We start from the raw sequence: 72,089 nt of genomic DNA, 5'->3' as shown, positions 1-72,089 counted from the left end.
AATACACGTTATCCGAGGCTGAAATCGAATAGGTTAACTCCTGGAATGACCTCGGACGCGTGGTTTAAAAACCGGGTGAAAAAGAAACAGGGTCTGGTACGACCTCCCGAACGGCTGAAATTGAAGTGTATAATACACGGTTTTTCGGAATTCCAGGGTCCCGGAAAAAAATTCTCCTGAAATCACACAGAAAGTTTCTCAGGTCAGATAAGGCGGCTACGCAAAATTTGAGTAGCAACGGAAAACATTTGGGGATGCCGGTATGCCATAAACCAGCATTCGCCGAACCTCGGATAATTGTGAAAAATGTATTAATACTCGTTATCTGAGGCTGAAATCGAATAGGTTAACTCTTGAAATGACCTCCGACGCGTGATAGAAAAACCAAGAGAAAAAGAAACAGGGTCCGGTACGACCTCCCGAACGGCTGAAATTGTAGTGTATATAATACACGGTTTTTCGGGATTTCAGGGTCTCGGATTAAAATTCTCCGGAAATCACACGGAATGATCCTCGGGCAAGTCAAAGCGGCCACGCAAAATTTGAGTAGCAACGGACGACATTTGGGGGTACCGGTATGCCATAAATCAGCATTCGCCGAACCTCGGATAATCGCGAAAAATGTATTAATACTAGTTATCCGAGGCTGAACTTGAATAGGCTAACTCTTGAAATGACCTCGGACGCGTGATAGAAAAATCGGGTGAAAAAGAAACAGGGTTCGGTACGACCTCTCGAACGGCTGAAATTGAAGTGTATAATACACGGTTTTTCGGGATTCCAGGGTCCCGAAACAAAATTCTCGGAAATCACGCAGAAAGTTCCTCAGGTCAGGTTAAGCGGCCACGCAAAATTTGAGCAGCAACAGAAGATATTTGGGGGTGCCGGTATGCCATAAACCAGCATTCGTCGTACATCGGATAATCGTGAAAAATGTATTTATAATCGTTATCCGAGGCTGAAATCGAATAGGTTAACTCCTGAAATGATCTCAGACGCGTGATAGAAAAGCCGGGAGAAAAAGAAACAGGGTCCAATACGACCTCTCGAACGGCTGAAATTGAAGTGTATAATACACGGGTTTTTGGGATTCCAGGGTCCCAGATCAAAATTCTCCGGAAATCAGACGGAATGTTCCTTGGGTCAGACAAAGCGGCCACCTAAAATTTTAGTAGCAACGAACGACATTTGGGGGTGCCGGTATGCCATAAACCAGCATTCGCCGAACCTCAGATAATCGTGAAAAATGTATTAATACTCGTTATCCGAGGCTGAAATCGAATAGGTTAACTCCTGAAATGACCTCGGACACGTGATAGAAAAACCGAGAGAAAAACAAACAGGGTCCGGTACGACCTCCCGAACGGCTAAAATTGAAGTGTATAATACACGGTTTTTCTGGATTTCAGGGTTCCGGAAAAAATTCTCCGGAAATCACACAGAAAGTTCCTTGGGTTAGATAAAGCAGCCACGCAAAATTTGAGTAGCAACAGAAGACATTTGGGAGTATGGGTATGCCATAAACCAGCATTCGTCTTACATCGGATAATCGTGAAAAATGTATTTATAATCGTAATCCGAGGCTGAAATCGAATAGGTTAACTCCTGAAATAACCTCGGACGCGTGATAGAAAAACCGGGAGAAAAAGAAACAGGGTCCGGTACGACCCCCCGAACGGCTGAAATTGAAGTGTATAAATACACGGTTTTTCGGGATTGCAAGGTCCCGGAACAAAATTCTCCGGAAATCACACAGAAAGTTCCTCGGGTAAAAAAAAGCGGCCACGCAAAATTTGAGTAGCAACGAAAGACATTTGGGTGTGTCGGTATGCCATAAACCAGCATTCGCCGAACCTCGGATAATCGTGAAAAATGTATTAATACTCGTTATCCGAGGCTGAAATGGTCGAAAAATAGGTTAACTCCTGAAATAACCTCGGACGCGTGGTCGAAAAACTGGGAGAAAAAGAAACAGGGTCCGGTACGACCTCCTGAACGGCTGAAATTGAAGTGTATAATACACGGTTTTTCGGGATTCCAGGGTCCCGGAACAAAATTCTCCTGAAATCACACAGAAAGTTTCTCAGGTCAGATAAGACGGCCACGCAAAATTTGAGTAGAAACGGAAGAAATTTGGGGATGCCGGTATGCCATAAACCAGCATTCGCCGAACCTCGGATAATTGTGAAAAATGTATTAATACTCGTTATCTGAGGCTGAAATCGAATAGGTTAACTACTGAAATGACCTCCGACGCGTGATAGAAAAACAAAGAGAAAAAGAAACAGGGTCTGGTACGACCTCCCGAACGGCTGAAATTGAATTGTATATAATGCACGGTTTTTCGGGATTTCAGGGTCCCGAATTAAAATTCTCCGGAAATCACACGGAATGATCCTCGGGCCAGACAAAGTGGCCACGCAAAATTTGAGTAGCAACGGAAGACATTTGGGGGTACCGGTATGCCATAAACCAGCATTCACCGAACCTCGGATAATCGTGAAAAATGTATTAATACTCGTTATCCGAGGCTGAAATTGAATAGGCTAACTCCTGAAATGACCTTGGAAGCGTGATAGAAAAATCAGGAGAAAAAGAAACAGGGTTCGGTACGACCTCCCGAACGGCTGAAATTGAAGTGTATAATACACGGTTTTTAGGGATTCCAGGGTTCCGGAACAAAAATCTCCGGAAATCACACAGAAAGTTCCTCGGGTCAGATAAAGCAGCCACGCAAAATTTGAGCAGCAACAGAAGACATTTGGGGGTGCCGGTATGCCATAAACAAGCATTCGTCGTACATCGGATAATCGTGAAAAATGTATTTATAATCGTTATCCGAGGCTGAAATCGAATAGGCTATCTCCTGAACTGACCTCAGACGCGTGATAGAAAAGGCGGGATAAAAAGAAACAGGGTCCAGTACGACATCCCGAACGGCTGAAATTGAAGTGTATAATACAAAGTGTTTTTGGGATTCCAGGGTCCCGGATCAAAAATCTCCGGAAATCAGACGGAATGTTCCTTGGGTCAGACAAAGCGGCCACGCAAAATTTGAGTAGCAACAGACGACATTTGGGGGTACCGGTGTGCCATAAACCAACATTCGCCGAACCTCGGATAATCGTGAAAAATGTATTAATACTCGTTATCCGAGGCTGAAATTGAATAGGCTAACTCCTGAAATGACCTCGGACGCATGATAGAAAAATCAGGAGAAAAAGAAACAGGCTTCGGTACGACCTCCCGAACGGCTGAAATTGAAGTGTATAAATACAAGGTTTTTCGGGATTCCAAGGTCCTGGAACAAAATTCTCCGGAAATCACACAGAAAGTTCCTCGGGTAAAAAAAAGCGGCCACGCAAAATTTGAGTAGCAACGGAAGACATTTGGGGGTATCGGTATGCCATAAACCAGCATTCGCCGAACCTCGAATAATCGTGAAAAATGTATTAATACTCGTTATCCGAGGCTGAAATCGAATAGGTTATCTTTTGAAATGACATCAGACGCGTGATCGAAAAACCGGGAGAAAAAGAAACAGGGTACAGTACGACCTCCCGAACGGCTGAAATTGAAGTGTAATACACGGGTTTTTGGGATTCCAGGGTCCCGGATCAAAATTTTCCAGAAATCAGACGGAATGTTCCTTGGGTCAAACAAAGCGGCCACGCAAAATTTGAGTAGCAACGGACGACATTTGGGGGTGCCGGTATGCCATAAACCAACATTCGCCGAACCTCGGATAATCGTGAAAAATGTATTAATACTCGTTATCCGAGGCTGAAACCGAATAGGTTAACTCCTGAAATGACCTCGGACACGTGATAAAAAAATCGAGAGAAAAAGAAACAGGGTCCGGTACGACCTTCCGAACGGCTAAAATTGAAGTGTATAATAATACACGGTTTTTCGGGATTCCAGGGTCCGAGAACAAAATTTTCGGAAATCACGCAGAAAGTTCCTCGGGTCAGATAAAGCGGCCACCCAAAATTTGAGCAGCAACAGAAGACATTTGGGGGTGCCGGTATGCCATAAACCAGCATTCGTCGTACATCGGATAATCGTGAAAAATGTATTTATAATCGTTATCCGAGGCTGAAATCGAATAGGTTAACTCCTGAAATGACCTCAGACGCGTGATAGAAAAACCGGGAGAAAAAGAAACAGGGTCAAGTAGGACCTCCCGAACGGCTGAAATTGAAGTGTATAATACACGGGTTTTTGGGATTCCAGGGTCCTGGATCAAAATTCTCCGGAAATCAGACGAAATGTTCCTTGGGTCAGACAAAGTGGCCACGCAAAATTTGAGTAGCAACGGACGACATTTGGGGCTGCCGGTATGCCATAAACCAACATTCGCCGAACCTCGGATAATCGTGAAAAATGTATTAATACTCATTATCCGAGGCTGAAACCGAATAGGTTAACTCCTGAAATGACCTCAGACACGTGATAAAAAAACCGAGAGAAAAAGAAACAGGGTCCGGTACGACCTCCCGAACGGCTAAAATTGAAGTGTATAATACACGGTTTTTCGGGATTCAAGGGTCCCGGAACAAAATTCTCGGAAATCACGCAGAAAGTTCCCCGGGTCAGATAAAACGGCCACACAAAATTTGAGCAACAACAGAAGAAATTTGGGGGCGCCGGTATGCCATAAACCAGCATTCGTCGTAAATCGGATAATCGTGAAAAATGTATTTATAATCGTTATCCGAGGCTGAAATCGAATAGGCTAACTCTTGAAATGACCTCAGACGCGTGATAGAAAAACCGGGAGAAAAAGAAACAGGTCCAGTACGACCTCCCGAACGGCTGAAATTGAAGTGTATAATACACGGGTTTTTGGGATTCCAGGGTCCCGGATCCAAATTCTCCCAAAATCGACGGAATGTTCCTTGGGTCAGACAAAGCGGCCACGCAAAATTTGAGTAGCAACGGACGACATTTGGGGGTGCCGGTATGCCATAAACCAGCATTCGCCGAACCTCGGATAATCGTGAAAAATGTATTAATACTCATTATCCGAGGCTGAAACCGAATAGGTTAACTCTTGAAATGACCTCAGACACGTGATAAAAAAACCGAGAGAAAAAGAAACAAGGTCCGGTACGACCTCCCGAACGGCTAAAATTGAAGTGTATAATACACGGTTTTCGGGATTCCAGGGTCCCGGAACAAAATTCTCGGAAATCACGCAGAAAGTTCCTCGGGTCAGATAAAACGGCCACGCAAAATTTGAGCAGCAATAGAAGAAATTTGGGGGTGCCGGTATGCCATAAACCAGCATTCGTCGTACATCGGATAATCGTGAAAAATGTATTTATAATCGTTATCCGAGGCTGAAATCGAATAGGTTAACTCCTGAAATGACCTCAGACGCGAGATAGAAAAACCGGGAGAAAAAGAAACATTGTCCAGTACGACCTCTCGAACGGCTGAAATTGAAATGTATAATACACGGGTTTTTGGGATTCCAGGGTCCCGGATCAAAATTCTCCGGAAATCAGACGGAATGTTCCTTGGGTCAGACAAAGCGGCCACACAGAATTTGAGTAGCAACGGACGACATTTGGGGGTGGCGGTATGCCATAAACCAGCATTCACCGAACCTCGGATAATCGTGAAAAATGTATTAATACTCGTTATCCGAGGCTGAAACCGAATAGGTGAATTCCTGAAATGAGCTCGGACACGTGATAAAAAAACCGAGAGAAAAAGAAACAGGGTCCGGTACGACCTCCGGAACGGCTAAAATTGAAGTGTATAATACACGGTTTTTCGGGATTCCGGAAAAAAATTCTCCGGAAAACACATAGAAAGTTCCTCGTGTCAGATAAAGCAGCACGCAAAACTTGAGTAGCAACAGAAGACATTTGGGAGTGTGGGTATGCCATAAACTAGCATTCGTCTTAAATCGGATAATCGTGAAAAATGTATTTATAATCGTTATCCGAGGCTGAAATCGAATAGGTTAACTCCTGAAATAACCTCGGACGCGTGATAGAAAAACCGGGAGAAAAAGAAACTGGGTCGGGTACGACCTCCCGAACGGCTGAAATTGAAGTGTATAATACACGGTTTTTCGGGATTCCAGGGTTCCGAAACAAAATTCTCCGGAAATCACACAGAAAGTTCCTTGGGTCAGATAAAGCGGCCACGCAAAATTTGAGCAGCAACAGAAGACATTTGGGGGTGCCGGTATGCCATAAACCAGCATTCGTCAAACATCGGATAATCGTGAAAAATGTATTTATAATCGTTATCCGAGGCTGAAATCGAATAGGTTATCTCCTGAAATTACCTCAGACGCGTGATAGAAAAACTGCGATAAAAAGAAACAGGGTCCAGTACGACCTCCCGAACGGCTGAAATTGAAGTGTATAATACACGGGTTTTTGGGATTCCAGAGTCCCGGATCAAAATTCTCCAGAAATCATACGGAATGTTCCTTAGGTCAAACATAGCGGCCACGCAAAATTTCAGTAGCAACGGAAGACATTTGTGGGTATCGGTATGCCATAAACCAGCATTCGCCGAACCTCGGATAATCGTGAAAAATGTATTAGTACTCGTTATCCGATGCTGAAATCGACTAGGTTAACTCCTGAAATGACCTCGGACGCGTGGTTGAAAAACCGGGAGAAAAAGAACCAGGGTCCCGTACGACCTCCCGAACGGCTGAAATTGAAGTGTATAATACACGGTTTTTCGGGATTCCAGGGTCCCGGAACAAAATTCTGCTGAAATCACACAGAAAGTTTCTCAGGTCAGATAAGGCGGCCACGCAAAATTTGAGTAGCAACGGAAGACATTTGTGGATGCCGGTATGCCATAAACCAGCATTCGCCGAACCTCGGGTAATTGTGAAAAATGTATTAATACTCGTTATCTGAGGCTGAAATCGAATAGGTTAACTCCTGAAATGACCTCGGACGCGTGGTTGGAAAACCGGGAGAAAAAGAAACAGGGTCCGGTACGACCTCCCAGACGGCTGAAATTGAAGTGTATAATAGACGGTTTTTCGAGATTCTAAGGTCCCGGAACAAAATTCTCCTGAAATCACACAGAAAGTTTCTCAGGTCAGACAAGGCGGCCACGCAAAATTTGAGTAGCAACGGAAGACGTTTGGGGATGCCGGTATGCCATAAACCAGCATTCGCCGAACCTCGGATAATCGTGAAAAATGTATTAATACTCATTATCCGAGGCTGAAATTGAATAGGCTAACTCCTGAAATGACCTCTGACGCGTGATAGATAAATCGCGAGAAAAAAAAACAGGGTCCAGTACGACCTTCCGAACAGCTGAAATTGAAGTGTATAATACACGGGTTTTTGGGATTCCAGGGTCCCGGATCAAAATTTTCCGGAAATCATACGGAATATTCCTTGGGTCAAACAAAGCGGCCACGCAAAATTTGAGTAGCAACGGACGACATTTGGGGGTGCCGGTATGCCATAAACCAGCATTCGCCGAACCTCGGATAATCGTGAAAAATGTATTTATACTCGTTATCCGAGGCTGAAACCGAATAGGTTAACTCCTGAAATGACCTCGGACACGTGATAGAAAAACCGAGAGAAAAAGAAACAGGGTCCGGTACGACCTTCCGAACGGCTAAAATTGAAGTGTATAATACACGGTTTTTCGGGATACCAGAGTTTCGAAATTTTTTTTTCCGGAAATCACACAGAAAGTTCCTCGTGTCAGATAAAGCAGCCACGGAAAATTTGAGTAGCAACAGAAGACATTTGGGAGTGAAGGTATGCCATAAACTAGCATTAGTCTTACATCGGATAATCGTGAAAAATGTATTTATAATCGTTATCCGAGGCTGAAATCGAATAGGTTAACTCTTGAAATACCCTCGGACGCGTGATAGAAAAACCGGGAGAAAAAGAAACAGGGTCCGGTACGACCTCCCGAACGGCTGAAATTGAAGTATATAAATACACGGTTTTTCGGGATTCCAAGGTGTAACACCCCCATACTCCAAGTGCCTTACCAGGACCACTCAGGTATGAAGACATCACCATCTCGGTCGCCCGAGGTATGATAATCAAATAGACAAAACAGAAACAACATTTATTATAATAGTTTAATGAATAAATACAATCCTCAAAACCAAACCAAAGTACGATACAAGATTCTCAAATGACTGTTCTAACTGAAATGTAAATAACTAAGACTACAACGGAAGACTCCTATCGTCATGTCGTGGCATCCCAGCTATCCCAGTACTCATCTCAATACCTGCTCAATATCTGCTCACCATCCCCGAATGGATCACCGCAGGTTTACAAAACAACACCGGGTCGATACTAATCACACAATCAATACAGATAACAATAATAAGACAAACAGACAGCTGAACTGTCACACACACACACACCACCAACTCCCATCATCTCAATCCTGACTGTCCACTGGACCAGCCCTGCCAGTGGGGGACCGCAGCCGTTCCCACCTAAGCCCCGCTCATCATACCGAGCGATAACCCTGTCCATTAATGTGCACATCCCCTTTCGTGGCGGGTTCCACGAAGGGCGAAACTAGGGCGTGAAGTCACTCCCGCAAGTGACCCCACTCAGCCGAGAATGCATCTCGAGAACCAATCAAGAACAATCACAACCACAACCACAATCACAATCACAATCACCATATCAAACAACTAACTACAGCACATCACCAAGATCCCATTATGGGACTAATACTGAGTAGGAAATCCTACCTGGAAAGCACAACAAGCAGACGGTATCTACAGCTGTATCAAAACGCCTCTTCTACGAATCCTCCTTGTGGGTTAATATCCGTATACTACCCTTTAATTGCAGGACTATAACGTAAATTTAAACATGCAATTTATAGTCATAAAACGGAAAACATAATGAAATGATTAATGTATAGAAATCAACCTCGGGTCCTTTGATGCACGGCGTAAAGAACAGAAATCAAACCAGATTCCCTCCTAATTGTTGCACCCAAGACCTTGTCCGAGATATGCCCTTGTGCTAGATTGTGTTCTCCGGTTGCTTTGCAATATTGGGAGAACTGATGTGAGGTTTTTACGAGATGAGAGATCTCAGGTTTTTCAGAGGAGAATACTCTTCAAAACCCTAATTTTGTTTCAAATGATGATTAGGTCAGAAGGGAGGAGAAGCTCTCCCTTTTGATCCCTCTCACTCGGCAAAACCGAGACCCACACCAGGGAAGTGGGCTTCCACTTCCTCTTGGTTTTAACTCGTGGTCCGGTTCATTAAATTCCAAATGTATATGACGCGGTTTGATCATAAACTGTTATCGGTTATCGGGAATTAAGGCATCAGCTAATAATACGGGTTAGCTGAATTATTAATACGTGTCCGACAAAAACAGTATTGTATAATTATATTCAATATACATTTAATTAAATATAAATCATTTATATTTAATTTTACGAATTAACTGGTTAATTCGCCTTAGCCCATGATATTTAATCCGTATTAAATATAATATCTCAACATCTCATATTTGACTAATTACTAGTCAAATAACTCGGACTAACTGGTTAGTCAAATTTGGCATCTACATGACTGTATTTTCATACCGTCACGTCTCTCAAACGTATCCTATAGGTGTGACTTTTAGGGACCAGTTGATCACCGCCATCTGTATGACAATAACGTCAAACTTATCTAGCAAGCCAACCGTTATTGATAAACGTGGATCAACTGATAATAATACCAAAAGTATGCCCTTTGATCCTTTTAGAGGTTTATAAGTCCTTGCACTAACTGTTAAGGACACCAACCCCAACACTCCTCCTAACACATCACACATAAAGACTACACATCACTTACTACTCATAAAAACCCCCAAACCCTAAATTAGGGTTTAACCAAACTTAGCAAAACATTATAAAAATTATGTTAAAAGCTTACCCTTGACGCAAGGAATCCAACGATACGAACTACGACACGAACTGACCGTCTGAACTCCGGGAATTGTTAAGAATGCGATTAGGAAGATGAACTGACTGCTTTCTCTCTTAAACAGGTTTTAGGTTTTGGTAAAAGTGTTTTAAAACAACGACGATTATGTTTAAATACCTTAATCGCATAATTAACAAAACCCGAGAAAAACCCCCGTAAAACCTGACACTCGATCGAGTACCCAAGGTACTCGATCGAGTACTTACTCGATCGAGTGCCCTACTCGATCGAGTGCCCAACAGTCGAAACTATTTAACTTCGCAACTTGCCCTTACTCGACAGAGTAAGGGCTACTCGATAGAGTACCCCCAAGACATATAAATACGGAGTATTACAGTCTTCCCTCCTTAAAAAGAACTTCGTCCCCGAAGTTCAAACCACTACTAAACAAAGGTACTCCCTCAACCTTCCCGACTCAAAAGCCAAACCAAAAACAACATAAGACATGATACTAACCCAACTTATCCCGACAAACATATCGACACAACATGTAAAAGGGGTATAAAGCTCTTAAAAACCGCTCGCGATCATCTCCTACCCCCCTAAAAGAAACAAGGTTACGTCCCCGTAACCATACATACCTGATCAAAAAGGAAAGGGTAACGCTCTTTCATGATATCCTCTGCCTCCCATGTAGCTTCCTCAGTCTCGTGGTTAGACCAAAGGATCTTAAGCAAAACTGTCTCACCACTCCTAGTCTTCCTAACCTTTCGGTCAAGAATCTGTTTAGGTACCTCAAGATATGATAAGGACTCATCTAGCTCTAAGCTCTCTGCCTCTAACACATGTGACGGGTCACTCACATACTTCCGCAGCTGCGATATATGAAACACATTATGCACTCTCTCTAACGCAGCAGGTAAAGCCAGACGATAAGAAACCTCTCCAACTCGCTCTAAGATCTCATACGGCCCTATAAACTTCTGACTTAGCTTGCCTTTCTTCCCAAATCTCATAACCTCACGCATAGGAGACACTTTTGAAAGAACCTTATCCCCAACCTGAAACTCTATATCCCGGCGATGTAGATCCGCATAACTCTTTTGTCGATCCTGAGCTGCTCTCATCCGTTCCCTGATCATCTTAATCTGTTCCACCATCTCATGCACCATCTCTGGTCCTAAAACCACTGCCTCAGCACTATCGTCCCAACAAATTGGACTCCTACATCTCCTCCCATACAAAGCCTCAAACGGTGCCATACCAATACTGGTGTGATAACTGTTGTTGTAAGAAAATTCTATCAAGTCCAACCTCTGCTCCCAGCTACCACCAAAATCCATCACACAAGCTCTCAACATATCCTCAAGAGTCTTGATTGTTCTCTCAGTCTGCCCATCTGTCGCAGGATGAAATGCTGTACTCATCTTCAAAGCTGTTCCCAACGATTCCTGCAACTCCTTCCAAAACCTCGATATAAACCTCGCATCTCTGTCAGACACTATGTCCTTAGGGACTCCATGTAACTTAAGCACGTTCTTTCGATAGGCCATAGCCAATTGTGCCTTAGTCCATGTATCTTTCATTGGAACAAAGTGAGCTGACTTGGTCAGACGATCCACTATCACCCAAATCATGTTGTTACCTTGTTGACTCTTTGGCAAACCCACAATGAAATCCATGGAAATGGATTCCCACTTCCACTCAGGCACCTCTAAAGACTGAATCTTACCTTGTGGTCTTCTCTGTTCCCCTTTAACTCTCTGGCATGTCAAACAACGGGACACAAACTCAGCTGTCTCTTTCTTCATCCCAGGCCACCAAAACGTTTTCTTCAAATCCTTGTATAGCTTATCTCCACCTGGATGAACTGAATACGGTGTGCAATGCGCCTCTGTCATGATTGTCTTTTTCAACTCCTCATCATTAGGAACACACCACCTACCGTCAAACCTCAAACTACCATCTGTATGAATAGAAAAGCGGGACACTGTCCCTTTCTCTACTCCAGCTCTCCACTCAACTATCTTAGGATCCAAAGCCTGTTTACCTCGAATATCATCATAAAACTCAAGTCATCTTGTCATATCACCCATGGCATCTCCTTTCTGCATCATATGAATCCCAAAGCTCGCTACCTCATCCCTCAGCCTCATCAAAGATAGAGCTGTACACAAGGAATGTACACTCTTCCTACTCAAAGCATCAGCAACAACATTGGCCTTCCCTTCATGGTAGATAATTTCCATGTCGTAATCGCCAATCAACTCCATCCACCTCCTCTGTCTCATGTTCAACTCCTTCTGCGTGAAGATGTACTTGAGACTCTTGTGATCAGAAAATACCTTAAAGATTGCTCCATAAAGGTAATGTCTCCAAATCTTGAGAGCAAACACCACTGCACCCAACTCCAGATCATGAGTAGGGTAGTTCTCCTCATAAGGCTTCAACTGCCTAGAAGCATAGGCAATCACTTTACCATTCTGCATCAACACACATCCCAACCCATTCTTCGAGGCATCTGTATAAACCTCGAAATTCTCGCTCCCTTCAGGCAATGCTAGGACAGGAGCTGTGGTCAAACGCTCCTTTAATGTCTGGAACGCCGTCTCACAACTCTCATCCCAACGAAACCTGTTCTCTTTCCTCATTAACGCTGTCATCGGTCTAGCTATCTTGGAGAAATCTTTCACGAACCGTCCGTAGTATCCAGGCTAAACCCAAGAAACTCCTAACCTCAAAGAACATTCTTTGGTGCTTCCCACTTTGTCACTGCCTCTATCTTCGCCGGATCCACAGCTACCCCATCTTTAGAGATCACATGCCCCAGAAAAGCAACTTTCTCTAACCAGAACTCACACTTGGACAGCTTAGCATACAACTCATGCTCCCTCAACGTCTGCAACACGATCCTCAAATGCTCCTCATGCTCCTCTTTAGTCTTAGAGTAGACTAAGATATCATCGATAAACACCACTACAAACTGGTCCAAGAACTGTCTAAAGATCCTATTCATCAAATCCATAAACACTGCCGGCGCATTAGACAACCCAAACGGCATCACCACATACTCATAATGGCCATACCTCGACGTGAAAGCTGTCTTTGGTATGTCCACCTCTCTAATCTTCACCTGATGGTACCCCGACCTCAAATCAATCTTAGAAAAGACTGTTGCACCACTCAACTGATCAACAGGTCATCTATCCTTGGCAAAGGATACTTGTTCTTTATCGTCACTCGGTTCAACTCTCTGTAATCTATGCATAACCTCAAAGTTCCATCCTTCTTCTTCACAAAAAGAACTGGTGCTCCCCACGGCGATACACTTGGTCTAATGTATCCCTTCTCTATCAAATCATCCAACTGCTTCCTAAGCTCCTCCATCTCCTTAGGACCCATACGGTACGGTGCCTTAGAGATTGGCCCCGTCCCTGGCTTCAACTCTACGGTGAAATCTATCTCCCTCTTCGGTGGCAACCCCGGAATCTCCTCTGGAAAAACATCTGCAAACTCTCCCACCACTGGTATCTCACCAACTGTCGGCATCTCTATCCGGTCATCTCTCACATGGCACAAGATCAGAGGACATCCCTTCCTCAGATAAGACTTCAAGGTGACAGCTGCAATCAACTTAACCTTGGGTTTGACTAGAAACCCTCGATAAGACACACTAACACCCTTTGGACCTCTTAAGGACACTTTCTTTTGATGACAGTCTATCTTAGCTTTATACTTTCCTAACCAATCCATCCCAACTATCATCTCAAAACCGTTAAAAGGAAACTCTAGCAAGTCTACAGGGAAATCAACTTGCCCAACTATCAAAGATACATCTCTAAACAACCTCCCACACGGTACAGACTCACCCGAAGGTATGAAAACTTGCTCACTAACAGACTCATATACTCTCAAACCCAACTGTTTAACATGACTCGAAGACACAAACGACTGAGAAGCCCCCGAATCGAACAAAACAAACGTAGGAATACCATTAACAAGGAATGTACCGGTGATAACATGCGCATCTTCCTCAGCTGCCTTCTTCTCCATCATGAATAACTTGCCACTGGTCTTCTGCCCACCTCCCTGGACAGTACTGGCTGATGCGGTCGGCTTAGCACCCGACCCTTGATTGTTGTTGTTGTTCGTCGGTGTTTTCTGATAAGAATTACCGCCGTTGCGGTTGCCTCCACTCTGGTAACTCTGACTTCCCCGGTTTGGCCATGATCCAGCCGGTCTGTTGCTCGCGAAGCTCTGTGCAGGTCTCTGGAAAGATCCCGGTGCACTCGTGCACTCATGTCTCTTGTGGCCTACCCCACCACAACCAAAGCAGGTCACTCCCCAGCTATTACTCACACTACCACGACCACGCCCAAAGGAAGCTCCAGCACTAAACCCAGATCCAGAAGAAAACCCCTTAGACTGATTGTGGTTGCCTTTCTTGTAATTAGATTGGCCACCACCCTCGCTCTCCGACTTCCTCTTCTCACCACCAGCCCTCTCCTGAGCCATCTCCACCAGCCTCTTCGCTCTCCCAGCCCTCTCATAGGGTTCCTTAACATCAGTAAGGATCCCCACGGGTAACTTATCCATAATCGTGGTAGTCAGCCCCCTCTCAAACCTCAATGCCAGGTTCTCCTCACTCAAACCCATATCCTCAGCATACCTGGACTTCTCATTGAACTGTCTGTAGTACTCGGCTACAGACATCTCAGCGGTCATCTTAAACTTATCAAACTCTTCCCTCAACTTACTCCTCACATGCTCCGGCACGAACTCCTTCCTCACAGCCCTACGAAACTCCTCCCAAGGTATGGCAGGTAAGCCTTGGTTGGTATATATCTCTTTAGCACTCACCTTCACTGTATCCCACCACTTGCCAGCTGGCTCCCTCAGATAGAACGCAGCCTGCTCCACTCTCATCTCATCCGGACAATGAACCAGGTCTAAAATGTTCTCCATCTCTCTCAGCCAACTATCAAGCAGATTAGGCTCCCCAACTCCCTTGTACTCTTTCGGGTTAAACCTCGCAATATAGAGGCTGATTTTTGAATGATCAACCTCCTTATCCTTATCCTTACCCTTGTCCTCATTCACTCTCTTCAAGGTCTCAGTAAGAGCATCCTGGTGTTCTAACATCTTAACGATGTCATCCGGGGTCATAAGCTCGGCTCTCGCGTACAAAGCAGTTCTCTTGGGCGGCATCTTGAAACTATATAAGAGGTAAACATAAACACACGTACTAAACCTCAAAACACGAAAACACGCTGCCCGGAACCCACTCGATCGAGTTCCCAAACACACTCGATCGAGTAACGGGCTACTCGATCGAGTGCCCCACGTACTCGATCGAGTACCCAAACTCCATAACCAAACAGACCTTCTGATCTCTTACCTACTCGATCGAGTATCTAGGCTACTCGATCGAGTGACCCCCTACTCGATCGAGTACCCCTAGTTACTCGATCGAGTGCCCCAAAACACGATTCTGGACTCAAAATCGCCAAAAACCCACCCGATCGAGTCAGTCCCACTCGATCAAGTAACACTAATTCGTAAAAGCTACCCGCATGTTACGTCATATACTAACATGCTAAACTTTATAAAACCACATGATATCATAATAAATATGCTACGCGTCTATTCTGCTATCAACAAGATCCATTCATCATGCTATTAAAGCCACATTGTAAACATCCAACATGTTATTCCAACATCAAGCCTACACGTATATTACTTTTCTTTCACATTCTCAACTTCTCCTTCAACATCCAACAATCACATACTTCATCACATTGTTAACAAGTTAACCAAGCACACATATGACTCGACAAACACCTTCCCATGTGACCGGTTCAAAGTTGTAGGGCGACCCCTTGCGACTTTAGGACGTCTCCCAAGCCTTTGCACTAGCTCCTACAACTTTTACACCGGGTTCATTTTAATTGACTCCCTATGTTCATTAAGTTCATTGGTTACAGGTTTCAGGATCGTCGCTCTGATACCATTTGTAACACCCCCATACTCCAAGTGCCTTACCAGGACCACTCAGGTATGAAGACATCACCATCTCGGTCGCCCGAGGTATGATAATCAAATAGACAAAACAGAAACAACATTTATTATAATAGTTTAATGAATAAATACAATCCTCAAAACCAAACCAAAGTACGATACAAGATTCTCAAATGACTGTTCTAACTGAAATGTAAATAACTAAGACTACAACGGAAGACTCCTATCGTCATGTCGTGGCATCCCAGCTATCCCAAAGTACTCATCTCAATACCCGCTCAATATCTGCTCACCATCCCCGAATGGATCACCGCAGTTTACAAAACTACACCGGGTCGATCTAATCACACAATCAATACGAGATAACAATAATAAGACAAACAGACAAAATTGAACCATCACACACACACACACACCAACTCCCATCATCTCAATCCTGCCGTCCACTTTGGACCCGACCACGCCATGGGGGGACCGCAGCCGTTCCCACCTAAGCCCCGCTCATCATACCGAGCGATAACCCTGTCCATTAATGTGCACATCCCCTTTCGTGGCGGGTTCCACGAAGGGCGAAACTAGGGCGTGAAGTCACTCCCGCAAGTGACCCCACTCAGCCGAGAACGCATCTCGAGAACCAATCAAGAACAATCACAACCACAATCATAATCACAATCACCATATCAAACAACTAACTACAGCACATCACCAAGATCCCATTATGGGACTAATATTGAGTAGGAAATCCTACCTGGAAAGCACAACAAGCAGACGGTATCTACAGCTGTATCAAAATGCCTCTTCTACGAATCCTCCTCCTAACACATCACACATAAAGACTACACATCACTTACTACTCATAAAAACCCCCAAACCCTAAATTAGGGTTTAACCAAACTTAGCAAAACATTATAAAAATTATGTTAAAAGCTTACCCTTGACGCAAGGAATCCAACGATACGAACTACGACACGAACTGACCGTCTGAACTCCGGGAATTGTTAAGAATGCGATTAGGAAGATGAACTGACTGCTTTCTCTCTTAAACAGGTTTTAGGTTTTGGTAAAAGTGTTTTAAAACAACGACGATTATGTTTAAATATCTTAATCGCATAATTAACAAAACCCGAGAAAAACCCCCGTAAAACCGGACACTCGATCGAGTACCCAAGGTACTCGATCGAGTACCCCCCTACTCGATCGAGTGCCCCAGCTACTCGACCGAGTGCCCAACAGGTCAGAAACTATTTAACTTCGCAACTTGCCCTTACTCGACAGAGTAAGGGCTACTCGATAGAGTACCCCCAAGACATATAAATACGGAGTATTACACAAGGTCCCAGATCAAAATTCTCCGAAAATCACACAGAAAGTTCCTCGGGTCAAATAAAGCGGCCACGCAAAATTTGAGTAGCAACGGACGACATTTAGGGGTGCCGGTATGCCATAAACCCACATTCGCCGAACCTCGGTTAATCGTGAAAAATGTATTAATACTCATTATCCGAGGCTGAAACCGAATAGGTTAACTCCTGAAATGACCTCAGACACGTGATAAAAAACCGAAAGAAAAAGAAACAGGGTCCGGTACGACCTCCCGAACGGCTAAAATTGAAGTGTATAATACACGGTTTTTCGGGATTCCAGGGTCCCGGAACAAAATTCTCGGAAATCACGCAGAAAGTTCCTCGGGTCAGATAAAGCGGCCACGCAGAATTTGAGCAGCAACATAAGACATTTGGGGGTGCCGGTATGCCATAAACCAGCATTCATCGTACATCGGATAATCGTGAAAAATGTATTTATAATCGTTATCCGAGGCTGAAATCGAATAGGTTAACTCCTGAAATGACCTCAGACGCGTGATAGAAAAACCGGGAGAAAAAGAAACGGGGTCAAGTACGACCTCCCGAACGGCTGAAATTGAAGTGTATAATACACTGGTTTTTGGGATTCCAGGGTCCCGGATCAAAATTCTCTGGAAATCAGACGGAATGTTCCTTTGGTCAGACAAAGCGGCCACGCAGAATTTGAGTAGCAACGGACGACATTTGGGGGTGCCGGTATGCCATAAACCAGCATTCGCCGAACCTCGGATAATCGTGAAAAATGTATTAATACTCGTTATCCGAGGCTGAAACCGAATAGGTTAACTCCTGAAATGACCTCGGACACGTGATAGAAAAACCGAGAGAAAAAGAAACAGGGTCCGGTACGACTAAAATTGAAGTGTAGAATACACGGTTTTTCGGGATTCCAGGGTTTCAGAAAAAAATTCTCCGGAAATCACATAGAAAGTTCCTCGTGTCAGATAAAGCAGCCACGCAAAATTTGAGTAGCAACAGAAGACATTTGGGAATGTGGGTATGCCATAAACTAGCATTCGTCTTACATCGGATAATCGTGAAAAATGTATTTAAAATCGTTATCCGAGGCTGAAATCGAATAGGTTAACTCCTGAAATAACCGCGGACGCGTGATAGAAAAACCGGGAGAAAAAGAAACAGGGTCCATTACGACCTCCCGAACGACTGAATTTGAAGTGTATAAATACACAGTTTTTCGGGATTCCAAGGTCCTGGAACAAAATTCTCCGGAAATCACACAGAAAGTCCCTCAGGTAAAAAAAAAAAGCGGCCACGCAAAATTTGAGTAGCAACGGAAGACATTTGGGGGTGCCGGTATGCCATAAACCAACATTCGCCGAACTTCGGATAATCGTGAAAAATGTATTAATACTCGTTATCCGAGGCTGAAATCGAATAGGTTAACTCCTGAAATGACCTCGGACGCGTGGTTGAAAAACCGGGAGAAAAAGAAACAGGGTCCGGTACGACCTCCCGAACGGCTGAAATTGAAGTTTATAATACACGGTTTTTCGGGATTCCAGGCTTCCGGAACAAAATTCTCCGGAAATCACACAGAAAGTTCTTTGGGTCAGATAAAGCAGCCACACAAAATTAGAGCAGCAACAGAAGACATTTGGGGGTGCCGGTATGCAATAAACCAGCATTCGTCGTACATCGTATAATCGTGAAAAATGTATTTATAATCGTTATCCGAGGCTGAAATCGAATAGGTTATATCCTGAAAATACCTCAGACGCGTGATAGAAAAACCGCGAGAAAAAGAAACAGGGTCCAGTACGACCTCCCGAACGGCTTAAATTGAAGTGTATAATACACGGGTTTTTGGGATTCCAGGGTCCCGGATCAAAATTCTCCGGAAATCATACGGAATGTTCCTTGGGTCAAACAAAGCGGCCACGCAAAATTTTAGTAGCAACGGAAGACATTTGGGGGTGCCGGTATGCCATAAACCAGCATTCGCCGAACCTCGGATAATCGTGAAAAATGTATTAGTACTCGTTATCCGAGGCTGAAATCGAATAGGTTAACTCCTGAAATGACCTCTGACGCGTGGTTGAAAAACCGGGAAAAAAAGAAACAGGGTCCGGTACGACCTCCCGAACGGCTGAAATTGAAGTGTATAATACACGGTTTTTCGGGATTCCAGGGTCCCGGAACAAAATTCTCCTGAAATCACACAGAAAGTTTCTCAGGTCAGATAAGGCGGCCACGCAAAATTTGAGTAGCAACGGAAGACATTTGGGGATGCCGGTATGCCATAAACCAGCATTCGCCGAACCTCAGATAATTGTGAAAAATGTATTAATACTCGTTATCTGAGGCTGAAATCGAATAGGTTAACTCCTGAAATGACCTCCGAAGCGTGATAGAAAAACCAAGTGAAAAAGAAACAGGGTCCGGTACGACCTCCCGAACGGCTGAAATTGAAGTGTATATAATACACGGTTTTTCGGGATTTCAGGGTCCCAGATTAAAATTCTCCGGAAATCACACGGAATGATCCTCGGGCCAGATAAAGCGGCCACGCAAAATTTTAGTAGCAACGGACGACATTTGGGCGTACCGGTATGCCATAAAGCAGCATTCGCCAAACCTCGGAAAATCGTGAAAAATGTATTAATACTCGTTATCCGAGGCTGAAATCGAGTAGGCTAACTACTGAAATGACCTCTGACGCGTGATAGAAAAATCGGGAGAAAAATAAACAGGGTTCGGTACGACCTCCCGAACGGCTGAAATTGAAGTGTATAATACACGGTTTTTCGGGATTCCAGGGTTCCGGAACAAAATTCTCCGGAAATCACACAGAAAGTTTCTTGGGTCAGATAAAGCAGCCACGCAAAATTTGAGCAGCAACAGAAGACATTTGGGGGTGCCGGTATGCCATAAACCAGCATTCGTCGTACATCGGATAATCGTGAAAAATGTATTTATAATCGTTATCAGAGGCTGAAATCGAATTGGTTATCTCCTGAAATGACCTCAGACGCGTGATAGAAAAACCGCGAGAAAAAAGAAACAGGGTCCAGTACGACCTCCCGAACGGCTGAAATTGAAGTGTATAATACACGAGTTTTTGGGATTCCGGGGTCCCGGATCAAAATTCTCCGAAAATCATACGGAATGTTCCTTGGGTCAAACAAAGCGGCCACGCAAAATTTGAGTAGCAACAGACGACATTTGGGGGTGCCGGTTTGCCATAAACCAGCATTCGCCGAAGCTCGGATAATCATGAAAAATGTATTTATACTCGTTATCCGAGGCTGAAACTGAATAGGTTAACTCCTAAAATGACCTCGGACACGTGATACAAAAACTAAGAGAAAAAGAAACAGGGTCCGGTACGACCTCCCGAACGGCTAAAATTGAAGTGTATAATACACGGTTTTTCGGGATTCCAGGGTCCCGGATCAAAAATCTCGGAAATCACGCAAAAGGTTACTCGGGTCAGATAAAGCGGCCACGCAAAATTTGAGCAGCAACAGAAGACATTTGGGGGTGCCGGTATGCCATAAAGCAGCATTCGTCGTACATCGGATAATCGTGAAAAATGTATTTATAATCGTTATCCGAGGCTAAAATCGAAAATGTTAACTCCTGAAATGACCTCAGACGCGTGATTGAAAAACCGGGAGAAAAAAAAACAGGGTCCGGTACGACCTCCCGAACGGTTGAAATTGAAGTGTATAATACACGGTTTTTCGGGATTCCAGGGTCCCGGAACAAAATTCTCCTGAAATCACGCATAAAGTTTCTCAGGTCAGATAAGGCGGGCACGCAAAATTTGAGTAGCAACGGAAGACATTTGGGGATGCCGGTATGCCATAGATCAGCATTCGCCGAACCTCGGATAATTGTAAAAAATGTATTAATACTCGTTATCCGAGGCTGAAATTGAATAGGCTAACTCCTGAAATGACCTCGGACGCGTGATAGAAAAACCGGGTGAAAAAGAAACAGGGTCCGGTACAACCTCTCGAACGGCTGAAATTGAAATGTATATACTACACGGTTTTTTGGGATTTCAGGGTCCCAGATTAAAATTCTCCGGAAATCACACGGAATGTTCCTCGGGTGAGACAAAGCGGCCACGCAAAATTTGAGTAGCAACGGACGACATTTGGGGGTGCCGGTATGCCATAAACCAGCATTGGTCGTACATCGGATAATCGTGAAAAATGTATTTATAATCGTTATCCGAGGCTTAAATCGAATAGGTTAACTTCTGAAATGACGTTAGACGCGTGATAGAAAAACCGGGAGAAAAAGAAATAGGGTCCAGTACGACCTCCCGAACGGCTGAAATTGAAGTGTATAATACACGGGTTTTTGGGATTCCAGGGTCGAGGATCAAAATTTTCCGGAAATCACACGGAATGTTCCTCGGGTCAGAGAAAGCGGCCACGCAAAATTTGAGTAGCAACGGACGACATTTGGGGGTGCCGGTATGCCATAAACCAGCATTCGCCGAACCTCGGATAATCGTGAAAAATGTATTAATACTCGTTATCCGAGGCTGAAACCGAATAGGTTAACTCCTGAAATGACCTCGGACACGTGATAGAAAAACCGGGAGAAAAAGAAACAGGGTTTGGTACGACCTCCCGAACGGCTGAAATATACGTGTATAATACACGGTTTTTCGGGATTCCAGGGTTCCCGAACAAAATTCTCCGGAAATCACACAGAAAGTTTTTTGAGTCAGATAAAGCAGCCACGCAAAATTTGAGTAGCAACAGAAGACATTTGGAGGTGCCGGTATGCCATAAACCAGCATTCGTTGTACATCGGATAATCGTGAAAAATGTATTTATAATCGTTATCCGAGGCTGGAATCGAATAGGTTAACTCCTGAAATGACCTCGGACGCGTGATAGAAAAACCGGGAGAAAAAGAAACAGGGTCCAGTACGACCTCCCGAACGGCTGAAATTGAAGTGTATAATACACGGGTTTTTGGATTCCAGGGTCCCGGATCAAAATTCTCCGGAAATCAGACGGAATGTTCCTTGGGTCAGACAAAGCGGCCACGCAAAATTTGAGTAGCAACGGATGAAATTTGCGGGTGCCGGTATGCCATAAACCAGCATTCGCCAAACCTCGGATAATCGTGAAAAATTTATTAATACTCGTTATCCGAGGCTGAAATCGACTAGGTTAACTCCAGAAATGACCTCGGACGCCTGATAGAAAAACGGGGAGAAAAAAAACAGGGTCCGGTACGACCTCCCAAACGGCTGAAATTGAAGTGTATAATACACGGTTTTTCGGGATTCCAGGGACCCGGATCAAAATTCTCTGGTAATCACACAGAATGTTCCTCGGGTCAGATAAAGCGGCCACGCAAAATTTTAGTAGCAACGGAAGACATTTGGGGGTGCCGGTATGCCATATACCAGCATTCGCCAAACCTCGGATAATCGTGAAAAATTTATTAATACTCGTTATCCGAGGCTGAAATCGACTAGGTTAACTCCAGAAATGACCTCGGACGCCTGATAGAAAAACGGGGAGAAAAAAAACAGGGTCCGGTACGACCTCCCGAACGGCTAAAATTGAAGTGTATATCATACACGGTTTTTCGGGATTCCAGGGTTCCGGAAAAAAATTCTCCGGAAATCACACAGAAAGTTCCTTGGGTCAGATAAAGCAGCCACGCAAAATTTAAGCAGCAACAGAAGACATTTGGGGGTGCCGGTATGCCATAAACCAGCATTCGTCCTACATCGGATAATCGTGAAAAATGTATTAATAATCGTTATACGAGGCTGAAATCGAATAGGTTAAATTCTGAAATGACCTCGAACGTGTGATAGAAAAACCGGGAGAAAAATAAACAGGGTCCGGTACAACTTCCCGAACGACTGAAATTTTAGTGTATAATACACGGTTTTTCGGGATTCCTGGGTCCCAGAACAAAATTCTCCGGAAATCACACAGAAAGTTCCTCAGGTCAGATAAAGCGGCGACGCAAAATTTGAGTAGCAACAGAAGAAATTTGGGGGTGCCGGTATGCCATAAAACATCATTCGTCGTACATCGGATAATCGTGAAAAATGTATTAATTCTCGTTATTTGAGGCTGAAATCGAATAGGTTAACTCCTGAAATGACCTCCGAAGCGTGATAGAAAAACCGAGAGAAAAAGAAACAGGTTCCGGTACGAGCTCCCGAACGGCTGAAATTGAAGTGTATAAATACACGGTTTTTCGGGATTCCAGGGTCCCGGAAAAAAATTCTCGGAAATCACGCAGAAAGTTCCTCGGGTCAGATAAAGCGGCGAAGCAAAATTTGAGTAGCAACGGAAGACATTTGTGTGTGCCGGTATGCCATAAACCAACATTCGTCGAAACTCGGATAATCGTGAAAAATGTATTTATAATCGTTATCGGAGGGTGAAATCGAATTGGTTAACTCTTGAACTGACCTCGGACACGTGATAGAAAAACCGGGAGAAAAAGAAACAGGGACCGGTACGACCTCCCGAACGGCTGAAATTGAAGTGTATAATACACGGTTTTTCGGAATTTCAAGGTCCCGGAACAAAATTCTCCGGAAATCACACAGAAAGTTCCTCAGGTCAGATAAAGCGGCCACGCAAAATTTGAGTAGCAACGGAAGACATTTGGGGGTCCCGGTATGCCATAAACCAGCATTCGCCGAACCTCGGATAATCGTGAAAAATATATAAATACTCGTTATTCGAGGCTGAAATCGAATAGGTTAACTCCTGAAATGACCTCGGACACGTGATAGAAAAACCGAGAGAAAAAGAAACAGGATCCGGTACGATCTCCCGAACGGCTAAAATTGAAGTGTATAATACACGGTTTTTCGGGATTCTTGGTCCCGGGAAAAAATTCTCCGGAATTCACACAGAAAGTTCTTCGGGTCAGATAAAGCAGCCACGCAAAATTTGAGTAGCAACAGAAGACATTTGGGAGTGTGGGTATGCCATAAACCAGCATTCGTCGTACATCGGATAATCGTGAAAAATGTATTTATAATCGTTATCCGAGGCTGAAATTGAATAGGTTACTGCTGAAATGACCTCGGACGCGTGATTGAAAAACCGGGAGAAAAAGAAATAGGGTCCGGTACGACCTCCCGAACGGTTTAAATTGAAGTGTATAATACATGGTTTTTCGGGATTCCAGGGTCCCGGAACAAAATTCTCCTGAAATCTCACAGAAAGTTTCTCAGGTCAGATAAGGCGGCCACGCAAAATTTGAGTAGCAACAGAAGACATTTGGGGATGCCGGTATGCCATAAATCAGCATTCGCCGAACCTCGGATAATCATAAAAATTTATAAATACTCGTTATCTGAGGCTGAAATCGAATAGGTTAACTCCTGAAATGACCTCAAACACGTGATACAAAAACCGAGAGAAAAAGAAACAGGGTCCGGTACGACCTCCCGAACGGCTAAAATTGAAGTGTATAATACACTGTTTTTCGGGATTCCAGGGTCCCGGAACAAAATTCTCCGAAAATCACACAAAAACTTCCTCGGATCAAATAAATCGGCCACGCAAAATTTGATTAGCAACGGAATACATTTAGGGGTGCCGGTATGGCATAAACCAGCATTCGCCGAACCTCGGATAATCGTGAAAAATGTATTAATACTCGTTATTCGAGGCTGAAATTGAATAGGTTACTGCTGAAATGACCTCGGACGCGTGATTGAAAAACCGGGAGAAAAAGAAACAGGGTCCGGTACGACCTCCCGAACGGTTTAAATTGAAGTGTATAATACACGGTTTTTCGGGATTCCAGGGTCCCGGAACAAAATTCTCCAGAAATCTCACAGAAAGTTTCTCAGGTCAGATAAGGCGGCCACGCAAAATTTGAGTAACAACAGAAGACATTTGGGGATGCCGGTATGCCATAAACCAGCATTCCCCGAACCTCAGATAATCATAAAAATTTATTAATACTCGTTATCCGAGGCTGAAACCGAATAGGTTAACTTTTGAAATGACCTCGGACACGTGATAACAAAACCGGGAGAAAAAGAAACAGGGTCCGGTACGACCTCCCAAACGGCTGAAATATAAGTGTATAATACACGGTTTTTCGTGATTCCAGGATTCCGGAACAAAATTCTCCAGAAATCACACAGAAAGTTCCTTGAGTAAGATAAAGCAGCCACGCAAAATTTGAATAGCAACAGAAGACATTTGGAGGTGCCGGTATGCCATAAACCAGCATTCGTCGTACATCGGATAATCGTGAAAAATGTATTTATAATCGTTATCCGAGGCTGAAATCGAATAGGTTAACTCCTGAATTGACCTCAGACCCGTGATAGAAAAACCGGGAGAACAAGAAACAGGGTCCAGTACGACCTCCCGAACGGCTGAAATTGAAGTGTATAATACACGGGTTTTTGGGATTCCAGGGTCCCGGATCAAAATTCTCCGGAAATCAGACGGAATGTTACTTGGGTAAGACAAAGAGGCCACGCAAAATTTGAGTAGCAACGGAAGACATTTGGGGGTGCCGGTATGCCATACACCAGCATTCGCCAAATCTCGGATAATCTTGAAAAATGTATTAATACTCGTTATCCGAGGCTGAAATCGAATAGGTTAACTCCTGAAATGCCCTCGGACGCCTGATAGAAAACCGGTAGAAAAAGAAACAGGGTCCGGTACGACCTCCCGAACGGCTGAAATTGAAGTGTATAATATACGGTTTTTCGGGATTCCAGGGTCCCGGATAAAAATTCTCTAGAAATCACACAGAAAGTTCCTCGGGTCAGATAAAGCGGCCACGCAAAATTTTAGTAACAACGGAAGACATTTGGGGGTGCCGATATGCCACAAACCAGCATTCGCCGAACCTCGGATAATCGTGAAAAATATATTAATACTCGTTATCCGAGGCTGCAATCGAATAGGTTAACTCCTGAAATGATCTCGGACACGTGATAAAATAACCGAGAGAAAAATAAACAGGGTCCGGTACGACCTCCCGAACGGCTAAAATTGAAGTGTATAAATACACGGTTTTTCGGGATTCCAAGGTCCAGAAACAAAATTCTCCGGAAATCACACAGAAAGTTCCTTAGGTCAAATAAAGCGGCCACGCAAAATTAGAGTAGCAACAGAAGATATTTGGGGGTGCCGGTATGCCATAAACCAGCATTCGCAGAACCTCGGATAATCGTGAAAAATGTATTAATACTCGTTATCCGAGGCTGAAATCGAATAGGTTACTCCTGAATTGACCTCGGACGCGTGATTGAAAAACCGGGAGAAAAAGAAACAGGGTCCGGTACGACCTCCCGAACGGTTTAAATTGAAGTGTATAATACACGGTTTTTCGGGATTCCAGGGTCCCGGAACAAAATTCTCCTGAAATCACACAGAAAGTTTCTCAGGTCAGATAAGGCGGCCACGCAAAATTTGAGTAGCAACGGAAGACATTTGGGGATGATGGTATGCCATAAACCAGCATTCAACGAACCTCGGATAATCCTAAAAATTTATTAATACTCGTTATCTGAGGCTGAAACCAAATAGGTTAACTCCTGAAATGACCTCGGACACGTGATAGAAAAACCGGGAGAAAAAGAAACAGGGTCCGGTACGACCTCCCGAACGGCTGAAATATAAGTGTATAATACACGGTTTTTCTTGATTCCAGAGTTCCGGAACAAAATTCTCCAGAAATCACACATAAAGTTCCTTGAGTCAGATAAAACATCCACGCAAAATTTGAATAGCAACAGAAGACATTTGGAGGTGCCGGCATGCCATAAACCAGCATTCGTCGTACATCGGATAATCGTGAAAAATGTATTTATAATCGTTATCCGAGGCTGAAATCGAATAGGTTAACTCCTTAAATGACCTTAGACGCGTGATAGAAAAACCGGGAGAAAAAGAAACAGGGTCCAGTACGACCTCCCAAACGGCTGAAATTGAAGTGTATAATACACGGGTTTTTGGGATTCCAGGGTCGAGGATCAAAATTCTCCGGAAATAAGACGGATCGTTCCTTGGGTCAGATAAAGCGGCCACGCAAAATTTGAGTAGCAACGGAAGACATTTGGGGGTGCCGGTATGCCATAAACCAGCATTCTCCAAATCTCGGATAATCGTGAAAAATGTATTAATACTCGTTATCCGAGGCTGAAATCGAAAGGGTTGACTCCTGAAATGACCTCGGACGCCTGATAGAAAACCGGTAGAAAAAGAAACAGGGTCCGGTACGAACTCCTGAACGGCTGAAATTGAAGTGTATAATACACGGTTTTTCGGGATTCCAGGGTCCCGGATAAAAATTCTCTAGAAATCACACAGAAAGTTTCTCGGGTCAGATAAAGCGGCCACGCAAAATTTTAGTAACAACGGAAGACATCTGGGGGTGCCGGTATGCCATAAACCAGCATTCGCCGAACCTCGGATAATCGTGAAAATATATTAATTCTCGTTATCCGAGGCTGAAATCGAATAGGTTAACTCCTGAAATGACCTCGGACACGTGATAGAAAAACCGAGAGAAAAAGAAACAGGGTCCGGTACGACCTCCCGAACGGCTAAAATTGAAGTGTATAATACACGGTTTTTCGGGATTCAAGGGTCCCGGAACAAAATTCTCCGGAAATCACACAGAAAGTTCCTCGGGTCAGATAAAGCAGCCACGCAAAATTTGAGTAGCAACGGAAGACATTTGGGGGTGCCGGTATGCCATAAACCAGCATTCGCCGAACCTCGGATAATCGTGAAAAATGTATTAATACTCGTTATCCGAGGCTGAAATCGAATAGGTTACTCCTGAACTGACCTCGGACGCGTGATTGAAAAACCGGGAGAAAAAGAAACAGGGTCCGGTACGACCTCCCGAACGGTTTAAATTGAAGTGTATAATACACGATTTTTCGGGATTCTAGGGTCCCGGAACAAAATTCTCCTGAAATCACACAGAAAGTTTCTTAGGTCAGATGAGGCGGCCACGCAAAATTTGAGTAGCAACGGAAGACATTTGGGGATGCCGGTATGCCATAAACCAGCATTCGCCGAACCTCGGATAATCATAAAAATTTAATAATACTCGTTATCTCAGGCTGAAACCGAATAGGTTAACTCCTGAAATGACCTCGGACACGTGATAGAAAAACCGGGAGAAAAAGAAACAGGGTCCGGTACGACCTCCCGAACGGCTGAAATATAAGTGTAAAATACACGGTTTTTCGTGATTCCAGGGTTCCGGAACAAAATTCTCCAGAAATCGCACAGAAAGTTCCTTGAGTCAGATAAAGCATCCACGCAAAATTTGAATAGCAAAAGAAGACATTTGGAGGTGCCGGTATGCCATAAACCAGCATTCGTCGTACATCAGATAATCGTGAAAAATTTATTTATAATCGTTATCCGAGGCTGAAATCGAATAGGTTAACTCCTGAAATGACCTTAGACGCGTGATAGAAAAACCGGGAGAAAAAGAAACAGGGTCCAGTACGACCTCCCAAACGGCTGAAATTGAAGTGTATAATACACGGGTTTTTGGGATTCCAGGGTCCCGGATCAAAATTCTCCGGAAATAAGACGGATCGTTCCTTGGGTCAGACAAAGCGGCCATGCAAAATTAGAGTAGCAACGGAAGACATTTGGGGGTGCCGGTATGCCATAAACCAGCATTCGCCAAATCTCGGATAATCGTGAAAAATGTATTAATACTCGTTATCCGAGGCTGAAATCGAATAGGTTAACTCCTGCAATGACCTCGGACGCCTGATAGAAAACCGGTAGAAAAAGAAACAGGGTCCGGTACGACCTCCTGAACGGCTGAAATTGAAGTGTATAATACACGGTTTTTCGGGATTCCAGGGTCCCGGATAAAAATTCTCTAGAAATCACACAGAAAGTTTCTCGGGTCAGATAAAGCGGCCACGCAAAATTTTAGTAACAACGGAAGACATTTGGGGGTGCCGTTATGTCATAAACCAGCATTCGCCGAACCTCGGATAATCGTGAAAAATATATTAATACTCGTTATCCGAGGCTGAAATCGAATAGGTTAACTCCTGAAATGATCTCGGACACGTGATAGAAAAACCGAGAGAAAAAGAAACAGGGTCCGGTACGACCTCCTGAACGGCTAAAATTGATGTGTATAATACACGGTTATTCGGGATTCCAGGGTCCCGGAAAAAAATTCTCCGGAAATCACACAGAAAGTTCTTCGGGTCAGATAAAGCAGCCACGCAAAATTTGAGTAGCAACAGAAGACATTTGGGAGTGTGGGTATGCCATAAACCAGCATTCGTCGTACATCGGATAATCGTGAAAAATGTATTTATAATCGTTATCCGAGACTGAATCGAATAGGTTAACTCCTGAAATAACCTCGGACGCGTGATAGAAAAATCGGGAGAAAAAGAAACATGGTCCGGTACGACCTCCCGAACGGCTGAAATTGAAGTGTATAATACACGGTTTTTCGGGATTACAGGGTCCCGGAACAAAATTCTCCTGAAATCACACAGAAGTTTCTCAGGTCAGATAAGGCAGCCACGCAAAATATGAGTAGCAACGGAAGACATTTGAGGATGCCGATATGCCATAAACCAGCATTCGCCGAACCTCGGATAATTGTGAAAAATGTATTAATACTCGTTATCTGAGGCTGAAATCGAATAGGTTAACTCCTGAAATGACCTCTGATGCGTGATAGAAAAACCGAGAGAAAAAGAATTAGGGTCCGGTACGACCTCCCGAACGGCTAAAATTGAAGTGTATAATACACGGTTTTTCGGGATTCCAAGGTCCCGGATAAAAATTCTCTAGAAATCACACAGAAAGTTTCTCGGGTCAGATAAAGCGGCCACGCAAAATTTTAGTAACAACGGAAGACATTTGGGGGTGCCGGTATGCCATAAACCAGCATTCGCCGAACCTCGGATAATCGTGAAAAATATATTAATACTCGTTATCCGAGGCTGAAATCGAATAGGTTAACTCCTGAAATGATCTCGGACACGTGATAGAAAAACCGAGAGAAAAAGAAACAGGGTCCGGTACGACCTCCTGAACGGCTGAAATTGAAGTGTATATATAAATACACGGTTTTTCGGGATTCCAGGGTCCCGGAAAAAAATTCTCCGGAAATCACACAGAAAGTTCCTCGGGTCAGATAAAGCAGCCACGCAAAATTTGAGTAGCAACAGAAGACATTTGGGAGTGTGGGTATGCCATAAACCAGCATTCGTCGTACATCGGATAATCGTGAAAAATGTATTTATAATCGTTATCCGAGACTGAATCGAATAGGTTAACTCCTGAAATAACCTCGGACGCGTGATAGAAAAACCGGGAGAAAAAGAAACAGGGTCCGGTACGACCTCCCGAACAGCTGAAATTGAAGTGTATAATACACGGTTTTTCAGGATTCCAGGGTCCCGGAACAAAATTCTCCTGAAATCACACAGAAAGTTTCTCAGGTCAGATAAGGCAGCCACGCAAAATATGAGTAGCAACGGAAGACATTTGAGGATGCCGATATGCCATAAACCAGCATTCGCCGAACCTCGGATAATTGTGAAAAATGTATTAATACTCGTTATCTGAGGCTGAAATCGAATAGGTTAACTCCTGAAATGACCTCCGATGCGTGATAGAAAAACCGAGAGAAAAAGAAACAGGGTCCGATACGACCTCCCGAACGGCTAAAATTGAAGTGTATAATACACGGTTTTTCGGGATTCCAGGGTCCCGGAAAAAAATTCTCCGGAAATCACACAGAAAGTTCCTTGGGTCAGATAAAGCAGCCACGCAAAATTTGAGTAGCAACAGAAGACATTTTGGAGTGTGGGTATGCCATAAACCAGCATTCGTCGTACATCGGATAATCGTGAAAAATGTATTTATAATCGTTATCCGAGGCTGAATCGAATAGGTTAACTCCTGAAATAACCTCGGACGCGTGATAAAAAAACCGGGAGAAAAAGAAACAGGGTCCGGTACGACCTCCCGAACGGCTGAAATTGAAGTGTATAATACACGGTTTTTCGGGATTCCAGGGTCCCGGAACAAAATTCTCCTGAAATCACACAGAAAGTTTATCAGGTCATATAAGGCGGCCACGCAAAATTTGAGTAGCAACAGAAGACATTTTGGAGTGTGGGTATGCCATAAACCAGCATTCGTCGTACAACGGATAATCGTGAAAAATGTATTTATAATCGTTATCCGAGGCTGAAATCGAATAAGTTAACTCCTGAAATGACCTCCGACGCGTGATAGAAAAACCGGGAGAAAAAGAAACACGGTCCGGTACGACCTCCCGAACGGCTAAAATTGAAGTGTATAATACACAGTTTTTCGGGATTCCAGGGTCCCGGAACAAAATTCTCCTTAAAACACACATAAAGTTTCTCAGGTCTGATAAGGCGGCCACGCAAAATATGAGTAGCAACGGAAGACATTTGGGGATGCTGATATGCCATAAATCAGCATTCGCCGAACCTCAGATAATTGTGAAAAATGTATTAATACTCGTTATCTGAGACTGAAATCGAATAGGTTAACTTCTGAAATGACCTCCGATGCGTGATAGAAAAACCGAGAGAAAAAGAAACAGGGTCCGGTACGACCTCCCGAACGGCTGAAATTGAAGTGTATAATACACGGTTTTTCGGGATTCCAGGGTCCCGGAACAAAATTCTCCTGAAATCACACAGAAAGTTTCTCTGGTCAGATAAGGCGGCCACGCAAAATATGAGTAGCAACGGAAGACATTTGGGGATGCCGATATGCCATAAACCAGCATTCGCCGAACTTCGGATAATTGTGAAAAATGTATTAATACTCGTTATCTGAGGCTGAAATCGAATAGGTTAACTCCTGAAATTACCTCCGATGCGTGATAGAAAAACCGAGAGAAAAAGAAACAGGGTCCGGTACGACCTCTTGAACGACTGAAATATAAGTGTATAATACACGGTTTTTCAGGATTCCAGGATTCCGGAACAAAATTTTCCGGAAATCACACAGAAAGTTCCTTGAGTCAGATAAAGCAGCCACGCAAAATTTGAGTAGCAACACAAGACATTTGGAAGTGCCGGTATGCCATAAACCGGCATTCGTCGTACATCGGATAATCGTGAAAAATGTATTTATAATTGTTATCCGAGGCTGAAATCGAATAGGTTAACTCCTGAAATGACCTCAGACGCGTGATAGAAAAACCGGGAGAAAAAGAAACAGGGTCCAGTACGACCTCCCGAACGGCTGAAATTGAAGTGTATAATACACGGGTTTTTGGGATTCCAGGGTCCCGGATCAAAATTCTCCGGAAATCAGACAGAATGTTCCTTGGGTCAGACAAAGCGGCCACGCAAAATTTGAGTAGCAAAGGAAGAGATTTGGGAGTGCCGGTATGCCATAGACCAGTATTCGCTGAAACTCGGATAATCGTAAAAAATGTATTAATACTCGTTATCCGAGGTTGAAACCGAATAGGTAAACTCCTGAAATGACCTCGGACATGTGATAGAAAAACCGGGAGAAAAAGAAACCGGGTCCGGTACGACCTCCCGAAGGGCTGAAATTAAAGCGGATAATACACGGTTTTTCGGGATTTCAGGGTCCCGGATTAAAATTCTCCGGATATCACACGGAATGTTCCTCGGGTCAGACAAAGCAGCCACGCAAAATTTGAATAGCAACGGACAACATTTGGGGGTACCGGTATGCCATAAACCAGCATTCGCCGAACCTCGGATAATCATGAAAAATGTATTAATACTCGTTATCCGAGGCTGAAAACGAATAGGCTAACTTCTGAAATGACCTCGGACGCGTGATAGAAAAATCGGGAGAAAAAGAAATAGGGTCCGGTACGACCTTCCGAACGGCTGAAATTGAAGTGTATATATAATACACGGTTTTTCGGGATTCTAGGGTCCCGGATCAAAATTCTCTGGAAATCACACAGAAAAGTTTCTCGGGTTAGATAAAGCGGCCACGTAAAATTTTAGTAGCAACGGAAGACATTTGGGGGTGCCGGTATGCCAAAAACCAGCATTTGCCGAACCTCGGATAATCATAAAAAATTATTAATACTCGGTATCCGAGGCTGAAACCGAATAGGTTAACTCCTGAAATGACTTCGGACGCCTGATAGAAAAACCGAGAGAAAAAGAAGCAGGGCCCGGTACGACCTCCCGAACGGCTGAAATTGAAGTGTATAATACATGGTTTTTCGGGATTCCAGGATCCCGGATCAAAATTCTCTGGAAATCACACAGAAAGTTTCTCGGGTCAGATAAAGCGGCCACGCAAAATTTTAGTAGCAACGAAAGACATTTGGGGGTGCCGGAATGCCATAAACAAGCATTCGCCGAACCTCGGATAATCGTGAAAAATGTATTAATACTCGTTATCCGAGGTTGAAACCGAATAGGTTAACTCCTCAAATGACCTCGGACACGTGATAGAAAAACCGGGAGAAAAAGAAACCGGGTCCGGTACGACCTCCTGAACGGCTGAAATTGAAGTGTATATATAATACACGGTTTTTCGGGATTCTAGGGTCCCGGATCAAATTTTCTGGAAATCACACAGAAAAGTTTCTCGGGTTAGATAAAGCGGCCACGCAAAATTTTAGTAGCAATGGAACACATTTGGGGGTGCCGGTATGCCATAAACCAGCATTCGCCGAACCTCGGATAATCATAAAAATTTATTAATACTCGTTATCCGAGGCTGAAACCGAATAGGTTAACTCCTGAAATGACCTCGGACACGTGATAGAAAAACCGGGAGAAAAAGAAACAGGGTCCGGTACGACCTCCCGAACGGCTGAAATATAATTGTATTATACACGGTTTTTCGTGTTTCCAGGGTTCCGGAAAAAAATTCTCCATAAATCACACAGAAAGTTCCTTGAGTCAGATAAAGCATCCACGCAAAATTTGAGTAGCAACAGAAGACATTTGGAGGTGCCGGTATGCCATAAACCAGCATTCGTCGTACATCGGATAATCGTGAAAATTTATTAATACTCGTTATCCGAGGCTGAAACCGAATAGGTTAACTCCTGAAATGACCTCAGACGCGTGGTAGAAAAACCGGGAGAAAAAGAAACAGGGTACAGTACGACCTCCCGAACGGCTGAAATAAAAGTGTATAATACACGGGTTTTTGGGATTCCAGGGTCCCGGAAAAAAATTCTCCGGAAATCACACAGAAAGTTACTCGGGTCAGATAAAGCAGCCACGCAAAATTTGAGTAGCAACGGAAGACATTTGGGGGTGCCGGTATGCCATAAACTAGCATTCGCCGAACCTCGGATAATCGTGTAAAATATATTAATTCTCGTTATCCGAGGCTGAAATCAAATAGGTTAACTCCTGAAATGACCTCGGACACGTGATAGAAAAATCGAGAGAAAAAGAAACAGGGCCCGGTACGACCTCCCGAGCGGCTAAAATTGAAGTGTATAATACACGGTTTTTCGGGATTCCAGTGTCCCGGAAAAAAATTCTCCGGAAATCACACAGAAAGTTCCTCGGGTCAGATAAAGCAGCCACGCAAAATTTGAGTAGCAACGGAAGACATTTGGGGGTGCCGGTATGCCATAAACCAGCATTCGCTGAACATCGGATAATCGTGAAAAATGTATTAATACTCGTTATCCGAGGCTGAAATCGAATAGGTTACTCCTGAACTGACCTCGGACGCGTGATTGAAAAACCGGAAGAAAAAGAAACAGGGTCCGGTACGACATCCCGAACGGTTTAAATTGAAGTGTATAATACACGGTTTCTCGGGATTCCAGGGTCCCGGAACAAAATTCTCCTGAAATCACACAGAAAGTATCTCAGGTCAGATAAGGCGGCCACGCAAAATTTGAGTAGCAACGGAAGACATTTGGGGATGCCGGTATGCCATAAACCAGCATTCGCCGAACCTCGGATAATCATAAAAATTTATTAATACTCGTTATCTGAGGCTGAAACCGAATAGGTTAACTCCTGAAATGACCTCGGACACGTGATAGAAAAACCGGAGAAAAAGAAACAGTCGTCCTGACTTCCCGAACGGCTGAAATATAAGTGTATAATACACGGTTTTTCGTGATTCCAGGGTTCCGGAACAAAATTCTCCAGAAATCACACAGAAAGTTCCTTGAGTCAGATAAAGCATCCACGCAAAATTTGAATAGCAACAGAAGACATTTGGAGGTGCCGGTGTGCCATAAACCAGCATTCGTCGTACATCGGATAATCGTGAAAAATGTATTTATAATCGTTATCCGAGGCTGAAATCGAATAGGTTAACTCCTGAAATGACCTCAGACGCGTGATACAAAAACCGGGAGAAAAAGAAACAGGGTCCAGTACGACCTCCCGAACGGCTGAAATTGAAGTGTATAATACACGGGTTTTCGGGATTCTAGGGTCCCGGATCAAAATTCTCTGGAAATCACACAGAAAAGTTCCTCGGGTCAGATAAAGCGGCCACGCAAAATTTTAGTAGCAACGAAAGACATTTGGGGGTGCCGGTATGCCATAAACAAGCATTCGCCGAACCTCGGATAATCGTGAAAAATGTATTAATACTCGTTATCCGAAGTTGAAACCGAATAGGTTAACTCCTGAAATGACCTCGGACAAGTGATAGAAAAACCGGGAGAAAAAGAAACCGGGTCCGGTACGACCTCACGAACGGCTGAAATTAAAGTGTATAATACACGGTTTTTCGGGATTTCAGGGTCCCGGATTAAAAATCTCCGGAAATCACACGGAATGTTCCTTGGGTCAGACAAAGCAGCCACGGAAAATTTGAGTAGCAACGGACAACATTTGGGGGTGCCGGTATGCTATAAACCAGCATTCGCCGAACCTCGGATAATCGTGAAAAATGTATTAATACTCGTTATCCGAGGCTGAAATTGAATAGGCTAACTCTTGAAATGACCTCGGACGCGTGATAGAAAAAACGGGAGAAAAAGAAACAGGGTCCGGTACAACCTCCTGAACGGCTGAAATTGAAGTGTATATATAAAAACACGGTTTTTCGGGATTCCAGGGTCCCGGATCAAAATTTTCTGGAAATCACACAGAAAAGTTTCTCGGGTTAGATAAAGCGGCCACGCAAAATTTTAGTAGCAATGGAACACATTTGGGGGTGCCGGTATGCCATAAACTAGCATTCGCCGAACCTCGGATAATCATAAAAATTTATTAATACTCGTTATCCGAGGCTGAAACCGAATAGGTTAACTCCTGAAATGACCTCGGACACGTGATAGAAAAACCGGGAGAAAAAGAAACAGAGTCCGGTACGACCTCCCGAACAGCTGAAATATAAGTGTATAATACACGGTTTTTCGTGATTCCAGGGTTCCGGAACAAAATTCTCCAGAAATCACACAGAAAGTTTCTTGAGTCAGATAAAGCATCCACGCAAAATTTGAGTAGCAAAAGAAGACATTTGAGGTGCCGGTATGCCATAAACCCGCAAACCCTCTTTCTTCTATTTCATTTCTATCTTCTTCCTTATCACTCTAAACTCTCTCCCTTCTCTCTTAAACCCTCACAAACACCATATTAGGGGATTCAAGCTTGGTTTAGTGGACTTCTCACCTTCCTCCCTTTCTCTTAATTTCTAAGTATAGATATACCCTTTTTATTTAGTATGAACCCTAGAAATTGGGGGTTTTGTTATGGCTAGTAATTAGTAATTAGTATATCCTAAATGGGTAATTAATAGGTAATAATAAGGGTATTTTTATTGTATAATAGATTAGGATGTATTATGATAGTTATTATGTGATTATTGTAGGATGAGACGATTTTATGAGATGGATTCTTGTTGTCTTAGATTTGCTTATGGAGAATGCTAAAAGGTAGGTTAATCCTACTCGATTTCAATGATGTAAAGTTATTTATGTTGTTGTAGTAGTTAGTCTTGCATAATTAGGGCATTTGCATTATAACATGCTTAGTGGTAATCACATTATTAAGAGGTTGATTATGATATGTTCGTTGTGGTCCATGTATTGATTGTCATCATATATGTTGGAGGAACTGTTGTTGTTGTTGTTGTTGTTGTTGTTGTTGTTGTTGTTGTTGTTGTTGTTGTTGTTGTTGTTGTTGTTGTTGTTGTTGTTGTTGTTGTTGTTGTTGTTGTTGTTGTTGTTGTTGTTGTTGTTTTGGAGACGTAAGACGGTTGAGAGACCGTCTTACACTTGAGTCGCCTCTTAGAGCTTCCCACTCCAAGAGGGATGTGCACATTAATGGTTTGAGTTACGGAGAGACTCGTGTGGTTGAGACACGACGTTTGGCAGGGGATCCAGTTGGCTTCCGGACCCGGTACGTCTGGGCGTGTCCCGGTACCTGTTTGTGATTATCGGTATGTCTAGGCATGTCCCGGTACCAGTGTGGTTGTCGGTATGTCTGGGCGTGTCCCGATACCGTGGTGGTGGTTGTTCATAGTGGTCTATTCATATTAGTAGTCATGTTGCATACTTAGACACTTTAGTCGTGTCATCTTTTGTTTGTCTATTGAAACTGATGTTTGTTGTGTCTGTGTTTTGTCACCTGTCTCTCTTGGGGTGGCCTGTGTTGATCCATATGATGTCCTTTGGTCATATGGGGAGCAGGTTAGATACAGGTTGGTTGGATAGTACGCGGGAGACGGGACGAGCTTGATGACTCACGAGATGTGTATAGTTAATTAGATGAGACTTGAGAGTAGTAGCTACGAGCTGTATTTTATTCATTAGTTAATGGTTTGTAATCGCTAAACTAGTTGCTTATAATAAATGTTTTCTTTATCGTATCTCCGATTCACCGCCTCGAGAAACCGAGATGGTAACATCGCCTAATTACCTCGGTCGGGTAAGAAGGGTGTGTTACACCAGCATTCGCCGAACCTCGGACACGTGGTTGAAAACCATGAGAAAAAGAAAAGTGGTCCGATACGACCTCCCGAACGGCTCAAATTGAAGTGTATAATACACATTTTTCGAGATTCTAGAGTCTCGGAACAAAATTTACGGAAATCACACGGAAGGATCCTCAGATAAGGTAAAGCGGCCACATAAAATTTGAGGAGCAACAAAGGACATTTGGGGGTGCCGATATGCGATTAACCAGCATTCGTCAAACCTCGGTTTATCGTGAAAAATGCATTAATACTCGTTATTTGGACCTAACAACGAATCAGATAACTCAAGAAATAACCTCAGACACATTGTTGAAAACTGGGAGAAAAATAAAAGTGGTCCGTTACGACCTCCCGAACGGCTCAAATTGAAGTGTATAATGCACGGTTTTTGGGATTTTAGAGTTCCGGAAAAAAATTCTACGGAAATCACACAGAAAAATCATTAGATAAGGTAAAGCGGCCACACAAAATTTGAGGAGCAACGAAGGACATTTAGGGGGTGCCGGTATGCGATTAAACAGCATTCGTCGAACCTCGGATAATCGTGAAAAATGCATTAATACTCGTTATTTGGACTTGAAAACGAATTGGATAACTCCCGAAATAACCTCGGTCACGTGGTTGAAAACCGGGTGAAAAATAAAAGTGGTCTGTTACGACCTCCCGAGCGGCTCAAATTGAAGTGTATAATACACGGTTTGGATTCTAAAGTCCCGGAACAATATTCTTCGGAAATCACACAGAAGGATCCTCAGATCAGGAAAGCGGCCACACAAAATTTGAGGAGCAACGGAGGACATTTGGGGGGTGCCGGTATGCGATTAACCAGCATTCGCCGAACCTCGGATAATCGTGAAATATGCATTAATACTTGTTATTTGGACCTGACAACGTACCGGATAACTCCAGAAATAACCTCGGACATGTGGTTGAAAACCGAGAGAAAAATAAAAGTGGTCCGATACGTCCTCCCGAATGGCTCAAATTGAAGTGTATAATACATAGTTTTCGGGATTCTAGAGTCCCGAAACAAAATTCTACGGAAATCACACAGAAGGATCCTCATACCAGGTAAAGCGGCCACACAAAATATGAGGAGCAACGGAGGACATTTGGGGGGTGCCGGTATGCGATTAACCAGCATTCACCGAACCTGGGATAATAGTAAAAAATGCATTAATACTCGTTATTTGGACCTGAAAACGAATTGGATAACTCCAGAAATAACCTCGGACACGTGGTTGAAAACCATGTAAAAAAGAAAAGTGGTCCGATACGACCTCCTGAACGGCTCAAATTGAAGTGTATAATACATAGTTTTCGAGATTCTAGAGTCTCGGAACAAAATTCTACGGAAATCACACAGAAGGATTCTCAGATAAGGTAAAGCGGCCACACAAAATATGCGGAGCAACGGAGGACGTTTGAGGGGTGCCGGTATGCGATTAACCAGCATTCGCCGAACCTCGGATACTAGTGAAAAATGCATTAATACTCGTTATTTGGACCTGACAACGAATCAGATAACTCCAGAAATAACCTCGGACACGTGGTTGAAAACCGGGAGAAAAATAAAAGTGGTCTGATACGACCTCCCGAATGGCTCAAATTGAAGTATATAATACACGGTTTTCAGGATTCTAGAGTCCCGGAAAAAAGTTCTACGGAAATCACACAGAAGCATCCTCAGATCAGGTAAAGCGGCCACACAAAATTTGAGAAGCAACGGAGGACATTTGGGGAGTGCCGGTATGCGATTAACCAGCATTCGTCGAACCTCGGATAATCGTGAAAAATGCATTAATACTGTTATTTGGACCTGGAAACGAATTAGATAACTCCAGAAATAACCTCGGACACGTGGTTGAAAACCGGCAGAAAAATAAAAGTGGTCCGTTACGACCTCCCGAACGGCTGAAATTGAAGTGTATAATACACGGTTTTTAGGGATTCTTGGGTCCCTGAACAATATTCTCGGAAATCACACAGAAAGTTCCTCGGGTCAGATACAGCGGCCACGCAAAATTTGAGTAGCAACGGAAGACATTTGGGGGTGCCGGTATGCCATAAACCAACATTCGTCTAACCTCGGTTAATCGTGAAAAATGAATTAATACTCAATAATCCGAGGCTGAAATCGAATAGGTTAACTCCTGAAATGACCTCGGACACGTGATAGAAAAACTAGGAGAAAAAGAAACAGGGTCTGGTACGACCTCCCGAACGGCTGAAATTGAAGTGTATAATACACGGTTTTTCGGGATTCGAGGGTCCTGTAAAAAAATTCTCCGGAAATCACACAGAAAGGTCCTCGGGTCAGATAAAGCGGCCACGCAAAATTTGAGTAGCAATAGAAGACATTTGGGGGTGCCGTTATGCCATAAACCAGCATTCGTCGTACATCGGATAATCGTGAAAAATGTATATATAATCGTTATCCGAGACTGAAATCGAATAGGTTAACTCCTTAAATGACCTCGGACGCGTGATAGAAAAACCGGGAGAAAAAGAAACAGGGTCCGGTACGACCTCCCGAACGGCTGAAAGTGAAGTGTATAATACACGGTTTTTCGGGATTTCAAGGTCCTGTAAAAAAATTCTCCGGAAATCACACAGATAGTTCCTCGGATCAGATAAAGCGGCCACGCAAAATTTGAGTAGCAACGGAAGACATTTGGGGGTGCCGGTATGCCATAAATCAGCATTCGCCGAACCTCGGATAATCGTGAAAAATATAATATTACTCGTTATCCGAGGCTGAAATCGAATAGGTTAACCCCTGAAATAACCTCGGACGCGTGATATAATAACCGGGAGAAATAGAAACCGGTCTGTTCGACCTCCCGAACGGTACGAAATTGAAGTGTATATTACACGGTTTTTTTTGGATTCCGGGTCCCGAACAAAATTCTCCTGAAATCACACAAAAAGTTTCTCGGGTCGATAAGGTGGCCACGCAAAATTTGAGTAACAACGGAAGACGTTTGAGGATGCCGATATGACATAAACCAAAGATTCGCGAACCTCGGATAATTGTTAAAAATTTATTATTAATCGTTATTTGAGGCTGAAATTGAATAGGTTAACTCCTGAAAGGACCTCCGCCGCGTGATAAAAAATCCGAGAGAAAAAGAAACAGGGTCCGGTAAGACCTCCCGAACGGCTGAAATTGAAGTGTATAATACACGGTTTTTCGGGATTCCGGGGTCCCGAAAATAAATTCTCCAGAAATCACACAGAAAGTTCCTCGGGTCAGATAAAGCTGTCACGAAAAATTTGAGTAGCAACGGATGACATTTGGGGGTGCCAGTATGCCATAAACCAGCATTCGCCGAACCTCGGATAATCGTGAAAAATATATTAATACTCGTTATCCGAGGTTGAAATCGAATAGGTTAACTCTTGAAATGACCTCGGACGCGTGATATAATAACCGGGAGAAAAAGAAACAGGGTCCGGTACGACCTCCCGAACGGCTGAAATTGAAGTGTATAATACACGGTTTTTCGGGATTCCGGGGTCCCGAAAATAAATTCTCCAGAAATCACACAGAAAGTTCCTCGGGTCAGATAAAGCTGTCACGAAAAATTTGAGTAGCAACGGAAGACATTTGGGGGTGCCGGTATGCCATAAACCAACATTCGTCTAACCTCGGTTAATCGTGAAAAATGAATTAATACTCAATAATCCGAGGCTGAAATCGAATAGGTTAACTCCTGAAATGACCTCGGACACGTGATAGAAAAACTAGGAGAAAAAGAAACAGGGTCTGGTACGACCTCCCGAACGGCTGAAATTGAAGTGTATAATACACGGTTTTTCGGGATTCGAGGGTCCTGTAAAAAAATTCTCCGGAAATCACACAGAAAGGTCCTCGGGTCAGATAAAGCGGCCACGCAAAATTTGAGTAGCAATAGAAGACATTTGGGGGTGCCGTTATGCCATAAACCAGCATTCGTCGTACATCGGATAATCGCGAAAAATGTATATATAATCGTTATCCGAGACTGAAATCGAATAGGTTAACTCCTTAAATGACCTCGGACGCGTGATAGAAAAACCGGGAGAAAAAGAAACAGGGTCCGGTACGACCTCCCGAACGGCTGAAAGTGAAGTGTATAATACACGGTTTTTCGGGATTTCAAGGTCCTGTAAAAAAATTCTCCGGAAATCACACAGATAGTTCCTCGGATCAGATAAAGCGGCCACGCAAAATTTGAGTAGCAACGGAAGACATTTGGGGGTGCCGGTATGCCATAAATCAGCATTCGCCGAACCTCGGATAATCGTGAAAAATATAATATTACTCGTTATCCGAGGCTGAAATCGAATAGGTTAACCCCTGAAATAACCTCGGACGCGTGATATAATAACCGGGAGAAATAGAAACCGGGTCCTGTTCGACCTCCCGAACGGCTGAAATTGAAGTGTATATTACACGGTTTTTTTGGATTCCAGGGTCCCGGAACAAAATTCTCCTGAAATCACACAAAAAGTTTCTCAGGTCAGATAAGGTGGCCACGCAAAATTTGAGTAACAACGGAAGACGTTTGAGGATGCCGATATGACATAAACCAGCATTCGCCGAACCTCGGATAATTGTTAAAAATTTATTATTAATCGTTATTTGAGGCTGAAATTGAATAGGTTAACTCCTGAAAGGACCTCCGACGCGTGATAAAAAATCCGAGAGAAAAAGAAACAGGGTCCGGTAAGACCTCCCGAACGGCTGAAATTGAAGTGTATAATACACGGTTTTTCGGGATTCCGGGGTCCCGAAAATAAATTCTCCAGAAATCACACAGAAAGTTCCTCGGGTCAGATAAAGCTGTCACGAAAAATTTGAGTAGCAACGGATGACATTTGGGGGTGCCGGTATGCCATAAACCAGCATTCGCCGAACCTCGGATAATCGTGAAAAATATATTAATACTCGTTATCCGAGGTTGAAATCGAATAGGTTAACTCTTGAAATGACCTCGGACGCGTGATATAATAACCGGGAGAAAAAGAAACAGGGTCCGGTACGACCTCCCGAACGGCTGAAATTGAAGTGTATAATACACGGTTTTTCGGGATTCCTGGGTCCCGGAAATAAATTCTCCAGAAATCACACAGAAAGTTCCTCGGGTCAGATAAAGTGGTCACGCAAATATTGAGTAGCAACGAAAGACATTTGGGGGTGCCGGTATGCCATAAACCAACATTCGTCGAACCTCGGATAATCGTGAAAAATGTATTAATACTCGTTATCCGAGTCTTAAATCGAATAGGTTAACTCCTTAAATGACCTCGGACGCGTGATTTAATAACTGGGAGAAAAAGAAACATGGTCCTGTACGATCTCCCGAACGGCTGAAATTGAAGTGTATATTACACGGTTTTTCGGGATTCCAGGGTCCCGGAAAAAAATTCTCCTGAAATCACACAGAAAGTTTCTCAGGTCAGATAAGGCGGCCACGCAAAATTTGAGTAGCAACGGAAGACATTTGGGGATGCCGGTATGCCATAAACCAGCATTCGTCCTACATCGGATAATCGTGAAAAATGTATTAATAATCGTTATACGAGGCTGAAATCGAATAGGTTAACTCCTGAAATGACCTCGGACACGTGATAGAAAAACTGGGAGAAAAAGGAACAGGGTCTGGTACGACCTCCCGAACGGCTGAAATTGAAGTGTATAATACACGGTTTTTCGGGATTCGAGGGTCCCGTAATAAAATTCTCTGGAAATCACACAGAAAGGTACTCGGGTCAGATAAAGCAGCCACGCAAATTTTGAATAGCAACAGAAGACATTTGGGGGTGCCGTTATGCTATAAACCAGCATTCGTCGTACATTGGATAATCGTGAAAAATGTATTTATAATCGTTATCCGAGACTGAAATCAAATAGGTTAACTCCTTAAATGACCTCGGACTCGTGATAGAAAAACCGAGAGAAAAAGAAACAGGGTCCGGTACGACCTCCCGAACGGCTGAAATTGAAGTGTATAATACACAGCTTTTTGGGATTTCAAGGTCCCGGAAAAAAATTCTCCGGAAATCACACAGAAAGTTCATTGGGTCAGATAAAGCGGCCACGCAAAATTTGAGTAGCAACGGAAGACATTTGGGGGTGCCAGTATGCCATAAACCAACATTCGCCGAACCTCGGATAACCGTGAAAAAAATATTAATACTCGTTATCCGAGGCTGAAATCGAATAGGTTAACTTATGAAATGACCTCGGACGCGTGATATAATAACCGGGAGAAAAAGAAATAGGGTCCGGTACGACCTCCCGAACGGCTGAAATTGAAGTGTATAATACACGGTTTTTCGGGATTCCAGGTCCCGGAACAAAATTCTCCTGAAATCACACAGAAAGTTTCTCAGGTCAGATAAGGCGGCCACGCAAAATTTGAGTAGCAACGGAAGACATTTGGGGATGCCGGTATGCCATAAACCAGCATTCGCCGAACCTCGGATAATCGTGAAAATGAATTAATACTCGTTATCCGAGGCTGAAATCGAATAGGTTAACTCCTGAAATGACCTCCGACGCGTGATAGAAAACTCGAGAGAAAGAGAAACAGGGTCCGGTACGACCTCCCGAACGGCTGAAATTGAATTGTATAATACACGGTTTTTCGGGATTCCTGGGTCCCGGAAATAAATTCTCCAGAAATCACACAGAAAGTTCCTCGGGTCTGATAAAGCGGCCACGCAAAATTTGAGGAGCAACGGAAGACATTTGGGGGTGCCGGTATGCCATAAACCAACATTCGTCGAACCTCGGATAATCGTGAAAAATGTATTAATAGTCGTTTTGCGAGTCTGAAATCGAACAGGTTAACTCCTTAAATGACCTCGGACGCGTGATAGAATAACCGGGAGATAAAGAAACAGGGTCCTGTACGACCTCCCGAACGGCTTAAATTGAAGTGTATATTACACGGTTTTTCAGGATTCCAGGGTCCCGGAACAAAATTCTCCTGAAATCACACAGAAAGTTTCTGAGGTCAGATAAGGCTGCCACGCATAATTTGAGTAGCAACGGAAGACATTTGGGGATGCCGGTATGCCATAAACCAGCATTCGCCGAAACTCGGATAATCGTGAAAAATGTATTAATACTCGTTATCTGAGGCTGAAATCGAATAGGTTAACTCCTGAAATGACCTCCGACGCGTGATAGAAAAACCGAGTGAAAAAGAAACAGGGTCCGGTACGACCTTCTGAACGGCTGAAATTGAAGTGTATAATACACGGTTTTTCGGGAGTCCATTGTCCCGGAAATACATTCTCCAGAAATCACACAGAAAGTTCCTCGGGTCGATAAAAGGCATCACGCAAAATTTGAGTAGCAACGGAAGACATTTGGGGGTGCCGCTATCCCATAAACCAGCATTCGCCGAACCTCGGATAATCGTGAAAAATATATTTATACTCGTTATCCGAGGCTGAAATCGAATAGGTTAACTCCTGAAATGACCTCGGACGCGTGATAGAAATACCGGGAGAAAAAGAAACAGGGTCCGGTACGACCTCCTGAAAGGCTGAAACTGAAGTGTATAATACACGGATTTTCGGGATTTCAAGGTCCCGGAAAAAATTCTCCGGAAATTACACAGAAAGTTCCTCGGGTCAGATAAAGCGGCCACGCAAAATTTGAGTAGCAACGGAAGACATTTGGGGGTGCCGGTATGCCATAAATCAGCATTCGCCGAACCTCGGATAATCGTGAAAAATATAATAATACTCGTTATCCGAGGCTAAAATCGAATAGGTTAACCCCTGAAATAACCTCGGACGCGTGATATAATAACCGGGAGACATAGAAACAGGGTCCTGTACGACCTCCCGAACGGCTAAAATTGAAGTGTATATTACACGGTTTTTCGGGATTCCAGTGTCCCGGAACAAAATTCTCCTGAAATCACACAAAAAGTTTCTCAAGTCAGATAAGGTGGCCACGCAAAATTTGAGTAGCAACGGAAGACATTTGGGGATGCCGGTATGACATAAACCAGCATTCGCCGAACCTCGGATAATTGTTAAAAATGTGTTATTACTCGTTATCTGAGGCTGAAATTGAATAGGTTAACTCCTGAAATGACCTGCGTAGCGTGATAGAAAATCCGAGAAAAAAAGAAACAGGGTCCGGTACGACCTCCCGAACGGCTGAAATTGAAGTGTATAATACACGGTTTTTCGGGATTCCTGGGTCCCGAAAATAAATTCTTCAGAAATCACACAGAAAGTTCCTCGGATCAGATAAAGCTGTCACGCAAAATTTGAGTAGCAACGGAAGACATTTGGGGGTGCCGCTATGCCATAAACCAGCATTCGCCGAACCTCGGATAATCGTGAAAAATATATTTATACTCGTTATCCGAGGCTGAAATCGAATAGGTTAACTCCTGAAATGACCTCGAACGCGTGATTTATTAACCGGGAGAAAAAGAAACAGGGTCCGGTACGACCTCCCGAACGGCTGAAATTGAAGTGTATAATACACGGTTTTTCGGGATTCCTGGGTCCCAGAAATAAATTCTCCAGAAATCACACAGAAAGTTCCTCGGGTCAGATAAAGCGGTCACGCAAATATTGAGTAGCAACGGAAGACATTTGGGGGTGCCGGTATGCCATAAACCAACATTCGTCGAACCTCGGATAATCGTGAAAAATGTATTAATACTCGTTATCCGAGTCTTAAATCGAATAGGTTAACTCCTTAAATGACCTCGGACGCGTGACATAATACCCGGGAGAAAAAGAAACATGGTCCTGTACGACCTCCCGAACGGCTGAAATTGAAGTGTATAATACACGGTTTTTCGGGATTTCAGGGTCCCGGATCAAAATTCTATGGAAATGACACATAAAGTTTCTCGGGTCAGATAAAGCGGCCACCCAAAATTTTAGTAGCAACGGAAGACATTTAGGGGTGCCGGTATGCCATAAACCAGCATTCGCCGAACCTTGGATAATCGTGAAAAATTTATTAATACTCGTTATCCGAGGCTGAAATTGAATAGGCTAACTCCTAAAATGACCTCGGACGCGTGATAGAAAAACTGGGAGAAAAAGGAACAGGGTCTGGTACGACCTCCCGAACGGCTGAAATTGAAGTGTATATAATACACGGTTTTTCGGGATTCGAGGGTCCCGTAATAAAATTCTCTGGAAATAACACAAAAAGGTACTCGGGTCAGATAAAGCAGCCACGCAAATTTTGAGTAGCAACAGAAGACATTTGGGGGTGCCATTATGCCATAAACCAGCATTCGTCGTACATTGGATAATCGTGAAAAATGTATTTATAATCGTTATCCGAGACTGAAATCGAATAGGTTAACTCCTTAAATAAACTCGGACACGTGATAAAAAAACCGGGAGAAAAAGAAACAGGGTCCGGTACGACATCCCGAACGGCTGAAATTGAAGTGTATAATACATAGTTTTTTGGGATTTCAAGGTCCTGGAAAAAAATTCTCCGAAATCACACAGAAAGTTCCTCAGGTCAGATAAAGCGGCCACGCAAAATTTGAGTAGCAACGGAAGACATTTGGGGGTGCCGGTATGCCATAAACCAGCATTCGCCGAACCTCGGATAATCGTGAAAAATATATTAATACTCGTTATCCGAGGCTGAAATCGAATAGGTTAACTCCTGAAATGACCTCGGACGCGTGATATAATAACCGTGAGAAAAAGAAACAGGGTCCGGTGCGACCTTCCGAACGGCTGAAATTGAAGTGTGTAATACACGGTTTTTCGGGATTCCAGGTCCCGGAACAAAATTCTCCTGAAATCACACAGAAAGTTTCTCAGGTCAGATAAGGCGGCCACGCAAAATTTGAGTAGCAACGGAAGACATTTGGGGATGCCGGTATGCCATAAACCAGCATTCGCCGAACCTCGGATAATCGTGAAAAATGTATTAATACTCGTTATCCGAGGCTGAAATCGAATAGGTTAACTCCTGAAATGACCTCCGACGCGTGATACAAAACTCGAGAGAAAAAGAAACAGGGTCCGGTACGACCTCTCGAACGGCTGAAATTTAAGTGTATAATACACGGTTTTTCGGGATTCCTGGGTCCCGGAAATAAATTCTCCAGAAATCACACAGAAAGTTCCTCGGGTCAGATAAAGCGGCCACGCAAAATTTGAGGAGCAACGGAAGACATTTGGGGGTGCCGGTATGCCATAAACCAACATTCGTCGAACCTCGGATAATCGTGAAAAATGTATTAATACTCGTTTTGCGAGTCTGAAATCGAACAGGTTAACTCCTTAAATGACCTCGGACGCGTGATAGAATAACCGGGAGAAAAAGAAACAGGGTCCTGTACGACCTCCCGAACGGCTTAAATTAAAGTGTATATTACACGGTTTTTCAGGATTCCAGGGTCCCGGAACAAAATTCTCCTGAAATCACACAGAAAGTTCCTCGGGTCAGATAAAGCGGCCACGCAAAATTTGAGTAGCAACGGAAGACATTTGGGGGTGCCGGTATGCCATAAACCAGCATTCGCCGAACCTCGGATAATCGTGAAAAATATATTAATACTCGTTATCCGAGGCTGAAACCGAATAGGTTAACTCCTGAAATGACCTCGGACGCGTGATATAATAACCGTGAGAAAAAGAAACAGGGTCCGGTGCGACCTTCCGAACGGCTGAAATTGAAGTGTGTAATACACGGTTTTTCGGGATTCCAGGTCCCGGAACAAAATTCTCCTGAAATCACACAGAAAGTTTCTCAGGTCAGATAAGGCGGCCACGCAAAATTTGAGTAGCAACGGAAGACATTTGGGGATGCCGGTATGCCATAAACCAGCATTCGCCGAACCTCGGATAATCGTGAAAAATGTATTAATACTCGTTATCTGAGGCTGAAATCGAATAGGTTAACTCCTGAATTGACCTCCGACGCGTGATAGAAAAACCGAGTGAAAAAGAAACAGGGTCTGGTACGACCTTCCGAACGGCTGAAATTGAAGTGTATAATACACGGTTTTTCGGGATTCCAGGGTCCCGGAAATACATTCTCCAGAAATCACACAGAAAGTTCCTCGGGTCAGATAAAGCGGTCACGCAAAATTTGAGTAGCAACGGAAGACATTTGGGGCTGCCGGTATGCCATAAACCAACATTCGTCGAACCTCGGATAATCGTGAAAAATGTATTAATACTCGTTATCTGAGTCTGAAATCGAATAGGTTAACTCCTGAAATGACCTTTGACGCGTGATAGAAAAACCGAGTGAAAAAGAAACAGGGTCCGGTACGACCTCCCGAATGGCTGAAATTGAAGTGTATAATACACGGTTTTTCGGGATTCCAGGGTCCCAGAAATACATTCTCCAGAAATCACACAGAAAGGTCCTCGGGTCAGAGAAATCGGTCACACAAAATTTGAGTAGCAATGGAAGACCTCCCGAACGGCTGAAACTAAAGTGTATAATACACGGTTTTTCGGAATTTCAAGGTCCCAGAAAAAATTCTCCGGAAATTACACAGAAAGTTCCTCAGGTCAGATAAAGCGGCCACGCAAAATATGAGTAGCAACGGAAGACATTTGGGGGTGCCGGTATGCCATAAATCAGCATTCGCCGAATCTCGGATAATCGTGAAAAATATAATAATACTCGTTATCCGAGGCTGAAATCGAATAGGTTAACCCCTGAAATAACCTCGGACGCGTGATATAATAACCGGGAGACATAGAAACATGGTCCTGTACGACCTCCCGAACGGCTGAAATTGAAGTGTATAATACACGGTTTTTCGGGATTCCAGGTCCCGTAATAAAATTCTCTTGAAATCACACAGAAAGGTACTCAGGTCAGATAAAGCGGCCACGCAAAATTTGAGTAGCAACGGAAGACATTTGGGGATGCCGGTATGCCATAAACCAGCATTCGCCGAACCTCGGATAATTGTTAAAAATGTATTATTACTCGTTATCTGCGGCTGAAATCGAATAGGTTAACTCCTGAAATGACCTCCGACGCGTGATAGAAAAACCGAGTGAAAAAGAAACAGGGTCCGGTACGACCTTCTGAACGGCTGAAATTGAAGTGTATAATACACGGTTTTTCGGGAGTCCATTGTCCCGGAAATACATTCTCCAGAAATCACACAGAAAGTTCCTCGGGTCAGATAAAGCTGTCACGCAAAATTTGAGTAGCAACGGAAGACATTTGGGGGTGCCGCTATCCCATAAACCAGCATTCGCCGAACCTCGGATAATCGTGAAAAATATATTTATACTCGTTATCCGAGGCTGAAATCGAATAGGTTAACTCCTGAAATGACCTCGGACGCGTGATAGAAATACCGGGAGAAAAAGAAACAGGGTCCGGTACGACCTCCTGAAAGGCTGAAACTGAAGTGTATAATACACGGATTTTCGGGATTTCAAGGTCCCGGAAAAAATTCTCCGGAAATTACACAGAAAGTTCCTCGGGTCAGATAAAGCGGCCACGCAAAATTTGAGTAGCAACGGAAGACATTTGGGGGTGCCGGTATGCCATAAATCAGCATTCGCCGAACCTCGGATAATCGTGAAAAATATAATAATACTCGTTATCCGAGGCTAAAATCGAATAGGTTAACCCCTGAAATAACCTCGGACGCGTGATATAATAACAGGAGACATAGAAACGAGGTCTGTCGACCTCCCGAACGGCTAAAATTGAAGTGTATATTACACGGTTTTTCGGGATTCCAGTGTCCCGGAACAAAATTCTCCTGAAATCACACAAAAAGTTTCTCAAGTCAGATAAGGTGGCCACGCAAAATTTGAGTAGCAACGGAAGACATTTGGGGATGCCGGTATGACATAAACCAGCATTCGCCGAACCTCGGATAATTGTTAAAAATGTGTTATTACTCGTTATCTGAGGCTGAAATTGAATAGGTTAACTCCTGAAATGACCTGCGTAGCGTGATAGAAAATCCGAGAAAAAAAGAAACAGGGTCCGGTACGACCTCCCGAACGGCTGAAATTGAAGTGTATAATACACGGTTTTTCGGGATTCCTGGGTCCCGAAAATAAATTCTTCAGAAATCACACAGAAAGTTCCTCGGATCAGATAAAGCTGTCACGCAAAATTTGAGTAGCAACGGAAGACATTTGGGGGTGCCGCTATGCCATAAACCAGCATTCGCCGAACCTCGGATAATCGTGAAAAATATATTTATACTCGTTATCCGAGGCTGAAATCGAATAGGTTAACTCCTGAAATGACCTCGAACGCGTGATTTATTAACCGGGAGAAAAAGAAACAGGGTCCGGTACGACCTCCCGAACGGCTGAAATTGAAGTGTATAATACACGGTTTTTCGGGATTCCTGGGTCCCAGAAATAAATTCTCCAGAAATCACACAGAAAGTTCCTCGGGTCAGATAAAGCGGTCACGCAAATATTGAGTAGCAACGGAAGACATTTGGGGGTGCCGGTATGCCATAAACCAACATTCGTCGAACCTCGGATAATCGTGAAAAATGTATTAATACTCGTTATCCGAGTCTTAAATCGAATAGGTTAACTCCTTAAATGACCTCGGACGCGTGACATAATACCCGGAGAAAAAGAAACATGGTCTGTCGACCTCCCGAACGGCTGAAATTGAAGTGTATAATACACGGTTTTTCGGGATTTCGAGGGTCCGGATCAAAATTCTATGGAAATGACACATAAAGTTTCTCGGGTCAGATAAAGCGGCCACCCAAAATTTTAGTAGCAACGGAAGACATTTAGGGGTGCCGGTATGCCATAAACCAGCATTCGCCGAACCTTGGATAATCGTGAAAAATTTATTAATACTCGTTATCCGAGGCTGAAATTGAATAGGCTAACTCCTAAAATGACCTCGGACGCGTGATAGAAAAACTGGGAGAAAAAGGAACAGGGTCTGGTACGACCTCCCGAACGGCTGAAATTGAAGTGTATATAATACACGGTTTTTCGGGATTCGAGGGTCCCGTAATAAAATTCTCTGGAAATAACACAAAAAGGTACTCGGGTCAGATAAAGCAGCCACGCAAATTTTGAGTAGCAACGAAGACATTTGGGGTGCCATTATGCCATAAACCAGCATTCGTCGTACATTGGATAATCGTGAAAAATGTATTTATAATCGTTATCCGAGACTGAAATCGAATAGGTTAACTCCTTAAATAAACTCGGACACGTGATAAAAAAACCGGGAGAAAAAGAAACAGGGTCCGGTACGACATCCCGAACGGCTGAAATTGAAGTGTATAATACATAGTTTTTTGGGATTTCAAGGTCCTGGAAAAAATTCTCCGAAATCACACAGAAAGTTCCTCAGGTCAGATAAAGCGGCCACGCAAAATTTGAGTAGCAACGGAAGACATTTGGGGGTGCCGGTATGCCATAAACCAGCATTCGCCGAACCTCGGATAATCGTGAAAAATATATTAATACTCGTTATCCGAGGCTGAAATCGAATAGGTTAACTCCTGAAATGACCTCGGACGCGTGATATAATAACCGTGAGAAAAAGAAACAGGGTCCGGTGCGACCTTCCGAACGGCTGAAATTGAAGTGTGTAATACACGGTTTTTCGGGATTCCAGGTCCCGGAACAAAATTCTCCTGAAATCACACAGAAAGTTTCTCAGGTCAGATAAGGCGGCCACGCAAAATTTGAGTAGCAACGGAAGACATTTGGGGATGCCGGTATGCCATAAACCAGCATTCGCCGAACCTCGGATAATCGTGAAAAATGTATTAATACTCGTTATCCGAGGCTGAAATCGAATAGGTTAACTCCTGAAATGACCTCCGACGCGTGATACAAAACTCGAGAGAAAAAGAAACAGGGTCCGGTACGACCTCTCGAACGGCTGAAATTTAAGTGTATAATACACGGTTTTTCGGGATTCCTGGGTCCCGGAAATAAATTCTCCAGAAATCACACAGAAAGTTCCTCGGGTCTGATAAAGCGGCCACGCAAAATTTGAGGAGCAACGGAAGACATTTGGGGGTGCCGGTATGCCATAAACCAACATTCGTCGAACCTCGGATAATCGTGAAAAATGTATTAATACTCGTTTTGCGAGTCTGAAATCGAACAGGTTAACTCCTTAAATGACCTCGGACGCGTGATAGAATAACCGGGAGAAAAAGAAACAGGGTCCTGTACGACCTCCCGAACGGCTTAAATTAAAGTGTATATTACACGGTTTTTCAGGATTCCAGGGTCCCGGAACAAAATTCTCCTGAAATCACACAGAAAGTTCCTCAGGTCAGATAAAGCGGCCACGCAAAATTTGAGTAGCAACGGAAGACATTTGGGGGTGCCGGTATGCCATAAACCAGCATTCGCCGAACCTCGGATAATCGTGAAAAATATATTAATACTCGTTATCCGAGGCTGAAACCGAATAGGTTAACTCCTGAAATGACCTCGGACGCGTGATATAATAACCGTGAGAAAAAGAAACAGGGTCCGGTGCGACCTTCCGAACGGCTGAAATTGAAGTGTGTAATACACGGTTTTTCGGGATTCCAGGTCCCGGAACAAAATTCTCCTGAAATCACACAGAAAGTTTCTCAGGTCAGATAAGGCGGCCACGCAAAATTTGAGTAGCAACGGAAGACATTTGGGGATGCCGGTATGCCATAAACCAGCATTCGCCGAACCTCGGATAATCGTGAAAAATGTATTAATACTCGTTATCTGAGGCTGAAATCGAATAGGTTAACTCCTGAATTGACCTCCGACGCGTGATAGAAAAACCGAGTGAAAAAGAAACGAGTGCAGTACGACCTTCCGAACGGCTGAAATTGAAGTGTATAATACACGGTTTTTGGGATTCGAGTCCCGGAAATACATTCTCCGAAATCACACGAAAGTTCCTCGGGTCAGATAAAGCGGTCACGCAAAATTTGAGTAGCAACGGAAGACATTTGGGGCTGCCGGTATGCCATAAACCAACATTCGTCGAACCTCGGATAATCGTGAAAAATGTATTAATACTCGTTATCTGAGTCTGAAATCGAATAGGTTAACTCCTGAAATGACCTTTGACGCGTGATAGAAAAACCGAGTGAAAAAGAAACAGGGTCCGGTACGACCTCCCGAATGGCTGAAATTGAAGTGTATAATACACGGTTTTTCGGGATTCCAGGGTCCCAGAAATACATTCTCCAGAAATCACACAGAAAGGTCCTCGGGTCAGAGAAATCGGTCACACAAAATTTGAGTAGCAATGGAAGACCTCCCGAACAGTGAAACTAAAGTGTATAATACACGGTTTTTCGAATTTCAAGGTCCCGTAAAAAATTCTCCGGAAATTACACGAAAGTTCCTCGGAGTCGGATAAAGCGGCCACGCAAAATATGAGTAGCAACGGAAGACATTTGGGGGTGCCGGTATGCCATAAATCAGCATTCGCCGAATCTCGGATAATCGTGAAAAATATAATAATACTCGTTATCCGAGGCTGAAATCGAATAGGTTAACCCCTGAAATAACCTCGGACGCGTGATATAATAACCGGGAGACATAGAAACATGGTCTGTACGACCTCCCGAACGTGAAATTGAAGTGTATAATACACGGTTTTTCGGGATTCCAGTCCCGTAATAAAATTCTCTTGAAATCACACGAAAGGTACTCGGTCGGATAAAGCGGCCACGCAAAATTTGAGTAGCAACGGAAGACATTTGGGGATGCCGGTATGCCATAAACCAGCATTCGCCGAACCTCGGATAATTGTTAAAAATGTATTATTACTCGTTATCTGCGGCTGAAATTGAATAGGTTAACTCCTGAAATGACCTCCGACGCGTGATAGAAAATCCGAGAGAAAAAGAAACAGGGTCCGGTACAACCTCCCGAACGGCTGAAATTGAAGTGTATAATACACGGTTTTTCGGGATTCCTGGGTCCCGGAAATAAATTCTCCAGAAATCACACAGAAAGTTCCTCGGGTCAGATAAAGCGGTCACGCAAATATTGAGTAGCAACAGAAGACATTTGGGGGTGCCGGTATGCCATAAACCAACATTCGTCGAACCTCGGATAATCGTGAAAAATGTAATAATACTCGTTATCCGAGTCTTAAATCGAATAGGTTAATTCCTTAAATGACCTCGGAAGCGTGATATAATAACCGGGAGAAAAAGAAACATGGTCCTGTACGTCCTCCCGAACGGTTGAAATTGAAGTGTATATTACACTGTTTTTCGGGATTCCAGGGTCCCGGAACAAAATTCTCCTGAAATCACACAGAAAGTTTCTCAGGTCAGATAAGGCGGCCACACAAAATTTGAGTAGCAACGGAAGACATTTGGGGATGCCGGTATGCCATAAAACAGCATTCGTCCTACATCGGATAATCGTGAAAAATGTATTAATAATCGTTATACGAGGCTCAAATCGAATAGGTTAACTCCTGAAATGACCTCGGACACGTGATAGAAAAACTGGATGAAAAAGGAGCAGGGTCTGGTACGACCTCCCGAACGGCTGAAATTGAAGTGTATAATACACGGTTTTTCGGGATTCGAGGGTCCCGTAATAAAATTCTCTAAAAGGTACTCGGGTCAGATAAAGCAGCCACGCAAAATTTGAGTAGCAACAGAAGACATTTGCGGGTGCCGTTATGCCATAAACCAGCATTCGTCGTACATCGGATAATCGTGAAAAATGTATTTATAATCGTTATCCGAGACTGAAATCGAATAGGTTAACTCCTTAAATGACCTCGGACGCGTGATAGAAAAACCGGGAGAAAAAGAAACAGGGTCCGGTACGACCTCCCGAATGGCTGAAATTGAAGTGTATAATACACAGTTTTTTGGGATTTCAAGGTCCCGGAAAAAAATTCTCCGGACATCACATAGAAAGTTCCTCGGGTCAGATAAAGCGGCCACGCAAAATTTGAGTAGCAACGGAAGACATTTGGGGATGCCGGTATGCCATAAACCAGCACTCGCCGAACCTCGGATAATCGTGAAAAATATTTTAATACTCGTTATCCGAGGCTGAAATCGAATAGGTTAACTTCTAAAATGACCTCGGACACGTGATAGAAAACCGGGGAGAAAAAGGAACAGGGTCAGGTACGACCTCCCGAACGGCTGAAATTGAAGTGTATAATACACGGTTTTTCGGGATTCCAGGTCCCGTAATAAAATTCTTTTGAAAACACACAGAAAGGTACTCGGGTCAGATAAATTGGCCACGCAAAATTTGAGTAGCAACGGAAGACATTTGGGGATGCCGGTATGCCATAAACCAGCATTCGCCGAATCTCGGATAATCGTGAAAAATGTATTAATACTTGTTATCCGAGGCTGAAATCGAATTGATTAACTCCTGAAATGACCTCCGACGCGTGATAGAAAACTCGAGAGAAAAAGAAACAGGGTCCGGTACGACCTCCCGAACGGCTGAAATTGAAGTGTATAATACACGGTTTTTCGGGATTCCTGGGTCCCGGAAATAAATTCTCCAGAAATCACACAGAAAGTTCCTCAGGTAAGATAAAGCGGCCACGCAAAATTTGAGTAGCAACGGAAGACATTTGGGGGTGCCGGTATGCCATAAATCAGCATTCGTCGAACGTCGGATAATCGTGAAAAATATAATAATACTCGTTATCCGAGGCTGAAATCGAATAGGTTAACCCCTGAAATAACCTCGGACGCGTGATATAATAACCGGGAGAAATAGAAACAGGGTCATGTACGACCTCCCGAACGGCTGAAATTGAAGTGTATATTACACGGTTTTTCGGGATTCCAGGGTCCCGGAAAAAAATTCTCCTGAAATCACAAAAAAGTTTCTCAGGTCAGATAAGGTAGCCACGCAAAATTTGAGTAGAAACGGAAGACATTTAGGGATGCCGGTATGACATAAACCAGCATTTGCCGAACCTCGGATAATTGTTAAAAATGTATTATTACTCGTTATCTGAGGCTGAAATTGAATAGGTTAACTCCTGAAATGACCTCCGACGCGTGATAGAAAATCCGAGAGAAAAAGAAACAGGGTCCGGTACGACCTCCCCAACAACTGAAATTGAAGTGTATAATACACGGTTTTTCGGGATTCCTGGGTCCCGAAAATAAATTCTCCAGAAATTACACAGAAAGTTCCTCGGGTCAGATAAAGCTGTCACGCAAAATTTGAGTAGTAACGGAAGACATTTGGGGGTGCCGGTATGCCATAAACCAGCATTCGCCGAACCTCAGATAATCGTGAAAAATATATTAATACTCGTTATCCGAGGCTGAAATCGAATAGGTTAACTCCTGAAATGACCTCGGACGCGTGATAGAAAAACTGGGAGAAAAAGGAACAGGGTCTGGTACGACCTCCCGAACGGCTGAAATTGAAGTGTATAATACACGGTTTTTCGGGATTCGAGGGTCCCGTAATAAAATTCTATGGAAATCACACAGAAAGGTACTCGGGTCAGATAAAGCAGCCGCGCAAAATTTGAGTAGCAACAGAAGACATTTGGGGGTGCCGTTATGCCATAAACCAGCATTCGTCGTACATCGGATAATCGTGAAAAATGTATTTATAATCGTTATCCGAGACTGAAATCGAATAGGTTAATTCCTTAAATAACCTCGGACGCGTGATAGAAAATCGGGAGAAAAAGAAACAGGGTCCGGTACGACCTCCCGAACAGCTGAAATTGAAGTGTATAATACACAGTTTTTTGGGATTTCAAGGTCCCGAAAAAAAATTCTCCGGAAATCACACAGAAAGTTCCTCGGGTCAGATAAAGCGGCCACGCAAAATTTGAGTAGCAACGGAAGACATTTGAGGGTGCCGGTATGCCATAAACCAGCATTCGCCGAACCTCGGATAATCGTGAAAAATATATTAATACTCGTTATCCGAGGCTGAAATCGAATAGGTTAACTCCTGAAATGACCTCCGACGCGTGACAGAAAACTCGAGAGAAAAGAAATACGGTCAGGTACGACCTCCCGAACGGCTGAAATTGAAGTGTATAATACACGGTTTTTCGGGATTCCAGGTCCCGTAATAAAATTCTCTTGAAATCACACAGAAAGGTACTCGGGTCAGATAAATTGGCCACGCAAAATTTGAGTAGCAACGGAAGACATTTGGGGATGCCGGTATGCCATAAACCAGCATTCGCCGAACCTCGGATAATCGTGAAAAATGTATTAATACTTGTTATCCGAGGCTGAAATCGAATTGATTAACTCCTGAAATGACCTCCGACGCGTGATAGAAAACTCGAGAGAAAAAGAAACAGGGTCCGGTACGACCTCCCGAACGGCTGAAATTGAAGTGTATAATACACGGTTTTCGGGATTCACGGGTCCCGGAAATAAATTCTCCGAAATCACACGAAAGTTCCTCAGGTAAGATAAAGCGGCCACGCAAAATTTGAGTAGCAACGGAAGACATTTGGGGGTGCCGGTATGCCATAAATCAGCATTCGCCGAACCTCGGATAATCGTGAAAAATATAATAATACTCGTTATCCGAGGCTGAAATCGAATAGGTTAACCCCTGAAATAACCTCGGACGCGTGATATAATAACCGGGAGAAATAGAAACAGGGTCATGTACGACCTCCCGAACGGCTGAAATTGAAGTGTATATTACACGGTTTTTCGGGATTCCGGGTCCGGAACAAAATTCTCCCAAATCACACGAAAAGTTTCTCGGAGTCGAGATAAGGCGGCCACGCAAAATTTGAGTAGCAACGGAAGACATTTGGGGATGCCGGTATGACATAAACCAGCATTCGCCGAACCTCGGATAATTGTTAAAAATGTATTATTACTCGTTATCTGAGGCTGAAATTGAATAGGTTAACTCCTGAAATGACCTCCGACGCGTGATAGAAAATCCGAGAGAAAAAGAAACAGTGTCCGGTACGACCTCCCCAACAACTGAAATTGAAGTGTATAATACACGGTTTTTCGGGATTCCTGGGTCCCGAAAATAAATTCTCCAGAAATTACACAGAAAGTTCCTCGGGTCAGATAAAGCTGTCACGCAAAATTTGAGTAGTAACGGAAGACATTTGGGGGTGCTTGGCGGTATGCCATAAACCGACGTTCGCCGAACCTCGGATAATCGTGAAAAATATATTAATACTCGTTATCCGAGGCTGAAATCGAATAGGTTAACTCCTGAAATGACCTCGGACGCGTGATAGAAAAACTGGGAGAAAAAGGAACAGGGTCTGGTACGACCTCCCGAACGGCTGAAATTGAAGTGTATAATACACGGTTTTTCGGGATTCGAGGGTCCCGTAATAAAATTCTATGGAAATCACACGAAAGGTACTCGGGTCGATAAAGCGACCGCGTAAAATTTGAGTAGCAACGAGAAGACATTTGGGGGTGCCGTTATGCCATAAACCGACATTAATCGTACATCGGATAATCGTGAAAAATGTATTTATAATCGTTATCCGAGACTGAAATCGAATAGGTTAATTCCTTAAATAACCTCGGACGCGTGATAGAAAATCGGGAGAAAAAGAAACAGGGTCCGGTACGACCTCCCGAACAGCTGAAATTGAAGTGTATAATACACAGTTTTTTGGGATTTCAAGGTCCCGAAAAAAATTTCTCCGGAAATCACACAGAAAGTTCCTCGGGTCAGATAAAGCGGCCACGCAAAATTTGAGTAGCAACGGAAGACATTTGAGGGTGCCGGTATGCCATAAACCAGCATTCGCCGAACCTCGGATAATCGTGAAAAATATATTAATACTCGTTATCCGAGGCTGAAATCGAATAGGTTAACTTCTGAAATGACCTCCGACGCGTGACAGAAAACTCGAGAGAAAAGAAATACGGTCCGGTACGACCTCCCGAACGGCTGAAATTGAGTGTATAATACACGGTTTTTCGGGATTCCTGGTCCCGGAAATAAAATCTCCAGAAATCACACAGAAAGTTCCTCGGGTCAGATAAAGCGGCCACGCAAAATTTGAGTAGCAACGGAAGACATTTGGGGGTGCCGGTATGCCATAAACCAGCATTCGCCGAACCTCGGTTAATCGTGAAAAATATATTAATACTCGTTATCCGAGGGTGAAATCGAATAGGTTAACTCCTGAAATGACCTCGGACACGTGATAGAAAAACTGGGAGAAAAAGGAATAGGGTCCGGTACGACCTCCCGAACGGCTGAAATTGAAGTGTATAATACACGGTTTTTCGGGATTCCAGGTCCCGTAATAAAATTCTCTTGAAATCACACGTAAATGTACTCGGGTCAGATAAAGCGGCCACGCAAAATTTGAGTAGCAACGGAAGACATTTGGGGATGCCAGTATGCCAAAAACCAGCATTCGCCGAACCTCGGATAATCGTGAAAAATTTATTAATACTCGTTATCCGAGGCTGAAATCGAATAGGTTAACTCCTGAAATGACCTCCTACGCGTGATATAAAACTCGAGAGAAAAAGAAACAGGGTCCGGTACGACCTCTCGAACGGCTAAAATTGAAGTGTATAATACACGGTTTTTCGGGATTCCTGGGTCCCGGAAATAAATTCTCCAGAAATCACACAGAAAGTTCCTCGGGTCAGATAAAGCTGTCACGCAAAATTTGAGTAGCAACAGAAGACATTTGGGGGTGCCGTTATGCCATAAACCAGCATTCGCCGAACCTCGGATAATCGTGAAAAATATATTAATACTCGTTATCCGAGGCTGAAATCGAATAGGTTAACTCCTGAAATGACCTCGGACGCGTGATAGAAAACCAGAAGAAAAAGAAACAGGGTCCGGTACGACCTCCCGAACGGCTGAAATTGAAGTGTATAATACATGTTTTTTCGTGATTCCAGGGTCCCGGAACAAAATTCTCCGGAAATCACACGGAAAGTTCCTCGAGTGAGATAAAGATGCCACACAAAGTTTGAGTAGCAAAAGAAGACATTTGGGGGTGCCGGTATGCCATAAACCAGCATTCGTCGTACATCGGATAATCGTGAGAAATGTATTTATAATCGTTATCCAAGGCTGAAATCGAATAGGTTAACTCCTGAAATGACCTTAGACGCATGATAGAAAAACTGGGAGAAAAAGAAACAGGGTCCAGTACGACCTCCCGAACGGCTGAAATTAAAGTGTATAATACACGGGTTTTTGGGATTCCAGGGTCCCGGATCAAAATTCTCCGGAAATCACACAGAATGCTCCTTGGGTCAGATAAAGCGGCCACGCAAAATTTGAGTAGCAACGAAAGACATTTGGGGTTGCCGGTATGCCATAAACCAACATTCATCGAAACTCGGATAATCGTGAAAAATGTATTAATAATCGTTCTTCGAGGCTGAAATCGAATAGGTTAAGTACTGAAATGACCTCAGACACGTGATAGAAAAACCGGGAGAAAAAGAATCAGGGTCTGGTACGACCTCCCGAACGGCTGAAATTGAAGTGTATAATACACGGTTTTCGGGATTCGAGGGTCCCGGGAAAAAATTCTCCGAAAATCACATAGAAAGGTCCTCGGGTTAGATAAAGCAGCCACGCAAAATTTGAGTAGCAACAGAAGACATTTGGGGGTGCCGTTATGCCATAAACCAACATTCGTCGTATATCGGATAATCGTGAAAAATGTATTTATAATCGTTATCCGAGGCTGAAATCGAATAGGTTAACTCCTTAATTGACCTCGGACGCGTGATAGAAAAACCGGAAGAAAAAGAAACAGGGTCCGGTACGACCTCCCGAACGGCTGAAATTGAAGTGTATAATACACGGTTTTTCGGGATTCCAGGGTTCCGGAACAAAATTCTCCGGAAATCACACAGAAAGTTCCTTGGGTCAGATAAAGCAGCCACACAAAATTAGAGCAGCAACAGAAGACATTTGGGGGTGCCGGTATGCAATAAACCAGCATTCGTCGTACATCGTATAATCGTGAAAAATGTATTTATAATCGTTATCCGAGGCTGAAATCGAATAGGTTATATCCTGAAATTACCTCGGACGCGTGATAGAAAAACCGGGAGAAAAAGAAACAGGGTCCGGTACGACCTCCCGAACGGCTGAAATTGAAGTGTATATATAATACACGATTTTTCGGGATTCCAGGGTTCCGGATCAAAATTCTCCGGAAATCACACAGAAAGTTTCTCGGGTTAGATAAAGGGGCCACGCAAAATTTTAGTAGCAACGAAAGACATTTGGGGGTGCCGGTATGCCATAAACCAGCATTCGCGAACCTCGGATAATCGTGAAAAATGTATTAATACTCGTTATCCGACGCTGAAATCGAATAGGTTAACTCCTGAAATGACCTCGGACGCCTGATAGAAAAACAGGGAGAAAAAGAAACAGGGTCCGAGACGACCTCCCGAACGGCTGAAATTGAAGTGTATAATACACGGTTTTTCGGGATTCCATGATCCCGGATCAAAATTCTCTGGAAATCACACAGAAAGTTTCTCAGGTCAGATAAAGCGGCCATGCAAAATTTTAGTAACAACGGAAGACATCTGGGGGTGCCCGTATGCCATAAACCAGCATTCGCCGAACCTCGGATAATCGTGAAAAATGTATTAATACTCGTTATACGAGGCTGAAACCGAAAAGGTTAACTCCTTAAATGACCTCAGACACGTGATAGAAAAACCGGGAGAAAAAGAAACAGGGTCCGGTACGACCTCCCGAACGGCTGAAATTGAAGTGTATAATACACGGTTTTTCGGGATTCCAGGATCCGGGATCAAAATTCTCTGGAAATCACACAGAAATTTTCTCGGGTCAGATCAAGCGGCCACGCAAAATTTTACTAGAAACGGAAGACATTTGGGGTGCCGGTATGCCATAAACCAGCATTCGCCGAACCTCGGATAATCGTGAAAAATGTATTAATACTCGTTATCCGAGGCTGAAACCGAATAGGTTAACTCCTTAAATGACCTCATACACGTGATAGAAAAACCGGGAGAAAAAGAAACAGGGTCCGGTACGACCTCCCGAACGGCTGAAATTGAAGTGTATAATACACGGTTTTTGGGGATTTCAAGGTCCCGGAACAAAATTCTCCGGAAATCACATAGAAAGTTCATAAGGTCAGATAAAGCGGCCACGCAAAATTTGAGCAGCAACGGAAGACATTTGGGGGTGCCGGTATGCCATAAACCAGCATTCGCCGAACCTCGGATAATCGTGAAAAATATATTAATACTCGTTATCCGAGGCTGAAATCGAATAGGTTAACTACTGAAATGACCTCGGACACGTGATAGAAAAACCGGGAGAAAAAGAAACAGGGTCTGGTACGACCTCCCGAACGGCTGAAATTGAAGTTTATAATACACGGTTTTTCGGGATTCGAGGGTCCCGGAAAAAAAATTCTCCGGAAATCACATAGAAAGTTTCTCGGGTCCGATAAAGCAGCCACACAAAGTTTGAGTAGCAACAGAAGACATTTGGGGGTGCCGTTATGCCATAAACCAGCATTCGTCGTACATCGAATAATCGTGAAAAATGTATTAATACTCGTTATCCGAGGCTGAAATCGAATAGGCTAACTCCTGAAATGACCTCGGACGCGTGATAGAAAAACCGGGAGAAAAAGAAACAGTCCGTCGACCTCCCGAACAAATGAAATTGAAGTGTATAATACACGGTTTTTGGGGATTTCAAGGTCCCGGAAAAAAATTCACCGGAAATTACACAGAAAGTTCCTCGGGTCAGATAAAGCGGCCACGCAAAATTTGAGTAGCAACGAAAGAAATTTGGGGGTGCCGGTATGCCATAAACCAGCATTCGCCGAACCTCGGATAATCGTGAAAAATGTATTAGTACTCGTTATCCGAGGCTGAAATCGAATAGGTTAACTCCTGAAATGACCTCGGACGCGTAATAGAAAAACCGGGAGAAAAAGAAATAGGGTCCGGTACGACCTCTCGAACGGCTGAAATTGAAGTGTATAATACACGGTTTTTCGGGATTCCAGGATCCCGGATCAAATTTCTCTGGAAATCACACAGAAAGTTTCTCAGGTCAGATAAAGCGGCCACGCAAAATTTTAGTAACAACGGAAGTCATTTTGGGTGCCGGTATGCCATAAACCAGCATTCGCCGAACCTCGGATAATAATGAAAAATTTATTAATACTCGTTATCCGAGGCTGAAACCGAATAGGTTAACTTCTGAAATGACCTCGGACGCCTGATAGAAAAACGGGAGAAAAAGAAACAGGGTCCGGTACGACCTCCCGAACGGCTGAAATTGAAGTGTATAATACACGGTTTTTCGGGATTTCAGGGTACCCGAGCAAAATTCTCCGAAAATCACACGAAATGTTCCTCGGGTCAGACAATGCGGCCACACAAAATTTGAGTATCAACGGAAGACATTTAGGGGGCCAGTATGCCATAAACCAGCATTCGTCGAACATCGGATAATCATGAAAAATGTATTAATACTCGTTATCCGAGAGTGAAATCGAATAGGCTAACTCCTGAAATGACCTCGGGCGCGTGATAGAAAAACTAAGAGAAAAAGAAACAGGGTCCGGTACGACCTCCCGAACGGCTGAAATCGAATACACGGTTTTTCGGGATTCCAGGATCCGGGATCAAAATTCTCTGGAAATCACACAGAAATTTTCTCGGGTCAGATCAAGCGGCCACGCAAAATTTTAGTAGCAACGGAAGACATTTGGGGTGCCGGTATGCCATAAACCAGCATTCGCCGAACCTCCGATAATCGTGAAAAATGTATTAATACTCGTTATCCGAGGCTGAAACCGAATAGGTTAACTCCTTAAATGACCTCGGACACGTGATAGAAAAACCGGGAAAAAAAGAAACCGGGTCCGGTACGATCTCCCGAACGGCTGAAATTGAAGTGTATAAATACACGGTTTTTCGGTATACTAGGGTCCCGGATCAAAGTTCTCTGGAAATGACACAGAAATTTTCTCGAGTCAGAAAAAGCGGCCACGCAAAATTTTAGTAGCAACGGAAGACATTTGGGGGTGCCGGTATGTCATAAACCAGCATTCGCCGAACCTCGGATAATCGTGAAAAATGTATTAATACTCGTTATCCGAGGCTGAAACCGAATAGGTTAACTCCTTAAATGACCTCGGACACGTGATAGAAAAACCGGGAGAAAAAGAAATAGGGTCCGGTACGACCTCCCGAACGGCTGAAATTAAAGTGTATAAATACACGGTTTTTCGGTATTCTAGGGTCCCGGATCAAAGTTCTCTGGAAATCACACAAAAATTTTCTCGAGTCAGATAAAGCGGCCACGCAAAATTTTAGTAGCAACGGAAGACATTTGGGAGTTCCGGTATGCCATAAACCAGCATTCGCCGAACCTCGGATAATCTTGAAAAATGTATTAATACTCGTTATCCGAGGCTGAAATTGAATAGGCTAACTCCTGAAATGACCGCGGACGCGTGATAGAAAAACCGAGAGAAAAAGAAACAGGGTCCGGTACGACCTCCCGAACAGCTGAAATTGAAGTGTATATATAATACACGATTTTTCGGGATTCCAGGGTCCCGGATCAAAATTCTCCAGAAATCACACAGAAAGTTTCTCGGGTTAGATAAAGCGGCCACGCAAAATTTTAGTAGCAACGAAAGACATTTGGGGGTGCCGGTATGCCATAAACCAGCATTCGCCGAACCTCGGATAATAATGAAAAATTTATTAATACTTGTTATCCGAGGCTGAAACCGAATAGGTTAACTCCTGAAATGACCTCGGACGCCTGATAGAAAAACCGGGAGAAAAACAAACAGGGTCCGGTACGACCTCCCGAACAGCTGAAATTGAAGTGTATAATACACGGTTTTTCGGGATTCCAGGGTTCCCGATCAAAATTCTCCGAAAATCACACGGAATGTTCCTCGGGGCAGACAAAGCGGCCACGCAAAATTTGAGTATCAACGGAAGACATTTGGGGGTGCCGGTATGCCATAAACCAGCATTCGCCGAACCTCGGATAATCGTGAAAAATGTATTAATACTCGTTATCCGAGGCTGAAATTGAATAGGCTAACTCCTGAAATGACCGCGGACGCGTGATAGAAAAACCGGGAGAAAAAGAAACAGGGTCCGGTACGACCTCCCGAACGGCTGAAATTGAAGTGTATATATAATACACGATTTTTCGGGATTCCAGGGTCCCGGATCAAAATTCTCCAGAAATCACACAGAAAGTTTCTCGGGTTAGATAAAGCGGCCACGCAAAATTTTAGTAGCAAGGAAAGACATTTGGGGGTGCCGGTATGCCATAAACCAGCATTCGCGAACCTCGGATAATCGTGAAAAATGTAATAATACTCGTTATCCGAGGCTGAAATCGAATAGGTTAACTCCTGAAATGACCTCGGACGCCTGATAGAAAAACCGGGATAAAAAGAAACAGGGTCCGAGACGACCTCCCGAACGGCTGAAATTGAAGTATATAATACACGGTTTTTCGGGATTCCAGGATCCCGGATCAAAATTCTCTGGAAATCACACAGAAAGTTTCTCAGGTCAGATAAAGCGGCCACGCAAAATTTTAGTAACAACGGAAGACATTTGGGGGTGCCGGTATGCCATAAACCAGCATTCGCCGAACCTCGGATAATCGTGAAAAATGTATTAATACTCGTTATCCGAGGCTGAAACCGAATAGGTTAACTCCTTAAATAACCTCAGACACGTGATAGAAAAACCGGAGAAAAAAACGAGCGTCCGTCGACCTCCCGAACGGCTGAAATTGAAGTGTATAATACACGGTTTTTGGGGATTTCAAGGTCCCGGAACAAAATTCTCCGGAAATCACATAGAAAGTTCCGAAGGTCAGATAAAGCGGCCACGCAAAATTTGAGTAGCAACGGAAGACATTTGGGGGTGCCGGTATGCCATAAACCAGCATTCGCCGAACCTCGGATAATCGTGAAAAATATATTAATACTCGTTATCTGAGGCTGAAATCGAATAGGTTAACTACTGAAATGACCTCGGACACGTGATAGAAAAACCGGGAGAAAAAGAAACACGGTCTGGTACGACCTCCCGAACGGCTGAAATTGAAGTTTATAATACACGGTTTTTCGGGATTCGAGGGTCCAGGAAAAAAATTCTCCGGAAATCACATAGAAAGTTTCTCGGGTCCGATAAAGCAGCCACGCAAAGTTTGAGTAGCAACAGAAGACATTTGGGGGTGCCGTTATGCCATAAACCAGCATTCGTTGTACATCGAATAATCTTGAAAAATGTATTAATACTCGTTATCCGAGGCTGAAATCGAATAGGCTAACTCCTGAAATGACCTCGGACGCGTGATAGAAAAACCGGGAGAAAAAGAAACAGGGTCCGGTACGACCTCCCGAACGGCTGAAATTGAAGTGTATAATACACGGTTTTTGGGGATTTCAAGGTCCCGGAAAAAAATTATCCGGAAATTACACAGAAAGTTCCTCGGGTCAGATAAAGCGGCCACGCAAAATTTGAGTAGCAACGGAAGACATTTGGGGGTGCCGGTATGCCATAAACCAGCATTCGCCGAACCTCGGATAATCGTGAAAAATATATTAATACTCGTTATCCGAGACAGAAATCGAATAGGTTAACTCCTTAAATGACCTCGAACGAGTGATATAATAACCGGGAGAAAAAGAAACAGGGTCTTGTACGATCTCCCGAACCGCTGAAATTGAAGTGTATATTACACGGTTTTTCAGGATTCCAGGGTCCCGGAACAAAATTTCCTGAAATCACACAGAAAGTTTCTCAGATTAGCAACAGAAGAAATTTGGGGGTGCCGGTATGTCATAAACCAGCATTCGCCGAACCTCGGATAATCGTGAAAAATGTATTAGTACTCGTTATCCGAGGCTTAAATCGAATAGGTTAACTCCTGAAATGACCTCGGACGCCTAATAGAAAAACCGGGAGAAAAAGAAATAGGGTCCGGTACGACCTCTCGAACGGCTGAACTTGAAGTGTATAATACACGGTTTTTCGGGATTCCAGGGTTCCCGATCAAAATTCTCCGAAAATCACACGAAATGTTCCTCGGGTCAGACAAAGCGGCCACGCAAAATTTGAGTATCAACGGAAGACATTTGGGGGTGCCGGTATGCTATAAACCAGCATTCGCCGAACCTCGGATAATAATGAAAAATTTATTAATACTCGTTATCCGAGGCTGAAACCGAATAGGTTAACTCCTGAAATGACCTCGGACGCCTGATAGAAAAACCGGGAGAAAAAGAAACAGGGTCCGCTACGACCTCCCGAACGGCTGAAATTGAAGTGTATAATACACGGTTTTTCGGGATTCCAGGGTTCCCGATCAAAATTCTCCGAAAATCACACGGAATGTTCCTCGGGTCAGACAAAGCGGCCACGCAAAATTTGAGTATCAACGGAAGACATTTGGGGGTGCCGGTATGCCATAAACCACCATTCGCCGAACCTCGGATAATCATGAAAAATGTATTAATACTCGTTATCCGAGGGTGAAATCGAATAGGCTAACTCCTGAAATGACCTCGGACGCGTGATACAAAAACCAAGAGAAAAAGAAACAGGGTCCGGTACGACCTCCCGAACGGCTGAAATTGAAGTGTATAATACACGGTTTTTCGGGATTCCAGGATCCGGGATCAAAATTCTCTGGAAATCACACAGAAATTTTCTCGGGTCAGATCAAGCGGCCACGCAAAATTTTACTAGCAACGGAAGACATTTGGGGTGCCGGTATGCCATAAACCAACATTCGCCGAACCTCGGATAATCGTGAAAAATGTATTAATACTCGTTATCCGAGGCTGAAACCGAATAGGTTAACTCCTTAAATGACCTCGGACACGTAATAGAAAAACAGGGAAAAAAAGAAACCGGGTCCGGTACGACCTCCCGAATGGCTGAAATTGAAGTGTATAACACACGGTTTTTCGGGATTTCAGGGTACCCGAGCAAAATTCTCCGAAAATCACACGAAATGTTCCTCGGGTCAGACAATGCGGCCACACAAAATTTGAGTATCAACGGAAGACATTTAGGGGGCCAGTATGTCATAAACCAGCATTCGTCGAACATCGGATAATCATGAAAAATGTATTAATACTCGTTATCCGAGGCTGAAATCGAATAGGCTAACTCCTGAAATGACTTCAGACGCGTGATAGAAAAACCGGGAGAAAAAGAAACAGGGTCCGGTACGACCTCCCGAACGGCTGAAATTAAAGTGTATAAATACACGGTTTTTCGGTATACTAGGGTCCCGGATCAAAGTTCTCTGGAAATGACACAGAAATTTTCTCGAGTCAGAAAAAGCGGCCACGCAAAATTTTAGTAGCAACGGAAGACATTTGGGGGTGCCGGTATGTCATAAACCAGCATTCGCCGAACCTCGGATAATCGTGAAAAATGTATTAATACTCGTTATCCGAGGCTGAAACCGAATAGGTTAACTCCTTAAATGACCTCGGACACGTGATAGAAAAACCGGGAGAAAAAGAAACAGGGTTCGGTACGACCTCCCGAACGGCTGAAATTGAAGTGTATAATATACGGTTTTTCGGGATTTCAGGGTCCCCGATCAAAATTCTCCGAAAATCACACGGAATGTTCCTCGGGTCAGACAAAGCGGCCACGCAAAATTTGAGTATCAACGGAAGACATTTATGGGTGCCAGTATGCCATAAACCAGCATTCGCCGAACCTCGGATAATCGTGAAAAATGTATTAATACTCGTTATCCGAGGCTGAAATTGAATAGGCTAACTCGTGAAATGACCTCGGACGCGTGATAGAAAAACCGGGAGAAAAAGAAACAGGGTCCGGTACGACTTCCCGAACGGCTGAAATTGAAGTGTATAATTCACGGTTTTTCGGGATTCCAGGGTTCCGGAACAAAATTCTTCAGAAATCTCACAAAACGTTTCTTGGGTCAGATAAAGCATCCACGCAAAATTTGAGCAGCAACAGAAGACATTTGGGGGTGCCGGTATGCCATAAACCCGCATTCGTCCTACATCGGATAATCGTGAAAAATGTATTAATAATCGTTATACGAGGCTGAAATCGAATAGGTTAAATTCTGAAATGACCTCGGACGTGTGATAGAAAAACCGGGAGAAAAAGAAACAGGGTCCGTTACGACCTCCCGAACGGCTGAAATTGAAGTAAATAATACACGGTTTTTCGGGATTCCAGGGTCCCGGATCAAAATTCTCTGGAAATCACACAGAAAGTTCCTCGGGTCAGATAAAACGGCCACGCAAAATTTGAATAGCAACAGAAGACATTTGGGGGTGTCGGTATGCCATAAACCAGCATTCGCTGAACCTCGGATAATCGTGAAAAATGTATTAGTACTCGTTATCCGAGGTTGAAATCGAATAGGCTAACTCCTGAATTGACCTTGGACGTGTGATAGAAAAACCGGGAGAAAAAGAAACAGGGTCCGGTACAACCTCCCGAACGGTTGAAATTGAAGTGTATAATACACGGTTTTTCGGGATTCCAGGGTCCCGGATCAAAATTCTCTGGAAATCACACAGAAATTTTCTCGGGTCAGATAATGCGGCCACACAAAATTTTAGTAGCAACGGAAGACATTTGGGGGTGCCGGTATGCCATAAACCAGCATTCGCCGAACCTCGGATAATCGTGAAAAATGTATTAATACTCGTTATCCGAAGCTGAAATTGAATAGGCTAACTCCTGAAATGACCTCGGACGCGTGATAAAAAAAAACGGGAGAAAAAGAAACAGGGTCCGGTACGACCTCCCGAACGGCTGAAATTGAAGTGTATAATACACGGTTTTTCGGGATTCCAGGATCCCGGATCAAAATTCTCTGGAAATCACACAGAAAGTTCCTCGGGTCAGATAAAGCGGCCACGCAAAATTTTCGTAGCAACGGAAGATATTTGGGGGTGTCGGTATGCCATAAACCAGCATTCGCCGAACCTCGGATAATCGTGAAAAATATATTAATACTCGTTATCCGAGGCTGAAACCGAATAAGTTAACTCCTTAAATGACCTCGGACACGTGATAGAAAAACCGGGAGAAAAAGAAACCGGGTCCGGTACGACCTCCCGAACGGCTGAAATTGAAGAAGTGTATAATACACGGTTTTTAGGATTTCAGGGTCCCCGATCAAAATTCTCCGAAAATCACACGGAATGTTCCTCGGGTCAGACAAAGCGGCCACGCAAAATTTGAGTATCAACGGAAGACATTTAGGGGTGCCAGTATGCCATAAACCAGCATTCGTCGAACCTCGGATAATCATGAAAAATGTATTAATACTCGTTATCCGAGGCTGAAATCGAATAGGCTAACTCCTGAAATGACCTCGGACGCGTGATAGAAAAACCGGGAGAAAAAGAAACAGGGTCCTATACGATCCCCGAACGGCTGAAATTGAAGTGTATAAATACACGGTTTTTCAAGATTCCAGGGTCCCGGATCAAAATTCTCTGGAAATCACATAGATATTTTCTCGAGTCAGATAAAGCGGCCACGCAAAATTTTAGTAGCAACGGAAGACATTTGGGGGTGCCGGTATGTCATAAACCAGCATTCGCCGAACCTCGGATAATCGTGAAAAATGTATTAATACTCGTTATCCGAGGCTGAAACCGAATAGGTTAACTCCTTAAATGACCTCGGAAACGTGATAGAAAAACCGGGAGAAAAAGAAACAGGGTCCGGTTTGACCTCCCGAACGGCTGAAATTGAAGTGTATAATATACGGTTTTTCGGGATTTTAGGGTCCCCGATCAAAATTCTCCGAAAATCACACGGAATGTTCCTCGGGTCAGACAAAGCGGCCACGCAAAATTTGAGTATCAACGGAAGACATTTATGGGTGCCAGTATGCCATAAACC

Source organism: Silene latifolia, chromosome 7 (genome assembly GCF_048544455.1).
Source record: "Silene latifolia isolate original U9 population chromosome 7, ASM4854445v1, whole genome shotgun sequence".
Taxonomy (NCBI): Eukaryota; Viridiplantae; Streptophyta; class Magnoliopsida; order Caryophyllales; family Caryophyllaceae; genus Silene; species Silene latifolia.
The sequence above is the reverse complement of the archived record's forward strand: the minus strand, read 5'-3'. Positions refer to the sequence as shown.